We start from the raw sequence: 67,157 nt of genomic DNA on the forward strand, positions 1-67,157 counted from the left end.
AGACATATGGAAATGAACACAAATTCAGACACACATGCCAAGTAGCAAACTGTCACACACACACACACACACACACACACCCGCAGAGAGGGGCGGAAGGCAGCCAGGTAGCGAGTTTCACCAGTGCCAGAAGCCTAATAAATCATCAGACGTGAGGCTTGAGGTCTTGAGACAGCAGTTGACTGCTTCTTGGAGCGTCAGTCGCCTAGTTAGATATGTAAATATCGTGTAAAGAATTCCATCCACAATGCCGTCCTCCCATCTGTTCCTCTTGGCATATTGATTTTTAAAGCAGCGCTTGTAACACGGCAAAGACTCGGCTTTCCAAGTCCCTGCTTTAATTTGCCAGAAATTACAATAGCTACACTGTGCAAACCCTTCATATATCATTCTATCATTACATGGTTTCCTACGTCCTCTTTTACTAGAACAAGCTGAAAGCAGCATTATAGCTTACACACTTTTAGCTGCTTAAATTATCGATTTCAGAAAAACAGGGAGGCAGAAAGAGAGAGAGAGAGAGGGAGTTGTACTCAGTGGCAGTGGAGGTGAGCTGGTCTGCTGAGATGAATGAGAAATCTATGATCTGTCTGAGCGATTTCATTAGGAAAGGCGGCGGTGTTAATTACTGACAGTAGCTGCCACTGATTCGTGCGATCAGAGCCGGTTTTAATTACTGCCGTCGTAAAGTGAGGCACGTTTACAGTAATAACATGATTATGGTGTGAATATTGCAGCGTGAGAGGAGGCTTGCCTCACACTTGGTAATATTTTACGCACCGACTGCAGTAATTAGTGCGGTAATTGTGTTGGCGTGCTTACTGATAAACAAGCAAATTATTTTGGGAATTACTGTGACATTTATCTAGGGTGAAATTGAGAGCATATGTGTGTGTTTTAGGAGAATACAGCAAGAGTTTATTTGGGAGAGCCATTTGTCAGATGATGTGTTTTTGAAAGTGAAGAGGCACCGGTGGAAATAGTCTTGGTCTTGTCGGACTGTCAGCGGGTCACCCGTCGACCCCTGTGGCTCCGCCGCTCAGTCGGTTCCCATGATGCCCGCTGATTCCCCTTTGAGCGCCTGACCTGGCAAGGTGAAGAACTGAGTTTCGGGCCTCCGGGAGTTCAGATAAGAGTAGACCCACCTCTAAAAATACCTCTCGACAGCCCTGGAGAGCCCTTCTGTCCCATGTGTCCCCTGCAACCAGGAAAAATTCTTCATCCAAAACACACTGTCCAGACGAGGTGCCATGCAGCATGTTCAAGTCATTTTTCTGTCTTTACTGAAGCATAAGCAGAGCAGAACACATGTGAGGTTTAATTTTATTGCAAGCATGATTAGAGCAAGAAGATAAATGAATTATATGCATATGCTGTACCGCTCAGAAGATCGGGTCGGTACGTTTTTTTAATATTTAAAAAAAAAAAAAAAAAAAATCTCTTATGCCAACCATGGCTGCATTTACTTAATAAAAATACAGTAATATTGCAAAATGTTTCAATTTCATACAACTTTTCTATTTTAATATACTTAAAAATGTAATTTATTCCTGTGATGGTAAAATTTCAGTGTCACATGATCATTCAGAATTCATTTTGATACGCTGATTTGTAACATTTCTTATTATTATGTTTAAAACAGTCGTGCTGCTTAATATTTTGTGAAAACATTTATTTTGATTCTTTGATGAATAGAAAGTTCAAAAGAATAGATTTTAAAAAAGTAGATTAAATAGGAAATCCTTGTGGAATAAAATTGTTTCAAAGTAATTAAATAAAATAATAAAATGTAAACATTAAAATAAATATTTAAAAATAATATAAAAACTGTGATATATATTATATATATTATTTATCTATTATTTATATTACATTTTTTAATACAATTATTTCAAAGTAATTAATTTTCAAAAATATTAAAATAAAATAAAAAAATAAAATAAAAAATAAAATAAAATAAAAATAATAAAAATTTCAGAAATATAAAAACTGTGATTATATATATATATATATATATATATATATATATATATATATATATATATATATATATATATATATGGATATATTAAAATTAAATAATTAAATTAAATAAAAATAATAATGTTCAAATATATAAAATCTGTGAAAAAAAAAAAAATATATATATATATACACACACACACACACGCACACTCACAATTTATTATAAAAATATTTTTAAAAAATATACAAAATAAAAAAATATTATTTTGAATAAAATTATTTAAAAGTAATTAATTTTCAAATAATAAATTAAAATAAAAAATACAAAATATGAAAACTGTTATTTATCTAAATAAATGTGTATATATATATATATATATATATATACACACACACACATACAATTTACAACATACAAACACATACAACGTTACTGTTCAGCATAGCTACACTGCTAACAACTAACAGTATGTAACATAAACCGCAGTGAAAATGACAAAAAAAACACTTCCCATAAAAACAGGCAGCTCTGCCATGACGGCACTGTAAGATGATTATATATCACGAGCTTGAAAGTTCTAGCAGACAACAGCACAATTTACTGTAAATCTCCAACTCTAAAGTCTGACTGACGTTTCTTGCGTCGCCTTTATTCTCCACCAGCAATTTTCTGAAGGAATGCAGTTCCTCTCATACGCTCTTTCCCTTTGGCTCTCTTAAAGTTTGGTTTCCATTTAATTGCTATAGTGTCTGTCCTTCTCAGCGTGCCTCTCTGAAACATGACTCTTTCTACAGTCCATTTGTTTCACTCCACCTATCCCTACCTCGACTTCGCTCCAATTAGCTCCCATTTGCCGGAGTCCATTAAAATTCTTTAGTCCAATTTTGGGTGAGCGGTCCACAGTGAAAGACTTTCTTTTCCTGCTCCAGGTACTCGGACACACTTCTCTGGAGACATGGGTTTGGCTGGATTTCATTAACATTTCTGTTCTCACAGTATTCCAGTACACTTACAAACAGGGCCTTTGCCACACCTGCCAATGACCGGTGACTTAAGGAAAATTACCGGCATTCATTTTTTTGACCAGCTATGATTAATCCTTATTAAATTTATAAAGTTATTCAGTCAAGATGAGTGATTGTTCTTTACTTTTTGCTGTCTGATTAACATTAAAAATGCAGACAGACAGCAGCGGGAATATTAGGCTGCTGTCACTTTAAGAGCGAATGCACGGATACAATATACTGATACACATGCATTTTATTTCTCAGCTGTTTATGTTCACTTAAGAAACTTAAGTTTACGAGGATACTTGGGCATTTTGACATAATTTTGTTTGAAAACATCTGTTCAAGCTAAAACTTTCTTGACGATGCAGCACTGGCCCATCAACCATCCAAAGCATCGTTCACATTTGTTCATGTTCTAAATAAAATAAAATAAAATAAAATAAATAATAAAAAATAATAAAATAAAATAAAATAAAAAAGCATTGTTCACAATTGTTCACATTCTAAATAAAATAAAATAAAATAAAATAAAATAAAATAAAAAAGCATCGTTCACATTTGTTCACTTTCTAAATAAAAAAAAAATAAAATAAATAAAATAAATAAATAAAATAAAATAATAAAATAAAATAAAATAAAATAAAATAAAATAAAATAAATAAATAATAAAAAATAATAAAAAATAAATAATAAAATTAAATTAAATTAAAAAGCATCGTTCACATTTGTTCACGTTCTAAATAAAATAAAATAAAAAAATAAAAAAAATAATAAAAAAAATAAAATAAAATAAATAATAAAATAAAATAAAAAAGCATTGTTCACATTTGTTCACGTTCTAAATAAAATAAAATAAAAATAATAAAATAAAATAAATAAATAAAATAATAAAAAATAATAAAAATAAATAATAAAATAAAATAAAAAAGCATTGTTCACAATTGTTCACATTCTAAATAAAATAAAAAAAAAAATAAAAATAAATAAAATAAAATAATAAAAAAATAATTAAAATAATAAAAAAATAAAAATAAAAAAAATAAAATAAAATAAAATAAAATAAAATAAAATAAAATAAAATAAAATAAAATAAAATAAAAAAGTTACCAGCCAACTGGCAGTTGACACCGTTTTATATACTTGTCAACACCGATTTTTACTCGCATTTGGCGCTTGGTGAGTGTTAATTTTTAGGCCATGCTTACAAACAAGTGGCATTACTATATTTTGGTCACTACCATGAATTTAATACCATCGTATTCTGTAAATAAAGTAAAGTGTAAATACCATAGTACATGAATACAGAATCATGCGTTTACTTTTTGAAGTTCCATGGTATTAAATTCAAAACTTTCTTTCCAAGAAAGTCTATGTGTAGTTCAATATATAATACTTACTTAATTAATTAAATAATTAATTAATTAATAAGATAACGTCTAAGACATCCATTCAAATTTCATTTTGTAACAATTTTTCAACCATGACTGGACGTGTTGGAGGGACATCCAAATGTTTGCTGGGTAATGTCATCATTGCATAGAACTGGCATTTTAAAATCAAATATTGGAAAAACATATTCAGCAGGGAACATTACAGGATAAAAATGCACATATGGAATAGATGCCTTGGCGTAGAGCCAAATAAGGGTTAAAATAGCCTTTTCCAGATGTGCAAAAACAACTGGACACCTTTTAGCGAATCAAAGTGCAAAAAGTCATGTCTTTTGAGGCTGCTGAGTGGCGAATACACCCGGCACTGATAGGCTATTTAGAGCATATATTCTCCACTGCTAAATGTTCTCCACTAGCAGTGTGTTTGCACTCTCTCGAAGTCAAACATTTCACTTTTCCTCTCTCGTTACACATCTCCCTTCCAAATGCACACACTGTGCATTCATCCCCACTGGCTACAAGAATGTACTTTAACACTCATCCGTCTAGCTTGTTTGAATTGTGCCGGTGATGAATGATATTTATTCTGCTCAGGACCTTGAGGTAGCCACATTTTAGCAGCCATTAATAATGTTGAAGGCATGCCCTGGCCACAGAGGGACTTGTAATCTGCGAATGGGTGTGGGGAGATGTGGTCTAGGGGTCAGTGTGTGTTTTCCAGCGCGTACTTCCAATCCAATCCGCACCCTAGTCTGATACCTTGATCTCCCGTTGTATGGAAGCTCCTACGGAGTCAGAAAGAGTGAAAGAGACCGATAGAAGGATCACTGCGGGGTTGTTTTGTTCTGGACGGTGTGCTTAAAGCTTTACCCGCTACCAAAAGGGGGGAAAAGAGGGGTTTTCAGCTGTCCTCCCACTCCCTGTCCCAGCTCTTCCTGAAGGGAGGGGGGTAACAAAGAACGGCCTCCCCCCTGCGGTTCTCTTCGGAGGACGTGGGAGTACCTGTGAGAGGCTCTGTGCTTTCAGATCTACAGACCGATTTTCCACAGTTGTGTCATGACATCTGAGTAAATATCTCCATATGGAGACCCAAACACAGGCACACACTCACACAAACACTCAGACCGGAGCGCACACAGAACGATGATGCCACAAGACATTTGTGTGTTTGGCCAAAACATACACGCATGCACACAAACACAGGCCTGGTCTGAGCCCCGTATTTCTGCTCAGACCAAGAACCACTTCCATCTCGACTGGAGCTGGCAAGCGGTCGAAAAAACTGGAATGTGGTCTGAGGGGAACACACAAACCACAGCAGCGCTGATCCAAAATAAACTCAAATGTGTTACACACACACACACACATGGAAACATGGAGACATTATTAATGCACTTTTACAAACCCAGTACTGCAAACAAAAAACAAACAAAAAATAAAATAAAATCTTGACAGGTCAAACAATGTGATATGTCTTAAAATATTATTATTTATAAAAAAAATGTAAAAAAAAAAAATATTTTAAAGTAGATTAAAAATATTAGTTTTTAAGTTGCTATATATATATATATATATATATATATATATATATATATATATATATATGCTAGTTGTGGAAAATTACTTAAAAATAATCTCTATCTCACAGTCATTATATATATATATATATATATATATATATATATATATATATATATATATATATATATATATATATATATATATATGTGTGTGTCATCTGAAATTTTCTTCTACAATGAGCATTTTTATGTTTAGGTTCAGTAATTTCACTTTAATGGCAATTAATAAGTCCTTTTCATTGCCATTAAAGTGAAATAGCTGAATATAAACATACAATCTTGATAAAAATGCTCATTTTAGAAGGCTTTTACATTTAAAGTTTTCATATATATATATATATATATATATATATATATATATATAGTTGTCTTGTCTTGGATTTTCCCCAATCCTTTTAAACACAATCCTCACTAAATATATCATTTCACTCATTATTTTTTAACAGTATATTTCACAAAGTAACACAGTTTTACAGAAACACACATACAGACACTGATGTGATGTGAAACCCTTTATGTTTCTGCTGTATTGAGAATGTCACGGCAGATTTAGACGGATCTTCTCCTCGGCCTGAGATGTGAAATGATCACGTCTCAAAAGAACACCAGCACACACACACACTATCAGTGAGGGGAATGTAGTCTCTCATTTGCACGTTTCCCAGACCATTAATCCACTGTAATCTCTTATTTCATTTCAGATGATTGTCACGCGCTCTTGAAGGGTGGTCTCTTAGCGCCGTCATCATTCATGACAATGGCAGCACATCTGCGCTGAGCAAACATGAGTTACGAGCAGATTACAGTGCCTATTCAAACCTGCGTAATCTCGGGGTAATCAGCATCAGGCTACTGCGCAGTCCATTTCATTAAGGTTTATGGTTCGGTGCTTATTCAGAGGATGACCTATTGACAAACAGACAGATTGCATGGCAACTACATCACCTCAATGTCATTTCCTGTCCCTGCGGGTGGGTTTACTGTCCTGCGGGTTCAGAACAAGCACACTTTGATAGGAAGACAAAAATGAGGCAAAAATGAAATGAAATGATGGATTTAAAATAATGGGCAAAATAAAAATACATTTATATGTGAACCTGGAGCACAAAATAAGTCATAAGTCACACGAGTATAATAGCCAGCAATACATTGTATGGGTCAAAATTATCAATTTTTCTTTTATGCCAAAAATCATTAGGATATTAAGTAAAAATCATGATCCATGAAGATATTTTGTACATTTACTACTGTAAATGTATCAAACATGTATTTTTGTGTGTGGATATGCACTGCTAAGGACTTTTCTCAATATTTAGATTTTTTTTTGCATCCTCAGATTCCAGATATAGTTGTATCTCGACCAAATATTGTCCTATCTTAACAAACCATACATCAATAGAAAGATTATTTATTCAGCTTTTGGATCTCAGTTTAAAAAAATGTACCCTTATGACTAAATTTGTGGTCCAGGGTCACATATGATATACAATTATTATTATTATTTTTTTTAAAGCGATATCTTTGTCCTTTTAAAAGTGAGGGGGATTTCCCACAGCGGTAAAACAGCTTCCTTGTTCTGACTTTGCTGAGAGACAGTCTTTGCTGCCATCTAATGGTGTAATAATGTAACTTTCATTTATACTATTGACAGAGCCATTCTCAATACCATATTATTTATATAAGATAATATTTATTGAACAACAATGTTTAAATTAACAACAATAGTCATTATAAAAGACATAAACACAAGCAAACAATAAACACAATCAAATAAATAAAAAAACACAAGCAAACAATTTAGTCAACCGTACAAAAGCAGCATCTAGTACAGGATTTTTCTAGTTAAATATAGCCTAAATACAAAATTATGCAATTTAATTTTCCCCTTAACCCAAATCGATTTGCAGCTGGAACAAGTAATAAATTAATAAGACCAAAGATTGCCCGTATGATATACCCCAAATTAATTATATTTTTAACCGCTTTCTACATAAGAGACAGCGTCAAATACCCGAAGCACTGGCCGAGATGAAGCTGTTCTCGGCGGGTACACGAGCACTGAACGCTCGCTGACGGCCTGGAGCTCACATCTGCGAAAGTGTCTAAACAAATAGTAAAATAGACACTATGATTAAATATGAGTCACATATTTCAGGTCTAAACAACTACATTCCAGCCTAAAAACCTCTTAAAACTACAGTTCGTGGTACAACAAGTGTAGTATTTGTGAAAAAAATATATATATATACGCACTCACAAAAATATGCAGTATTTGGTTTTAAACTCATTAAATTCCACATTTTTTTATTGCAATTGACAATGAATAAAGAGAATAAACCAACCTTTTGTGTGCTGAATAAATCAATATATGTTCATTTTCTTTATGAAAAATAGTTATTTTCTTGATTTTACAAAGATTACAACCCGGCTGTGTTTTACGACATTCAGCCAGACTCAGCTTTCTAATGTGCCGGCTTTCATATAGCCTATAAACACTTGAGCCTGCGAACACACCAGAGAGAGACATCCTCTATTTATACAGGCTCTCTGACTGTCTGACTGTCTCTTTCTCTCAGCCTCAGTGACATAAACACATGATCGAGCGGCATCAAAGAATATACATTCTGTCATGGTCTTTTATACACCAACAAAACCTCTTTCCTGCATACATAAGCATCACACACACACACACACACAGAGATCTGCAGTTGCCGCCCACACTCGGAGCAGAAGCGGGAGGAAGTGACAGTTAGCTGTGGAATTCCTGCTGTGTGTCTCTCACTTAGCATGCATTTTTTGTTCCTTTGCCATACACACACAATGACAAACACCCGTGGACTCTCACAGAGTGACAGGACTCTCAGAAGTTTCCAGCATGTATTCTGGAGGAGAGAAAGTCACTGTAATGTGGAATACCCTCCCTACGGACAAACACACATGGAATCTGGGCCCGGAGAAAACGGCAGATTTCAAACGCCTGTCATTCCACTAACTTGTACGTCGCATGTTAATTCATGAAATATTTTGGCTTCTTACACGGAATACTTGATTGGCCGATTGCGACTTCTATAGTTTTTGAATGATGATGATTGAACTGTCTGAATTTGATCTTCTAAACCTTTACTACTACAGGTGCTCTTTCTTGTTACATACTGTAATATAATAAATTCATCATCAATCAATATTTCATGTCCATTTATATATACAATATAGCACAGTCAGATGGTTATTAAACGCAAAATAAACCTCTTCTGGACCTGATGACAGATTAAAGACTTGTTGGTTTAACTTTAAAAAAGTAAGTTACATGGTTCCCTTAAAATTGAGTTCATTGAAATTAAAAATTTGAGTTAATGCAATGAAAGTGATTGGTTTAATCAACAGAAACTGAATCGCATTAATTATCTAGTTTGATTTCACAAAAGAAAAAATGTGATAAATCATAAAAAAATATTTTTTACAGTGTAACATTCTGAAGAATAAAATTACTATTATTCTTATCTTCATGCTTATAGAAATTTTAAGAATATTTTGTATATTTATGGATATTTTAATATTTTTTTTTTCTTAAGAAATAAAAAATAATTGTAAATAGCATCTTATCATTTTAATTATTCTCTATGAATAAAATGATATGCTTTAAAGTTGTCTGATACTTGCAAAGTCATCGCAATTTATAATGTTTTTGAAAGAAAGAAGTCTCTTATGTTCACCAAGGCAGCATTTATTTGATATTAATACAATTTACAATAACTTCTATTATAGTTTAATATATTTTCAAATGTAATTTATCCTGTGAGACTGAAGACTGCAGTAATGATGCTGAAAATCCAGCTCTGATCACAGCAATAAATTGCATTTTAATATATATATACAGTACAGTCCAAAAGTTTGGAACCACTAAGATTTTTAATGTTTTTAAAAGAAGTTTCGTCTGCTCACCAAGGCTACATTTATTTAATTAAAAATACAGTAAAAAACAGTAATATTGTGAAATATTATTACAATTTAAAATAACAGTTTTCTATGTGAATATACAGTAAAGTGTATTTTATTCCTGTGATCAAAGCTGAATTTTCAGCATCATTACTCCAGTCTTCAGTGTCACATGATCCTTCAGAAATCATTCTAATATGCTGATCTGCTGCTCAAGAAACATTTAATGTGTACAATTGTACAAATTATTTGTGTACAATATTTTTTTCAGGATTATTTGATGAATAGAAAGTTCAAAAGAACAGTGTTTATCTGAAATCTAATCTTTTGTAACATTATAAATGTCTTTACTGCCACTTTTGATTGATTTAATGCATCCTTGCTGAATAAAAGTATTCATTTCTTTAATTTCTTTTCAAAAAAATAAAAATAAAAATTCTTACTGACCCCAAACTTTTGAACGGTAGTGTATAATGCTACAGAAGCTTTGTATTTCAGATAAATGCTGTTCTTTTGAACTTTCTATTCATCAAGGAATCCTGAAAAAAAAAAGTACACAACTGTTTTCAACATTGAAAATAATCATAAATGTTTCTTGAGCAGCAGATCAGCATATTAGAATGATTTCTGAAGGATCATGTGACACTGAAGACTGGAGTAATGATGCTGAAAATTCAGCTTTGATCACAGGAATAAATTACTTTGTCAAATATATTTAAATAGTACACAGTTATTTTAAATTGTAATAATATTTCACAATATTACTGTTTTTTACTGTATTTTTAATTAAATAAATGTAGCCTTGGTGAGCAGACGAAACTTCTTTTAAAAACATTAAAAATCTTAGTGGTTCCAAACTTTTGGACTGTACTGTATATATATATATATATATATATATATCAGCTATTTTAAATTGAAATAATATTTTACTGTATTTTACATCAAATAAATGCAGCCTTTGTGAGCATGAGACTTCTTTCAAAACCATTTTAATTTGTCCATTTAACCTTTTAATTTTTATCTTAATTATTCCAATCTTTAGAGTAGTATATGTAGCAAGTGTTGCAATGCTTAATACTTGAAATAATTCAAATTATTTTGGAAGGCAATCCTTACTTTATGAAATATGAATCTGGCCCATGGCCACTCTATCTGGTTGTATTTTGTGATGAATGACCGGCCGACTGTACATTATCCCTTACGATAATCATGCGTTCAGAGCATAGCACTGCATGTAACACTTTTTACCATGTTTAAATGCATCCCGCAACATTTTGCAGATATTTTCCCCCAAAATCAAGATGAGAAAATGTGGGAAAAGCCCACAAAATACATCCGGGCCTGTCCATGGGAAATCTTTCCATGGGTTAATGTAAATCTGTTATAAATCTACTCCAACATAAAGTCATAGAACATTCACACGCATGCTGAGAGCATTGAGTAATAAAACACAAAGATAGCCAAAGAAAGATGTAAACGACCTCCCGCCGTATATCTAATTTATGGATTTCATAATTGCCCACAAAGACATGCCAGTGATGTGAAAATGAAGGGTATTAACCTCAACACACACATTTAGAGAAGGCATATATATAATCGCACCATTTCTTGGCCTCTCTGACCATCTCCCAAACCACTACTCATTTGTCTGGCTCTCTGGACGAGATGCCCCATTCATCAGATCCACCTCCTCCGTCACTCCTCCCACCGCTGAAAATGTTACGCAAACGTGCATGTCTGAGTGTCTAGGTCATCGTGATTTTGCCAAGTTATGGACCGTTCACACAGAGCGCATTTTTCTATTCCAATGTGCTTTTCCATTGTTTTTCTATGTAAACACGTGCTAGACGGATGTTTATGACCATTACGCTCGCGTCTCACTCCTTTTGAAGCGTCTCGCAAATGAGTGCCGCGTTTTTAAGATGCGGTTAAAAAGAATTTCAACTTTCAAGCGCAGCGCCGCTCATCAATGTCAGTTCCAAAACAGTGGACCAATCAGAAGAACTTGGAGGCGGGGCAAGCGTTTTTTTGCAGCTTCTGTTTACAATAGAAAGTTGGCATATCAACTGTTTTATTTGTTCGTTATTGTTTCATGTCTCAAAAGTGTGTCTCGAGACTCTCACGTTCTGCGCTGCACTTTTTTTAAACCATTCCTGAGCAATGCTATCTCACAACCAATTCGTATGTATTTTACGAGGCGGCTAATTCACTGGGGTTTAGACAAATCGTATGAATTCGTACAATTAGTCTAAACTCCAGTGACGGGTAAGTTTAGGGGCAGGTTATAGGTACAAATTCATATGAATTTGGCCACTCGTCGTTTAGCAAAAAACGTACGAATTGCCATGAGATCGGTTTGTCCTGAGCGCTGCGTCTCGCGACCTTGTGTTTTTTCCCCATTCTGCTGCCCGTGTCTCATGTTTTTCGAAACAAAATTTGTCCTGGATCAACATATTTTTTTGATACTGGAACAACATCCCTGTCCGAAAATTAAGTTATCCCTAAAATCAATAGGAAATGATAGTGACTAACCTTGGCTGTGAGCCTAAAAACTTGACATTAACTGTAAACTTGTCCCTCAAATCTGATTTGTTGACTGGAATGTTGTTCCAGGATCAACAAAGATGCTGTACTTGGTGAAATCACATTCACCGTACCCAACACTATCAAACAATTATGAAAATCATCGTTTAGACTGTATCTCACTGCTAACTGAGCATTTCTCCCTCTCTCTTTGTCTAACACGGCTCCGGTCCCCTTCTCTCTGGCGGTCTTCTCTGAAGCGCATGTCTGTGATAAAGCTAAAGGTGACATGATAAGCTGTGCAATCATCTAGGTCTGAGGTGCCCTAATCCCTGCCTAAGCCCTGTCATAAATCCATCTGTTATCTGTGTTACTCCTCTGCTCCCGACACCGAAACACAAAGCACCCGCGCCGCGGAGGCTCTTGTCGAGACGCGTTCTGCCTGCAGATCCAGTCGGAGTGTCGGAGCTGGCACTTTGATTTATTGTGGCGCTCTGGCCCGTGCTCCTCTGGGCCATCAGTGTGTGTTTGTTTTCTGTTGCACAGGAGGACAGTGTTGAGCAAATGTTAGCATGCTGCACAGAGCGCTCAAGTGTTTACATAAGCAACTCTACAGTAGCAGCAGCACATAAAGTGTGTGTGTGTTGATGGGTGCATGTCCTTCATTAAAATTCAAAGCCATTAATTATTGTCATGATGTATAGAGATTTAAAGTGATAGCTCACACAAAAAATGACAAATTCTGTCATTCCTCATCGTCATGCCAAACCTGTATGACAAAAGATGATATTTAAGAAAAATGTTTTTGTCCATTCAATGAAGGTCATTTGGGGTCCAAAAAAACATCTGTCGCGTTTCTGAGTTATTAACATCGTAAAGCTAGGAAAGTTTTTTATATTTAATGTTTTTTTTTTTTTTTTTAAACTATGTACATTTCTATATAACACTATAGGACCTTATGTAGCTCCGCCCCTTTCAGCGATCTTACGTATTTATGAATGAACTGCTCATTTTAAATCTTCCTGGTCTACTGACATTTGTTAAGACATCTGCTTTAAACATCACAGTGCTCATGATAACTTTCATTAACTCTACAACAAGTAAATCCATTTCACCAGCTAATTATTCTTTCACAGCGATGCCATAGAAATGTACAGGGCTGCCGTAAAAATGGAAGTTCAAAGACAATTTTATACAGATGGCGGAGCATTTGTTTCTCTGGCGCATAAGGTCTATACTTTGTGTTATCTTACCTTGGCATTTTATTATTAACATCAACTACACAGTTGGGTTGCAAATGGACAAACCCAGCGATTGGGTTGTTTTAACCCAGCGACTGGATTGTTTTAACCCAGCGATTGGATTGTGTTAACCCAGCGATTGGATTGTGTTAACCCAGCGATTGGGTTGTGTTAACCCAGCGATTGGATTGTGTTAACCCAGCGATTGGGTTGTTTTGACCCAGCGATTGGGTTGTGTTAACCCAGCGATTGGATTGTGTTAACCCAGCGATTGGGTTGTTTTGACCCAGCGATTGGGTTGTGTTAACCCAGCGATTGGATTGTGTTAACCCAGCGATTGGGTTGTGTTAACCCAGCGATTGGGTTGTTTTGACCCAGCGATTGGATTGTGTTAACCCAGCGATTGGGTTGTGTTAACCCAGCGATTGGATTGTGTTAACCCAGCGATTGGGTTGTTTTGACCCAGCGATTGGATTGTGTTAACCCAGCGATTGGGTTGTGTTAACCCAGCGATTGGATTGTGTTAACCCAGCGATTGGGTTGTTTTGACCCAGCGATTGGGTTGTGTTAACCCAGCGATTGGATTGTGTTAACCCAGCGATTGGGTTGTTTTGACCCAGCGATTGGGTTGTTTTAACCAAGCGATTGGGTTGTTTTGACCCAGCGATTGGGTTGTTTTAACTCAGCGATTGGATTGTTTTAACCCAGCGATTGGATTGTGTTAACCCAGCGATTGGGTTGTGTTAACCCAGCGATTGGGTTGTTTTGACCCAGCGATTGGGTTGTGTTAACCCAGCGATTGGATTGTGTTAACCCAGCGATTGGGTTGTTTTGACCCAGCGATTGGGTTGTTTTGACCCAGCGATTGGGTTGTTTTGACCCAGCGATTGGGTTGTTTTGACCCAGCGATTGGGTTGTGTTGACCCAGCGATTGGGTTGTTTTGACCCAGCGATTGGGTTGTTTTAAACCAGCGATTGGATTGTTTTAACCAAGCGATTGGGTTGTTTTGACCCAGCGATTGGGTTGTTTTAACCCAGCGATTGGATTGTGTTAACCCAGCGATTGGGTTGTTTTGACCCAGCGATTGGGTTGTTTTGACCCAGCGATTGGGTTGTTTTAACCCTGCGATTGGATTGTTTTAACCCTGCGATTGGATTGTGTTAACCCAGCGATTGGGTTGTTTTGACCCAGCGATTGAGTTGTTTTAACCCTGCGATTGGATTGTGTTAACCCAGCGATTGGGTTGTTTTAACCCTGCGATTGGATTGTTTTAACCCTGCGATTGGATTGTGTTAACCCAGCGATTGGGTTGTTTTGACCCAGCGATTGAGTTGTTTTAACCCAGCGATTGGATTGTGTTAACCCAGCGATTGGATTGTGTTAACCCAGCGATTGGATTGTGTTAACCCAGCGATTGGGTTGTTTTGACCCAGCGATTGAGTTGTTTTAACCCTGCGATTGGATTGTGTTAACCCAGCGATTGGGTTGTGTTAACCCAGCGATTGGGTTGTTTTGACCCAGCGATTGAGTTGTTTTAACCCTGCGATTGGATTGTGTTAACCCAGCGATTGGGATGTTTTAACCCTGCGATTGGATTGTTTTAACCCTGCGATTGGATTGTGTTAACCCAGCGATTGGGTTGTTTTGACCCAGCGATTGAGTTGTTTTAACCCTGCGATTGGATTGTGTTAACCCAGCGATTGGGTTGTTTTAACCCTGCGATTGGATTGTTTTAACCCAGCGATTGGGTTGTTTTAACCCTGCGATTGGATTGTGTTAACCCAGCGATTGGGTTGTTTTAACCCTGCGATTGGATTGTGTTAACCCAGCGATTGGGTTGTTTTAACCCTGCGATTGGATTGTTTTAACCCTGCGATTGGATTGTGTTAACCCAGCGATTGGGTTGTTTTGACCCAGCGATTGAGTTGTTTTAAAGGTGCCCTAGATTCAAAAATTAAATTTATCTTGGCATAGTTGAATAACAAGAGTTCAGTCATTCTTATATAATTCTCATTTGTTTTAAAGACCTCTGAAAAACAGGCGAATCTCAAAATAACACCTACTGTTACGTAACAGTCGGGATCATTAATATGTACGCCCCCAATATTTGCATATGCCAGCTCATGTTCAAGGCATTAGACAAGGACAGCCAGTATTAACGTCTGGATCTGTGCACAGCTGAATCAACAGACTAGGTAAGCAAGCAAGAACAACAGCGAAAATGGCAGATGGAGCAATAATAACTGACATGATCCATGATAACATGATATTTTTAGTGATATTTGTAAATTGTCTTTCTAAATGTTTCGTTAGCATGTTGCTAATGTACTGTTAAATGTGGTTAAAGTTACCATCATTTATAACTGTATTCACGGAGACAAGAGCCGTCGCTATTTTCATTTTTAAACACTTGCAGTCTGTATAATTCATAAACACAACTTCATTCTTTATAAATCTCTCCAACATCCAAATAAATACCATACTTACGCGATTAGACATGCTGCATGATGAACGCTTTGTAAAGATCCATTTTGAGGGTTATATTAGCTGTGTGAACTTTGTTTATGCTGTTAAAGGCAGTCGCGAGCTCGGGGGCGGGGAGCGTGAGCATTTAAAGGGGCCGCAGCCTGAATCGGCACATATTTAATGATGCCCCAAAAAATTAATAAAAAAAAATCTATGGTGTATTTTGAGCTGAAACTTCACAGACACATTCAGGGGACACCATAGACTTATATTACATCTTTTAAAAACATGTTCTTCGGCACCTTTAAGCCAGCGATTGGATTGTTTTAACAGCGATTGGGTTGTTTTAACCCAGCAAATGGAATGTTTTAACCCAGTGATTGGGTTGTTTTAACCCAGCGATTGGGTGATGTAGGTGTAGGTGAACTATCCTTTCATCCCTATTCCTAATCTTAAAATATGATTATCAAACTCCAATGTTAGAAGGAAATGAGAGGTTGATTGTGACACTGTGACTATCACATTGTGGTCTACATCAGCAGAAGTGTACAATTAGGAGACAGCAGCTGCTAAAGGTAGGCAGAAACTCATGAGCACCCTTATGAAACCTAAAATGACAAATGGGACACCCCATGGTCTCATAAACAACACGTTTGTCTTTTGGGACAGGGCCTGCCAGTTCCGCTTTAGATACACAAACTCGCTCACTCTTGAACTCCTCCTCATTGCAAATGCAGGACTGCAAAGGACTCAGAAACTTTTACACTGACACTTTTATATAGTTAGAACTGTGCTGTCTCTGGCACGGGGCCCTCCTCGCAGGAAGTGGGGCCTTAAATAATCATTCATTCTTTTCGGTGTCCTTTACATCCTTCATAGCTGTCATCTCGCCGGCTTTATTGGACAGAATTTATCACAAACTACAAAAATCACCCGTAGAATGAGAAATATTTGATTACTTTAAAGTTGGAGCGTGGCCCAAATGTGGGAGAGAGGAGGAGGTGTATGTTGTGTCACTAACAGTGTTATGCCAGCTGTGATATTCATTCTCAGATTTATGACTCTGTGTCCACTCTGTCTGTCCTCTGTGACAAATCTCCTACTTAAGTTGACAGTTTTTTGGCCAAAGTCTTTGAGGTGATTTTAATGTTAAAAGCATTTGCGTTTTTCATGAGATGACAGAACTGAACAAATGCCACCAGGAAATGACTAAAACAGTTTTATTCAGCCTGATAACAAATGGTGTCCAAGTCAGTAGAATGCAGAACTTTTTCTGAAAACAACAACAGTCATATCCTCATTCTTTATTCAAAGTGAGATGAGGAAAGACAAATCCGTCTCCATATCCTCTGGCGCCCCCCGAAGGGAAATACTGACATTTCACATTACTTCAATACAATGAGTGTATCTGGAGATTAAGAAAAACTCCTTTTATTAGACTGATTTCTTCTTCTAAATAAATAAATAAATAGCTGGTTGGGACACTTTATGTCAATGTTAAATTTTTTGTTAAACACCCATGGGGTGGAAATGGAAGCCCATATACAGTATGCTATGGTAAATCATATTTAAAGGATTAGTTCACTTTCAAATGAAAATTAGCCCAAGCTTTACTCACCCTCAAGCCATCCTAGGTGTATATGACTTTCATGATATTTTTTTTACACAAATGCATCGCTTCTCTTCAGAAGGCCTTTATTAACCCCTGGAGCCGTGTGGAATATGTTTATGATGGATGGATGTGGATGGAGACACTTTCTTCAGCTCAAACTCATTGATCGCATTCACTGCCATTATAAAGCTCGGATGCGTCAGGATATTTAATAAAATATCTCAGATTGTGTTCAACAGAAAGAAGAAAGTTATATACACCTAGGATGGCTTGAGGATGAGTAAAGCTTGGGCTAATTTTCATCTGAAAGTGAACTAATCCTTTAAATATGATTTACCATAGCATACTGTATATGGGCTTCCATTTCCACCCCATGGGTGTTTAACAAAACGTTTAACATTGACATAAAGTGTCCCAACCAGCCATTTATTTATTTATTTATTTTTGGATGGATGTCATAATTATGACATAAAAAGACAAAACTATGACATACTGTACCAAGCAGGGTTGCCAGGTTTTCACAAAAACCCACCCAAAACTAGTCCAAATCTAGCCCAATCGCATTTACTGGGGGGTCCCCAGTAAAAACTGCATTCTGGGGGTTAAATCCATGTTTTTGGCAGGTTCCCCTGGTAAAATTTGCCTTCCAGGGGCTAAATATCATGTTATTTGGGGTCACTTCAACCTGCGCACATGAAAAACAATCCACGGCAACAGTGTTAAAGTAGCCTATTTCCACTGGAAAACTGCAGACTTGGCAACACTGATACTTAGTCATAAGTATAAGAGATAAAAAAAGTTGAAATTACGATTTTTTTTTTTTTTAATTCTGACATTTTATCTCATTTAAAATAGACGTGTGCCATAATTTGGATTTACCAAAGCAAAAAAAAAAAAAAACTACATTTAAGATATTTTTAGTTTTTGTGGATTAAACTGATCACCTTCATTGTATTAACTCAAATTTTTAATTTTAATGAACTCAAAATTTTAAGGCAACCAGGCAACTGCTGGATTAAAAACAACCTAAATTGGGTTGCAAATGGACAAACCCAGTGATTGGGTTGTTTTAACCTTGTTTTAACCCAGCGGTTGGGTTAAAAGTTTTATTTAATTGTTTAAAATGACTATATGTCTGGTTTAAAATGAACCCAAAATATGTTGGAAATTAAAAATCAGACACATAATTACTAGAGGAAACAATAATAATCAAAATATGAACATTTATTAATAAGCAATTTTTATTATTGTGTTTATTGTGTAATTATTATTAATTAAACTTATTAATAAATGTTAATTTCCAACATATTTTTGGGTTCATTTTAAGGAACAATACAGTCATTTTTAAACAGTAGTTGAGTTCAATAAAACCACCCAGCAGGTTGGGCAAACATTTAACCCAATCACTGGGTTTGTCCATTTTTAACCCAACATGGGTTGTTTTAACCCAGCATTTTTTAGAGTGAGTGTGATTTGATTGATTGATTTTTATGTTGCAGAAATTGGCTTTCATAGTTATAGGAAGGTCATATAAAACCTTTTCTTTTTTTAAATCATGCCTTCATTTAATTTTCCTACTGGTCAAATGCATGGATTATTATTTTTGTCATTATTGTCACAGACCAATACTTTTCAATTTTAAGAGAAAGAGAGAGAGAGAGAGAGAGAGAGATTGCTTTAAAAAAAAAAAAAAAAAAAAAAAAAAAATATATATATATATATATATATATATATATATATATATATATATATATATATATATTAATTATACAATTATAATTGTGTGAAACATGTAAATACTTACTGTGATTCATTTTAATTTAAAGTGTGATTTAACAGTTTACTGAATGCCCTTATACTTGAAGAAACACCCAAACATGTTTGTTTACAGCTGAACACTAGTTTCACTGCCAAAAAGAACAAATACATTATTTATTTTAAAAATCAGGAAAAAGTGTTTAATGAGGAAAAAAAACTGAGCATGCAGGAAGTGCCTTTCTTAAATGGACAGATATTCTGCATAAACAGCCATAGTGATAAATGACTGTCTGACCTCTGACCTCAAGGTCAAACCAGGTCAAATGCGCACCAGTGATCGTACCCCGTGATCTCACAGTCAACGTCTGCGAGGTCTGTCTGTCTTCAGGCTTCAGAGGACCCAGGTGTAACATTTACCCCATGAATTTTAATCTGAGAATCAAATATTTATCAGCGGAGAGCCGTGAATGAGAGAGCCGGTGACCTGACATGTCTTCTGTCGGCTTCTCCTCTCTCCGTCTCTCCAGATTCATCATTTGAGGTATTAATTTGTTAACCTCCCACTGGGTCATTATAAAGGAATCAAAATGAGAGAAGCTTACATCCGCCCACGTACGGTAATTATTCAGACTGAGAGCAAACATGTGAAAAGATTGAAGTGCACGAGCAGAAAGTCCCACTCGCTCGGGCACAGACGAGAGGAGGCGTACAATATGATTCACGTGTTTCAGAGCAGAGTGCGGGGGAGACAGAGACAGACAGAGAGAGAGAGAAAGAAAGAAAGGTCTCAATAAAAGAGAAAAGTGCAGATATTGAGAAGGAGAGTAAGGTGTTGCAGCAATGATTATCTCAGCTGTGCTGTACAGATGCAGACAGACTGCTGTTTTGACAGTCAGGAATGAATGTGTTTATTCAGCATCAGTCTAATGCAGAACCTCAGTGTTCAGAGGACATCTTCATCTTCATCATCATCATCATCTTCACTCACACTCATCAGACTCTCCTAGAAGAACAGCTGTGAATGTTTGTCTAGTCAAGTCAAATATTATTTTTTTACCTACTCATATACACACATCTGTGTGATGACATTATCTATCTATCTATCTATCTATCTATGTATATCTGTCTGTCTGTGTCTATCCATCCATCCACAATTCCATCTATCATCCATCCATCTATGTCTATCCAATCATCATCCATCCATCAATCCAATCACCCATCTATCTGTATGTCTATCCATCCCTCCCTCCATCTGTATGTCTATTCATCCATCTATCTATCTGTATGTCTATCTATCTATTCATCCATCCATTCATCCATCTGTTTGTCTATCTATCTATCTATCTATCTATCTATCTATCTATCTATCTATCTATCTATCTATCTATCTATCTATCCATCCATCTATATGTCTATCCATCCATCCATATATCCATCTGTATGTCTATCTATCTATCCATCCATCCATCTGTGTCTATCCCTCCATCCATCCATCCATTCATCCATCCATCTTTCTATCCATTCATCCATCCATGTCTATCCAATCATCATCCATCCATCCATCCAATCATCCATCTATCTGTATATGTCTATCTCTCCATCCATCCCTCCCTCCCTCCATCTGTATGTCTATCCATCCATCTCTCCATTCATCCCTCCCTCCATCTGTATGTCTATCTATCCATCCATCTATATGTCTATCCATCCATCCATATATCCATCTGTATGTCTATCCATCCATCTCTCCATCCATCCCTCCCTCCATCTGTATGTCTATCTATCCATCCATCTATATGTCTATCCATCCATCCATATATCCATCTGTATGTCTATCTATCTATCCATCCATCCATCTGTGTCTATCCCTCCATCCATCCATCCATCCATCCATCCATCCATCTTTCTATCCATTCATCCATCCATGTCTATCCAATCATCATCCCTCCATCCATCCATCCATCCATCCATCAATCATCCATCTATCTGTATATGTCTATCTCTCCATCCATCCCTCCCTCCCTCCATCTGTATGTCTATCCATCCATCCATCCATCCATCTGTATATCTATCCATCCATCCGTGTCTATCCCTCCATCCATCCATCCATCTATCCATTCATCCATCCGTCTGTCTATCCATCCATCCATCCATCCATCCATCCATCTGTATGTCTATCTATCATCCATCTATGTCTATCCATCCATCCATCATCCATCCATCCATCCATCCATCTATGTCTATCTATCTATCTATCTATCTATCTATCTATCTATCTATCTGTGTTTGTTTCATCTCTGTCCATCCAAATATCTATTAAATCCACTAGTCCTCTTTGTAACCATATATTAACCAATGCATTTATCTATCCATCTGTCCATAAATCCATTCTTCCATCCATCCAATTATCTATCTGTCTATCTATGTATCTTTCTACGTACAGTATCAATCCACCTATCTCAGTGTATCTGTCTCTGTCTGTCTGTCTACCCTCCTACCTACTCATCTATCATCCATCTACCCAACCATCCATGTCTGTCTGTCTACTCATCTATAGCCATGAAAACAACTCACTAAATAAATATTACTAACAACAAAAATCACTTAGTCATGCTGTTGAGAGTGCAGTTATGGAACGAATGATAAAAATACAGCTACAAAAAAAAAAAAAAAAAAACTCCAAAGCCACAGGGTTGCTTAGATATTACGCCTGGTTGCAATTTCCTGGAAAAATACAGTATAAATGATTTATCAGCCGACAGAAATAGAACTTGCTCATAACAGACAGCTGGAACCTTGCATGAGATGTTTTCTAAATGTATACATAAACCATATCTCACAACTGTATCAAAGATATGCAGCATTTAGACAGAAATGCAGATTCACATGACAAAACCTCTATCTTTTTCACAATGAATAGTGTTTTACACTCAAAGACACACATACAAGCAAGATTAACTAAATATATGATCTTTACATTAACTCTCCCCCTTGATGTTTAGATTCCTGTACCGAGATGTTTTCTAGGTCACGGAAGCTGTGCATGTTAATTTGTTCTTTTGCTCAGAGGGGAAAATTGTCATTCTCACCACTAAATGGGTCATGGTAAAGAGAGGTTTAGCTAATCCTCACATTGCATAATAAACAACTTCCCCTGTAAACACATTTGGTAGCTCGAGATAAGGCGCAAATTGATGTCTTCGATTTCATATTGTCTAAATCATACCTTTAATCATGTAATACCATCAGATAAAATGATCTCAAACGGCTAAACAATTTATTCAAAACAGATGACGAGATAACATGCATTTATTTTCGATGTTAGCCATAGAGGGGATGAAAAATGAATGGATTCTTTTTCTTGGATTCTGTATTACACACAGAATGTTAAAGGATTGGTTGATTATGATTTCACTTTTTTAACTTTAGTTAGTGTGTAATGTTGCTGTTTGAACATAAACAACATCTGCAAAGTTACGACGCTCAAAGTTCAATGCAAAGAGAGATATTTTCTTTTACAGAAATCGCTTATTAAGGACTACAACAAACAGCTGGTAGGAACTACAATGAGCTTCTTCCTGGGTTAGTGACATCACAAACCCTAGAATTTGGGGTTACATTGTTCAAAACTCCGTTACTGACAATCCTCATTTTGGCGGCATGAGATTCTCCAGCTTTGTTGTTGTTGAGCTGTTAAAGCTCCGCCCTCTTCTGGAAAGGGGGCGGGGAGCAGCAGCTCATTTGCATTTAAAGGGACACACACAAAAACGGTGTGTTTTTGCTCAAATAGGGGCAAATTTGACAAGCTATAATAAATGATCTGTGGGATATTTTGAGCTGAAACTTCACAGACACATTCTGGGGACACCAGAGACTTATATTACATCTTGTGAAGGGAGCATTTTAATTTACGTCAGTAATAACAAATTCATCATAATGCAAAATGTATGCATATGCACAGCGGCTTCTCACATGGGACGTGCGTAAGTGCTCAAGATACTAGAGGAAACCGTCTTAGATCACTCTGCACATCTGTGGTTGGGACTTGCTTTGTAAGCATTGTAATATCGGTGATATTGGCTTTCCTGTCCTCTTTTTTTCCGTGGTTGCTGTCCCCATTTTGGAGCCTGCATCTGATTTGTGATTCTATGATACACGTGTAACTGATCTTATCGCACACAAACATATAAAGCGCTGCATTGCCATTGCAAACATCTCCACCTGACTGAAACGCGCTCCATAATGACTCTGGTCACCATCACTCTCATCAGCGGTATTCTTCTGAGCCTGTTCCCTCACACTCCAGCAGCATGTAAGTTTATCATGAATACAAATGAGGGCTTACTGATTTTTTTGCATTGCTGTGAATTCAGCCGATTTTTCGGAGGCCTTTTAATGGACATTATTTAGTAGATACAATAAACAGAGCTATTTTATGTGGGTCTATGACTATAAGAAGATGTTCTGTGTCATGTCAGATGGGCCGCTGAACTATGCCTGCTGTGTGAAATACACTCGAACCCCTCTGCCCTTCAAGCTGATCAAGGGCTTCATCGAGCAGAGCTCCCGCGAGGTGTGTCGCATAGATGCCATCATGTGAGTCGCTGTGACCTGACCGCAGGAATGAGTCAGGGTTCACCCACTTACCCACACTACCAAAATAGACACATTTAACCATACATTTAAATATGAGGGCAGACAGCCGATACAAAAAAAACCCTACAGTATTAACTAAGGGCATACAGTCTGATCTTAGAAAAATCAGTGACTTAATTTAATTTAAAAAACTAAATATTCATAATAATTTTAAGGAAGTTTAAAAAAGTGCGTTATAAAATTATAACTTAAAATAAGAAACATTCCGAAGGTTCGTTCAAAAGTGCGTTTTTTTTTTTTTTTTTTAAAGAAGTCTCTTATGGGCTACAATTATTTGGTCAGAAATTCAGAAACAAACACTAATATTGTAATATATTATTACAATTTAAAATCAAGAAACTCCTGTGATCAAAGCTGAATTTTCAGCATCATTACTCCAGTCTTCAGTATCACATGATCCTTCAGAAGTCTGATTGTTATCAATGTTGAAGAGTTGTTAACAGTTGTGCTGCTTCATATTTTTGGGGAAACCATGATACTTTTTTTTTTTTTTTTTTTTTGATGAATAAATGTTCAAAAGAACAGAATTTATTTGAAATAGAATCTTTTAGATCATTATAAATGTCACTTTTGATCAATTGAACGCATCCTTGATGAATAAAATTATGCATTTCTTAAAAAAAACAATCTTACAGTAAACTTTTGGATGTTATTAAAATCTATACATTATATATAAAATATATTATATAATACACCATTGTTCAAAAGTTCGAGTTTATTAAGATTTTGTTTTTGTCTCTTATGCACACCAAATCTGCATTTCTTTGATCAATAATACAGTAATAATGTGAAATATTATTACAATTTAAAATCCAGCCATTACTCCAGTCACATGATCCTTCAGAAATCATTATAATAAGCACATTTGGTGCTCAAGAATTTTTTCCTTATTATTAGGAATTTTAAAAACAGTTGTGCTGCTTAAAATATTTGTGGAAATCATGGTATATACTTTAATTTGATAAATAATTTGAATTATAAATGTTTTATAATATTGTAAATGTCTTTACTGTCAAGTTTTGATCAATTTAATGCATTTTTGCTGAATAAAAGTATTAATTTCTTTAAAAAAAAAATACTGACCTCGTAATTTTGAAAAGTAGTGTACAATATATAAATGTATTATTAAAATAAAAATTTAAATCACTACTGGTCTCAGACTTTTAATCCGAACTATATTTACACCAATGAAAACAAAACTGACAACTGTGATGTCAAATAATAAATAATCACAATAACTGTAAAATATATATTTTTTTAACTTAAAAACTTAAGTTCAGGTGCTGCCTTACATTTTTAATAATTAAATTGGCCGTGCAAGTCTATTCAACTTAAATATATTAAACTGACTTTTTAGTTGAATTTCATATAACTTATAAAAACTGCGTAAATTATTTTGATGAGTTGAAGTAATGTAAAAATATATGATGCTATGACTTACTGATCATATCATGTTTTACAGTACCTTCAGAAAAAATAAAACAGTTTTGCCATCATTGGTTTGTCTTCAAAATTAAATTTCATAACTTTTCTCTTTAAGTTTCTTCACCAAGAACAACAAGAAGGTTTGTGCGAGCGTTAAGGATGAGTGGGTGAGAGCAGCGCTTGCTCGTCTGAGGTAAGAAGGACAAAGTGTGTGACATTTAAAACAAGTCGCCTCATATTTGTGGCAAATGTATCATTGTAACATTCAAGGTAACATTTGTGATCACTGAGCAGAAAATAGTCACAGACTCTAATTCATTTGTTATTTTATGAATAACACTGACTTGTATTTACATTTTCTTTACAGGTCCAAAATAACTAAACTGACAGACAACGGGCCTCAACACCTCACCACTGCTCCCATAACCACCAGCAGCCCATAAAATATGGCTTTAAACAAACATATGACGGCAGATTACATTAATTACTGGAATTACTTTGACTTCTATTCTGTCTAGTCATCCTTAACATGAAACTATATTTCTGTAATCACTTCTCTATCATGCAAAATGTATAATTCAGTCTGAGATGCTGTACAGATGTCTTAAACAGCAATATTGATAAAAAAAGTTAAAAAAAAAATGTAATTTTCTATGTATGTCACATATATCATACTTTGACTTCTATTCTGACTAATCATCCTTAATGAAACTATATTTTTGTTCTCACTTTTATATCACAAAAATGTATAATTCAGTCTGAGATGCTGTACAGATGAAAAAAAAATAAAAACTGAAGTAAAAAAAAATTGTAATTTTCTGTGTTCGCCACTTAAAAGACAAAACCCATTTGAGAGAGAGTTAACAGAACACGGATGAATAGAATAAAACAATTTACAAAACAATCACTGTAGTTCAGAACAAACCAAAACTCATCTGTGTGAAGGTGTGAGCTTCTGCTACATCAGACAACGCCACCATAATCTCATCTCTGTTCTCTTCAATCCCAGCAGGCCTCGGTACAGGAGTCCTCAAGTTCATATTGTTCATCAGCTAAAAGAGAGAGACGAAACAATCATCTGCTGAATACTTCTGATCTGCACTTACTAGTCAAACTGACATATATATTAAAGGGTTCACCCAAAAATGAAATTTCTGTCATTAATTACTCTCCCTTATGTCGTTCCACACCCGTAAAACCTTTGTTCATCTTCAGAACACAAATTAAGATATTTTTGATAAAATCCGACGACTTAGCGAGGCCTGCATTGACAGCAAGATAATTAACACGTTCAATGCCCAGAAAGCTACTAAAGATGTATTTAAAAACAAAATAACAACTTTATTCAACAATATCTAGTGATGGGCGATTTCAAATCACTGATTCATGAAGCTTTATGAATCTTTTGTTTCGAATCAGTGGTTCGGAGCGTGTATCAAACCACCAAAGTCACGCCCCCCAGTGGTGAACCACTGAAATTTCGAAACACTTATGATGTAACCAAAGAGCTTAGAACCCAAGAAGAGACACTTTGATATTTTTTAGCTAACATCCACTAGATGGCGCTCCGGTAGCACAGCCACCATTATGGGGTGAAAATACTAAACGGACCATAGAATCCATATTAACCCTCAGGGTTCTGAGGATTTTTGGGACCCTGGAGAAGTTTTGACATGCCCTGACATTTGTGCTTTTTTCAGTTGTTCATAAACATATTAACACTCTGAGGTCTGAAAACGCGCCGGCGCGTTTTGCAGGTTTTTTTTCACATTGCAGCAAAACAGACTTAAAATACTCCGTCATTTTTTGTCATAGAGACATAAGTAATATATCAATTGAAACTATAGAATATCTTCTTTTATCTGTATACACTCAGAGTAAAAACACAATGTTGTGCTTTTTGTAAAATAAAGAAAACTAACATGATGCGTGATTTCTCCTCTCCCTCTGAACGAAGTCCAATCTGATAGTTCTCAGAAAATGAACTGTAACTTAGTGAATACTATCAAAGAAAAGTTAAACTTATGTCTAAAAAACCGTTAAGATGTCAGGTTTTAAATCATGTAAGTCAAATCGAAAACAAACCTTCTGTGTTTATGTAATCTGTATGAAAAGAGAGCCATGTCAGAAGTCCGTGATTCAGCTCATTATCTGCTAATGCGGCCACGCCCACGGAGCCAGCGCTATTCAGACGCAAATTCAGAGGCAATACATGCATTCATCGTCTCAATCGTGTATTTATTGTCTTGAAAAGTGTTTATCTGGATGTAAAAGTCATGGTTAGGGAGCTCTAGAAGACATGCAGTTAGTTCCTGTTTTCTTTTCTTCTATAGATTAATTTTAGATGAGTTTTTGTTTCTTTAGCGCCCTCCGGCTGCAGCATGAATTGGAAACTCCATTCATGGAATAGCCTCTTCTTCTTTTAGATGAATTTGTGGACTAAAAATGCACAGAGAGCGCCCTCCGACTTCAAGGATGAATTGAAAACACCAGCGCTCATAGTAATGACAATGAATATTAAATAAATATAACTTCTCTGTATAGAAAATTGACATAAGCATATGAGAATCCAATATTTCTCCAAATGTGCATGCTTTTAAACTAAAAGCCTATATTCAGACTCTTTGCATCACAGAAATACATTATATTTTAAAGTATAATATAAAACCATTACTTTATATTGTAATAATATTTTTCTGTATGTTTCATATATCATGATGAGCTTGAGACATCACAGAAGGTTTTTTTCACAGCCTACCTGACTGAAATGCCTCATTAATATGCAAGTCATTTCAGCTCATTACTATCCAATTCTTTTGTCTTCTCAGGTGAGAATGGCCCATTATTCAGTGGTGATTCACGCCTCCTCGCATACTGTGTTTCTTGGCAAAAAGTGTCTTACAAAAACTAAATCAATATATTGTTTTATATGAAGGAGTAGGCAGCATAATTTTTACATAATTTTGAAGCAAAAACTCTAGTCTACAACCTCCAATACCCAAAAGTCTTGTGAACACAGATTTAATATACTTATTTTGGCCTTATTTCAGTGACTTAAGTTTTTTGTTTTTTCAGTAACCACGCATAAACATTATTCCTTCAAAAACACAAACATGTACATACATGTTCCTCACATATTATTGTAGCCTAGTTTGTGCTGAATACAGTGTAATGACACTTTTGTCATTTATATGTTTATGAACAACTGAAAAAAGCACAAATGTCAGAGCATGTCAAAACTTCTCCAGGCCCCAAATCAGCCTCAGACTCCAGAGGGTTAATGGAAAAAGTGTCATTACACTGTATTCAGCACAAACTAGGCTACAATAATATGTGAGGAACATGTATGTACATGTTTGTGTTTTTGAAGGAATAACGTTTATGCGTGGTTATTGAAAAAACAAAAAACTTAAGTCACTGAAATAAAGCCAAAATATATACATTAAATCTTTGTTCACAAGACTTCTGGGTATTTGAGGTTGTAGACTAGAGTTTTTGCTTCAACATGAGGTAAAATGATGCTGCCTGCTTGTTCATATAAAACAATAGAGAGATTTAAATTTTCTAAAACATCTTTGGTCAAGAAACACAGTATGCGTGGAGGCGTGAATAATCATGAATAATGGGTGATTCTCACCTGAGAAGACAAAAGAATCGCATAATAATGACCTGAAATGACTTGCATATTAATGAGGCCTTTCAGTCAGGTAGGCTGTGAAAAAACCCTCTGTTATCATGATTCAAATCTCATCATGGTGTAAATCAAACATACAGAAAAAACAGCAATACTGTGAAATATTATTACAATTTAATATAATGTATTTCTATGATACAAAGTGTCTGAACAGTTATGTTACCTCTATGGCATTTCATATAGGCTTTTAGCTTAAAAGCATGCACATTTGGAGAAATATTGATGGATTCTCATATGTTTGTCAATTTTCTATACAGAGGAGTAATATTTATTCAGGATTTATTGTCATTACTATGAGTGCTGGATACTGTCAATTCAATCTTGCAGCCGTAGGGCGCTCTCTGTACACCTTTAGTCCACAAATGCCAATGCTAAAGAAGAATAGGCAATCCAGGAACTAACCGAAATAACAGAGGCCAGAGATCGCTAACTATGGCTATTCAAAACACTTTTCAAGACAATAAATACACGATTGAGACGAAGTATGCATGTATTGACTGAATTTGCGTCTGAATAGCGCTGGCTCCGTGGGCGTGGCCGCATTAGCGGATAATGAGCTGAATCACGGACTTCTGACATGGCTCTCTTTTCATACAGATTACATAAACACAGAATGTTTGTTTTCGATTTGACTTACACGAATTAAAACCTGACATTTCTACGTTTTTTTAGACATAAGTCTAATTTTTTTGTGATTAGTATTCACTAAGTTACAGTTCATTTTCTGAGAACTATCAGATTGGACTTCCTTCAGAGGGAGATGAGAGATCACGCATCATGTTAGTTTTCTTTATTTTACAAAAAGCACAACATTTTGTTTTTATTCTGAGTGTACACAAATAAAAGAAGATATTCCACAGATTAAAATGGTGTATAACTCTTAATTGTATGTGCAACATTAACAGAGTATTTTGAGTCTCTTTCACACTGGTAAGAAAAAAACCGCGGTGGTATCGCCGGCGATACCCTCAGACCTCAGAGTGTTAATAGTAAATTAATAATTAATACATTTAAGATCATCATGTTTGCAGCAAACAATATATTTCAGACCTAGTGGAGTAATAGTAATAATATCTAGGACTGAATTGAAATAGGCTATATTGTAAGTTTTAATAGATCACGCTACAAACATAATGATCTTAAAATACATGATGCATTGCTGTGTCCGTTATCACATACAGTAATTCACACTTTTGGACACTTTTGCTTTAACAGACATTAGACAACACTGCAAAATCAAGCTGTTATATTCATATATTTATTGTCCAACATTCCCAATTTTTCTGATGCATGTCCTTAATTTAATTTCATATGTTGGTATTAATTCAGTGTTTATAAGCCTTTTAAATAATTTAACCCAAACTGACTGGGTTTCTAGAGAGCAAAGGTTTTGTGAAAAAAGTGGAAGACTTAAACACAAAGTGTGTAAAATAAACTGTAAAAAGGATTTGATGATCACTAGTGATGGTATTTTATTCTGTGTTGTCATCATTCAGGTTGGATTTCAGCTTTAATGCACTTTTTTTAAAGCAGGACCGTCGACTTGCTTTCACCACAAAATGGTGGAAACGCAGGGCAGCTGCTGGGCGCCGGTGTTGCAATGGAACGCTCTATTGAGTGTCGCTTCTTGTTAGTGTATATTCTTTGATGTAACAAAGCCTTGTTTACTGAAATCACATGATTTTCACACTCTGAACCACTGATTCAGAACAAAAGATTCGCAAAGCTTGGAAGCTTCATGAAGCAGTGTTTTGAAATCGCCAATCACTAGATATTGCTGAATAAAGACGTTATTTTGTTTTTTTGGCACACAAAAAGTGTTAATTATCTTGCTGTCAATGCAGGCCTCACTGAGCCATCGGATTTTATCAAAAATATCTTAATTTGAGTTGTGAAAATGAATGAAGGTCTTACGGGTGTGGAATGACTTGAGTAATTAATGACAGAAATTTCAGTTTTGGGTGAACGAACCCTTTAAAGAATTCTGCAAAAATTCATAATGTAAAAGCTTATTACCTCAAGAAACCCCTCAAAGTTGATGGCGCCGCATTCATGAGTGTCTGCAGCGTCAAACATCGCTCTGCGCTGCTCAGGAGAACAGTCCACCTGAAAGAGCTCCAGCAGCTCCTCGCTGTCCCAGAGTTCATGATGGAAACACAAGAGATTATTAATGCTTATTTTATTCAAATAATCTGATCTATTAGTGACTTGTGGAGAATGAAATCTTGTGATGTTAGAGAGTGCTGCCCCCTAGAGCTGAAATGTGTTACACACTCAAGTGTCAGTCCTGAACAGATCTCAGTCTGGGTTTAGCTTTGGGAACTGAAAGTAAAAGTTCACTTACAGGGCACAGAAGTGGAGAAGATACTTGTAATCTTCGGTAACAACCTCAAAATGATATCTAAGGTTCGAGATGTCTCTAGAAGTCCACTGGGGGTATTTCTCCTTCAGCTTCTCAACCACTCCACTCCAGTAACGTCTGTACACTGAAAAACAGGTGAATTATCGACATTACATTATAGTTAGACCGATGATGGGATTCAAGACATCTGCTCTTTCTGCATTGGTTGCAAAACAGAAAGTGTGAGGCAAACTTCTAAATGCAGGGCTCGGCAATAAGGGCTGCCCGATAGCCCGGGGCCAGTGTGAACGACGCTCGGGACAGTAGACGGAAGGGTCACTTGCACGATCGGGCCAGTGCTGTAGGGTGTGCGTTATATATTGTTGATTTAATGATCTGATATTATCAGAATTCAAGGGGCAAAAATGTCCCTGTATATATATAATTTAATATAGTTAAACAAAATTACACAAAGAGCACAGTTTTTCTCCAAATATTAGCATGATTATAAATGTGACATTTATTTTATTCAGCGTACAGTTTAATGAACAAGAACTTAATATCAAGTGACTTACATTTTAGACACCAAATCGACTGTTTCGCTTTCGCCATGAAAATAGTTCCAAAGTCCACAGAATTGTTTTGCGTCTCTGAGCAACACTTCCTGAATGAATCAGCCGTTTGAATGAATCGGTTGAATCTCAATGATTCGCTCATTAACAGTGATTTGCTGCCACCTACCGGTGGGTTTAATTTCACATTTAAAGTGTCTTCATTTTTTAAAGGTGCCCAAGAACGTTCTTTCACAAGATGTAATATAAGTCTAAGGTGTCCCCTGAATGTGTCTGTAAAGTTTCAGCTCAAAATACCCCATAGATTTTTTTTAATTAATTTTTTTAACTGCCTATTTTGGGGCATCATTAACAATGCACTGATTTACACTCGGCGCCGCCCCCTTAAATCGTGTGCTCCCTGCCACACGAGCTGTCAACTATATTACAGCGCATTTACAAAGTTCACACAGCTAATATAACCCTCAAATGGATCTTTACAAGATGTTCGTCATGCATGCTGTATGCATGCTTCGAATTATGTGAGTAAAGTATTTATTTGGATGTTAAAGTTTTATTCTGAGTGAATTTGAGTCTGTGATCCGTGGCTAACGGCTAATGCTACACTGTTGGAGAGATTTATAAAGAATGAAGTTGTGTTTATGAATTATACAGACTGCAAGTGTTTAAAAAATGAAAATAGTGACGGCTCTTGTCTCTGTGAATACAGTAAGAAACGATGGTAACTTTAACCTCATTTAACAGTACATTAGCAACATGCTAACGAAACATTTAGAAAGACAGTTTACAAATATCAGTAAAAATATCATGATATCATGGATCATGTCAGTTATTATTGCTCCATCTGCCATTTTTCGCTGTTGTTCTTGCTTACCTAGTCTGATGATTCGGCTGTGTGCAGCTCCAGACGTTAACTGGCTGCCCTTGTCTAATGCCTTTTATAATGTTGGTAACATCATGGGCTGGCATTATGTAAATATTGGGGCGTACACCCCGACTGTTACGTGACAGTCGGTGTTATGTTGAGATTCGCCTGTTCTTCGGAGGTCGTTTAAACGAATGAGATTTATATAAGAAGGAGGAAACAATGGAGTTTGAGACTCACTGTATGTCATTTCCATGTACTGAACTCTTGTTATTTAACTATGCCAAGGTAAATTCAATTTTTGAATCAAGGGCACCTTTAAATAATTTCAAATAACAGTATTTAAAATTGTATATTTTCAACATTAAAAACATTTTTATGCATCTGTAACTGATTAACTTTAATAAAGTTTAATGATGAAAAACTTGAACAGCACCATTTATTTCATGTATATGTTTGTTCTGTTGTGTTTATTTGTGCTATTACTCGTAATTTGATTTTAACTATTTTATTACTTACTGTTTGTCTAACAATATTTAAAATATAAGTGAGTTAATCTAGTATCTGGTGTCATAACCTTATTTATTGAGGTTAAATGTAACAAATACAATGAAAACAATAACTATGCTTATTTTAAAGGCCCATTTTCTTGCCTTTTACTTTTATTATTTTTTTGTTGTGGGGCCAGTGAAAATTTTGGCGGGGCAAGTAAAAATTTGAACCACCGGGCCAGCAGAAAACATCCTTAACGTTGAGCCCCGAAATGTCTTTAATGTTTTAGAAAATCTGATAGTCCTACTCATACCTTTAAACTTCTCCTCCTCGAGTTTGGCGAGAGCGTTCTGCCGATACATGCTTTCACAAATGGCCAAATTACATGCATGCAACGCTGCAAAAATACCATCTTCTTGTTCTTCAACTGCAAAACACAGATAAAAAACAATTTACAATTCATCAAATGCCATATTCCTCCGGGCTGCAGTAAAAATCAAAACCACACAAGTCACCCACATTAAATAAATAACCCACATTAAATAATAGGCCATCATTTCTAGCTTGATTTAGCAGGTCAGTTTAAACCAAATAAATAAAAATGGCGGCTACTCATTTTCTCTACAGTTCTGTACTTGCTCTATCTTTACACTAAACTGGTGTACTGTTTAGATTAGCTTATCGATTTCTAGTGATTTACAAATAAGAAGATTGGAAAACATCTTAAAATAACGAGTAAACGAAGGAAATATTTACTGCTAGCCCCGGTGTAACTGACAGGATTGTGAGCTCGACGGTTGATTCAGTCACTGACCTTCTTCGCGCTCAGACTCGGTCAGATCAAACACGTAAGGCAGTTGTTGTGACAGAGGCGAAGAGAAAAACGAGCCCATTTCTAACCGTTTGTGAACAGTTTGTCAAAAATGTGTGTTGTTTTTAGACAAAATCACAGCCAAAGAAGACGACGGTCTGGAGTCAAATAACGGCTCGCGCGCTTCAAATGCGTGACCACGTGACGAGAATGAAGTTAAGTGTGTAGATCGTGTAAAGCAGAGACCGTCATCAGAAAAACATCTTTATTAATAAACTAGACTATAGGCTACAGAAGAATAGACCTGTATGTAATCAGCCTTCAGAAAAAGGACAACATTTATTTGAAATAGAAATCTTTTGTTATCTCTAAGGCACGTTCACACCAAGAACGATAATTATAAGGATAACGATATAATTCTAACAATCTATAGTTATAAATATAAAAGAATAGCATTGTCCACACAGCTATAGCGATAACAATATAGGGAAATTATATCTTGGGGATCACTTTCAGAACTTTTTTTGTTACTAATTTACAAATGTTGATTATATATTTATATATTTTTTTAATATTGCAGTCAATGTCACCATGACAAAGATACTTCATGGATCCTCAACAAGGGAGTGTTTGTATAGTAAAAGATCCAGTATTTAACCCATTAAGTAATGCAATGCATGCCAATAAAAATACTTTAGGTTATCTTCTTCTTTATTTCAGCACAATTCATCAACCAAATATTGATCAATAAATATGCTACATCAGATATATACACTTATAAATTGCATTGCAATAAATAAAACCCATATAGTTTAAAAGGAATCAAATATAATATCAAATAAAATAATCAAATATATTATTATTTAGAGTTGATTTCAGGTAGAAGCTGTAGAAAGAGATGTAGAGTCAGTGATGTTCAGCTTCACATGCCATCTACAAAAAAAGAGAACAAATATACTTTATTGTATTTAAAAATTGCCATTATTTTTGTCTTTATACTGTCAATTTTAATATTTAATGTGAACTATACTCTTGCATCAGTGTACGGTCAGTGACTTACTGTTGAAGCTGAATTTTCTTGAGCTCCTGGATTTTTTCCTTCATCCAGCCCTGCTTCCAGTGATCTCGGACCCTCAGTTGTGAAGAAACTGTTTGCCAAGAAAAGGTGGAGGTTTAGAAACTAAAAGTCACAATGGTGAGAATAAATATTCTTTATACATACATGACTGCAGTGGCACAGGGAGGTTTACTCTTCTGAAGTTTGAATCCTGTTATAGGTGGCGTGATTTCCACAGTGATTTTTTTGATATTTAATGGTGTAAATTGTTTGCTTAAGAAACAGATGAAAGGAAAGACTCTCAGTCAGTGATGCAGTTATTTTTCACGGGAAAGAACATTTGAGGATGTACTTTGGTCTTGTGAAATGTCTGACTTCATTGAGGACAGTGAATCATGGATATACTAAGTTGTTTAGTCAGCAAATGCGTCAGGAGCATATTTCGGATAAGAAGAAGAAATTAAATTTTGTATCTTTGTATCAGTAAACTTGACAAACAGGAATCCTTATTTATGCTTTATTGTCTAAACAACACTACCATGACAGCTTGCAATGTTGGAGAACGCTGCCACCTACAGGTGAAACAACACATGAGAAATCCCTTACAGATCAATTTGAACTTCTGAAACAGATATTTGTCATTTGCAAAACTAATTTGAAATGAATCATTACTTTTACTTACAAGTCGAACTTCCATTATCGTCAAACAACTGAAATTGATGTCTGAGGTTCAAGAAGACTTCAGATGTCCAGTATTGGCTAATACTCCTTTAACTTAATCATGCCACTCCAGGTTTGTGTACATACTCTGAAAGATGTCATCAAAATGTAGTTATAGAAGTCTGTAGTTATATTTAAAAGACATATAGGCCTACCATCAGCCTTTTCATTTCACCTCTGCTGGACCACGTTACAAAATCTCTGGCCAAAGCTAATTCCAGATCTGTGACTGTAATGTCTGTAGACTATTGCAGAAATCATCAACATCAGACTCAGCATGGCAAAGCCACAAGCTGGGAGACATTATGTTATGCACATTAGAGTGCAAATCCAAATTTCCACTCAAGTTTAGTTCAACTTCGTTGACGTTCCCCCTATTTATTTTCATATTCCATGGGTTGGGATTATTTAAATGATTGACATTGTGACTTTACAAGATCAGGAAAAAGCATGTTGTAGTCCCAGCGAGCCATTTATTGTAGTTCTTGAAAAGTGTTTTTTCTTAAAGAGATTATCTCCTTTTGGAGTGGACTTTGAGCTTTGCAGATCTTTTTATGCTCAAACAGAAACATTATACACTAACTAAAATTGAAAGAAGTGAAAAAGCATAATCCCCGTTAAGGAAAGAATGAAAGGAAAGACTTTGAGGATGTACTTTGGTCATGTGAAATGAATCATGGATGTTGCAATTTGTCAGCAAGTGCAACAATGAAGAAAGGGTATGAGCAGCACTAGCATATTTTGAATAAGAAGAAATTGGATTTTATCAGTGAACTTAACAAACAGGAATCCTTATTTATGCTTTTGTTTTCACATTTTTGTAGGTCTAAACAACACTACCTTGATGTTATTGTCTTTCCAGGTCCAAATAAATATGCACCGTATCTCAGCCCCTCAACGCTGGAGGAATGAATTGCCATCTTTAGCCACCCCTTCACCAGATCTTTGGAGCCAGGTAAGTGTCACGCCTCTACTTCGGGACACTACGCTTCCCGTTTTGGGCCCCAGTGCTTTTCCTCGCTGCCCCTCCACGGGTACATCGGTTGCCCCTACTGGGAGCCTGGCTAGAGCTTCCCAGCTCATCCAGCTGGCTTATTTGGAAAATCAGACTTGGCTACACGATTCAGTTTGCCAGGGATCCCCCAGGTTCAGCGGCATCCTATTTACTGTGGTGTCAGGCAAAGATGCCCTGTCCTGCGAAACAGAATCGGGGTCCTTTTGGCAAAGGATGCAATAGAGCCTGTTCCTCCAGCCAAGAGAAGGTCAGGGTTTTACAGCTCTCACTTCATCTTTCCCAAGAAATACAGTGGGTTCCTTTTCTTGTTTTTATTTCATTTTTAATGCATTTTATATCTTTTATGTATGATCTTTTTATTTCTGACTTTTAATGCATTTTAAATCTTGCTGTCTGGTTGAAAGAGCTGGGAAAATTAGGAAGTAAGCATTTGTGATTAGGTTAAAATTTGGTAAATTTGGATAAGGGGACAAACCATGATGGTTGGGCTATCTGACTCTGTGGTATGTGGAAGGGGTTTGTAAGGGGAATTGAGATCACTTGCAAAGGCAATGTGATTAACACGAGAGATGGGCACTCGAGTTAGAGACTCGCACTCGAGTCGCATTTTAACAGACTTCAGACTTGACTCGACTCGGCATAAAAGACTCTGAATATTTTAAAAATGACAAAGTCTTTTACCCTTAACTACTGATATAATAAATAAAGAATTTGTGTTGTGTTTAAATGGTTTTATAATATCTGCGTCACATATATTTCCTTACGTCTCGTGGTAGATCAGACTCTTGTCATACACTTTGATTACGTATGTCTGTGCACATAAACTCCGAAATGTCATAATAAAAGTCCCATGCAACATGATGGGAGACACCGTGCCATATGTCCTTTTGTTTGGGTTTATTATCACGTCAGATCAGCTAGACAGACAGAATGTGGGAAAACAATTAAAGACACCGGAACAACATCATCAAATTTTATTCATCATCCACAAAGGTTAGTCACATAAACTGTGGTGTAGCTGCACGGCTCATTTGAATTGCCAGCCTGTTAAAATATGAAAAAAAAAATAATAATCTAGACTTTAAACCTAGCACTACGTTTAATCAATCTTTTCATATTTGCAGCTTTTCTATTTCTTAATGTGTGTCCATAAGAGAGAGAGATAGAAAGAGATGTTAATCCATTTATTACTTAAAGCTCATATTTTAACGTATCACAATCAGCATGTGTAGAGTTTTATATTGACATTCTTAAACATTCCGAAGTTTGATATTTTCTGATAATGACTGTCGTCACTAACAACGAAGCTGTACAGTGTTGCCAGATTGGAAATGTCCAATTATCGTACCAGAAGCTCAAAATTATCGTATTTGAAAGAAAATTATCGTACATGACTTTTTAGTATAGGTAAATGAACTAAATTAATAACTAATTATTTTTACAACGGAAAGAATCAATAATGAACTAACATAAGCAATCACACTATTTTAGCTGCTGTACAGCCAAAATTATGTTCCCTCTATCTCTGTAAAGCTATACTTTGACACAATCTGCATTGTAAAAAGAGCTGTAAAAATAAAGCTGACATGAGAGTCAAACGTACAGAATACAGCTATTTATCTATAGACCAACAACTTTTTGACATGAAACATAAATAATTATTAGGCGTACCTTAGTGGAAAACAACTGACCTAAGCGCCGCGGCAGAAATGTTACCTTGGCCTGCGTCTCAATGTGCATACTATGCATCCTAAATAGTATGTGACATTAGCCATTTCAGTACTATTTCGGGCGGATAGGGTGGACAGTATGCACATTGGGATGCAGGGTTGAGCTCGTGAGAGAGATTCATTCTCCACAATGATTGGCCGAGAAGACGTAACATGAGATGAGATGGAAGACGTGCCTAACAAAGTTCACGTTAGGATCCACAGCTAGATCAATGAGCCGATTATAACGACCATCATTTGAAGTGTCACAAAATACTGAAATCATCGTACATTATGGGATTTTTTTTCATTATTGATCGTATATTGTACAGAGGTCAAAATTATCGCACAAATACGATAATTATCGTACATCTGGAAGCTGTATAACAAACTGCCGTATAACAAACCGTGACTCACTGGCGCCATCTTGTGTCCGCTTAGCGACTGTATTGAAAGTGACTACTCGTGTTGCCAGGACGACTGTTTTGTACATTGTAATGGATTATAAAGTAACAAACTGAATGTACATTATCCCTTACATCATAGGACCTTAATTTCAAATGAAACAGATTATAGAAAGAGCATATAATTTTGTCTATATAATACAACTAGGATAAAAATAGGATTTGATTGTGAGATTTTTTTTTTTTTTTTTTTTTAATGACTCGAGACTCGACTCAGACTCGTGACAAAAGACTCCAGCTTAAAGACTTCAGACTTGACTCGGACTCCAGATAAAAGAACATCTCTGATTAACACATTCCGGAAATCAAAACACGTTGGTTGGGGCACTTTGCAAAGGGGAAATTTGAGCTGTGGTGCATAGTTAAGATATCTCTGGATTACAGTCAGGACACTTTCCAAAGGGCAAAATTGCATAGTTAAGATATCTCGAAAGGGGGATTAGGGCTGTGTGGTGCAGTTTGAGGTGTCTTGGCAAAAGGGGAGATTGAAACTTTGTGTATCAGTTCAAAGTGCCTTAACAGGTTGAGCTAGTCTCTGGGAGAATTAAACGTGAAGAAGATCCGTTTAGATCCACTCTGACGGACAACAAATAACTCCCTGAAACTTCCTAACTCTTCCATCCAGATAGCAGAATTCCTGATTTTTACTGTTATTTCTATTTCTTATGCGTTCTATTTTCATTATTATGTACACTCTAAAAAATGCTGGGTTAAAAACAACCCAAGTTGGGTTGAAAATGGACAAACCCAGCAATTGGGTTGTTTTAACCCAGCGGTTGGGTTAAATGTTTGCCCAACCTGCTGGGTAGTTTTATTTAACTCGACTATTGTTTAAAAATGACTGTATTGCTTAATTAAAATTAACCCAAAGTATGTTGGAAATGAACATTTATTAATGTTCAATTAATAATTATTAAACAATAAACATTTATTAAATTGCTTATTAATAAATGTATATTAATAAACTATTAAACTATTAAATTTATATTAATAAAATATTAAAGCTTATTAATAAACATTCACCTTTTGTCTATTATTGTTGCCTCTAATTGCATCTGGTTTTTAATTTCCCAACTATTTTGGGTTCATTTTAAGCTAGCCATATAGCAATTTTTAAACAATAGTTGGTTTTTAATAAAACTACCCAGCAGGTTGAACTACCCGCTGGGTTAAAACAACCCAATCGCTGGGTTTGTCCATTTCAAACCCAACTTGGGTTGTTTTTAACCCAGCATTTTTTAGAGTGTATTTGGCTCTTCTTTATGTAAAGCACTTTGAATTACATACATTGTGTATGAAATGTGCTATACAAATAAAATTGCCTTGCCTTATGGCTGACCTTGTATCTGTGAGTCTTGAATTGAGCCCTTCACAAGCTCTGGTTCAAGAGGCTAATGCAGAAATGCAACCTATCTGTAGGATTTATTGTTTGATTAGATGAAAGCATGACTCAACAAAAGTGAGGGAGTGAGAGAATCGTGTCAGTGCGCCCATGTCAGATTCATGACCATGATGAGAATGAGGTGTTTCTGACATTACACTTTGTTTCATGATTATGTGATTCAAATAAACTATTTGGATAAATATTAAAATGTCAGTTTTAATGATTGTTAAAAACACTTACTAAAATGTCAATGCAATCACAAACATATTCAGATAATCAGATTTATTTACCACTTTATTTGAGAACAATTAATCTTTGTACAGGTATCAGGTAGGAACAGATTGTAAGCAGTATATATAATAAATGGCTTTTATTTGACAAATTCTTGGAAAGCCGAATAAATAATGATGAAAAAATGCATCAAATTACATCACAATAAATATTATAAAGCATGCACAGTATTTTAAACAAGTTAACTGTTTCAGCCAAATCTTAATCCGTCTAAGCATCTTTTAAGGGGACAGGATGACAGTGCTGTTCATCTTCTGCTGTCTGAGAAAAAGAGAACAAATCAGCATTATTATGTTGAACATCTCTGCTCTTTGAATCAGCCTTTATGTTATCATTTTTAATAGGCTGAAGTTGCATTGATTTTTCAGTCTTACCGTTGAAGTTTCATGAGCTCCTTGACCTTTTCCCTCACCCATTTTATGCCCCCGTGAACGCACATCTCACCCTTAGTTGTGTTGAAACTGTGCCAAGACAGGTTTAGAAACAGCATTAAAAAATGCATATAAGACAACAACATAAATTTTTTACATTTTTTATCTAACATATACTTACATGACTGCTGTAACACAAGGAAGATTTTGTTTTTGATATCTGAATCCTGTTATAGGTACCGTGATTTTCTTGGTGGAGACAGATGTGCAGCAATCATGTACTTTTTCTCCATCTAATGAATAGAGGAGTTTGATTAGATTTCTGTAAGTCAGTCACCACACAGATTCATTTACAAGTACAGCATCTTAAATACTCACTCGTCTCCATGATCATCACTGACATAATGACAGCAATGGCAGCGAGACTCTTCTTCATCTTCTGGTTGAGCTGCATGTTGTGTCTTGGGATCTTCTGTCAATGCAGAGTTAGAGATGCTCACTGACTCCTCACATTCACACCGGCCCTTTTTAAATCATCAGAAGAGGAACTGTCTGTCAGATATTCGTCCGAATTTGTCTTTTTTTAGGATATATTTCCTTTTTCCCTTCTGGAGAAACGACCTTCTGCATTCATGCTAACTCTGTGGTTTTGGTGCGGATATTTGATGACGCAATCCTTTATATTAAGGAATGGATGAAAGGAACGATCCCCCAGTCAGTCAAAACATTATTTTTTTTTTTATTGCAGCTTTTGCTGATTGTTCTGCTGTTTGGCAAATATATCTTTGTTGTTCTCCCCCTACATTTATACTCCACTTATTTTTTTAAACAAACAAATAAATAAACACAAATAAGCAGTTTGTACTTATACCTCATGGGCAGCATCAGAGCAGAAAAGTGTACGGATGTGAGCGCTCATCAGTGTTTCACTCATATCATGACTGTAGGGTGGGATGTTCACCCTTGCACTTTCCATTCTGACCTCCATTCACCAAGTCAAGAGTCAAGAGCTCTTGAAGGTACAAAACCTGTGGCTTTCCACTGACTTAGACATTGCGAAACACTTTAATATACCATATTAGTTTATAACAGTTCTGAAATGATCACAGTATTCAGTAGGAGACAAAATGGTGTCCAAAAAAAAATTCTGTTTGCCTTCAATTTGTCACTAAGGTTTTTTATTTTTAAAGAAATTAACTTTTATTCAGCAAAGATGCATTAAATTGATCAAAAGTTATAGTAAAGACGTTTATAATGTTACAAAAAAACTTTTTATCCTTGAGGTATCCTGAAACAAACATATGACCACAAAAGTATTAAGCAACACATCAGTTTACCCTTGAAGGGACATAGTGATGGAAAGAAATATGAGATTATATGTCAATGATTTTGTTTTACTCTCGCAAATGTTTGCGTTCCCCCAAGAAACTTTGCGTTCACTTGCAAAATTTTAGAGTTCTTTGCAAGTAAACACAAAGTTTATAGAGGGGATGCAAAAGTTTGAATTATATTTTTTCCTCCCATCTCATATTTTTTCGACCACTAGGGGTTCCATTGTTTACAGCACTGATAATAATCATAAATGTTTCTTGAGCAGCAAATCAGCATATTAGAATGATTTCTGAAGGATCATGTGGCACTGAAAACTGGAGTAATGATGCTGAAAATTCAGCTTTGATCACTGAAATAAATTACCCCTTTACTATATATTAAAATAGAAAACAGTTTGTAATTTTATTTCACAATATTACAGTTTTTACTGTATTTTTGATTAAATAAAAACATTGGTGAGCAGAAGATCATTACCAAAGATCACAATGACTTTTGAATGATAGTGTATCCAATATTTTTTGTTTTTTTTTACACTAAAAACCAAACAAACTTTAATATTATTGCACTTGGTTTGATATTTTGCTATCAAATGCAACAAAGTGCATTTACATTTAAAGTGGCCCGGAAATACTCTAATACTAGCCACTCTGTGTTAAATATGTAGTATTTGTGGGTTAACTGGTAGTGGGTGTCTTTTGTTTGCTTCACTCAAAAAAATAACTTGTTGGTCTAACTTAATTTAATTATGACACCTATTTCCACACAGTTGAACTGATTTATTTGAACTTAAGCTAGGTTAATTGTACTGATGAGTGAAATTCATCCTAATTGAATGAGCTCACACCAGTTTCATTTGACGTATTCTGTGTATGTTTCCTGAACATAATTCATTCTTGTTGATCCAACCAGTGCTTTTTTTTTTTTTTTTTTGTTACCATCATGGTGAAGATGTGCGCTTGTGCTTAGGTTTTGAGTAGCTGTTGTACACAGACATACATGTTTCATGACCATTGAGAGGGGAAAAGCTGATGACCATATGTAGACTGTGTAAATTATGTGCTAGCCCTCAAACTAATTTATTTATATTTCTATAAAAACTAAACTAAAATAACACTTTTTCATATGCTAAGTAACATTTATAGCATGCAAGTAATGATCAGATAAAGAACTTCTCATCACTGGCTTTAGCATAGTTAATGCTCCCTGAAAACAATATAAATTTATTCTACGTAGCCACCTAAAGCCTAACCACAAGGTCTACACTTCAGCATAATGGTAACCTCAAAAAAATCGACATAACATAAACTCTTTTAAATGTCAAATATAACTGAACATCAAACTTTAAAAGGTATTTCCCTTTACTAAAAACACATTAAACAGCACTTAAGTTCAACATTTACTGTCCCAATCTTTCCCTACGCAAAGCATGCTGGGAACTAGAAATCCACTGCCCAGGTTCAATCAATGCAACATAAATGATTCATGTAGTCCCAACACAAATGGTTTAGGTTGACCTAACATTTTGCAAATTTAATTTCATTTAACATAATACAATTGAGTGCAAATGCCAATTAAGTAAAAAACTAAAGATTTGTGTTGGTTCAGCTTATTTTATTTAAATAAACTGAACAAGCAGCTAGAATCATTTTTTTGAGTGTTGTTTTGTTTGTTGTTGTTGTTGTAATAAAGGCATCACATCACGTCAAGCAGCTCTGTCCTGTGCACTTGCTGGTGTTGCGGATCATTTTTCTGAAGACAAATACATTGTACAAATGACCCAATCCAGTGTTGCACAAGACTTCCAGTCACTCAGTTTCTACACTTTTACTAGACCTCACATGACCAAAATAATGTAATCTCTTCATCTGAGCTCATGAAAGACAGTTTCATAAGGTTTAGAATCAACGTCATGGTCAAATACCTTTCAGGTGTTTCTTACTCAAGCAGTTATTTTATTTATTTATTTATTTATTTTATTACTTATTATTATTTTTTATTATTTCTTTATTGGCATTGATGATTCACCTTTAACATCCATAGAAGCTTTCCTTTCCACAAAAAGTTTCTTTATAGTGAAAAAAGGTTACATGTTCTTCACACATTGGGCCCTATCATACACCCGGCGCGATGCAAGTGTTTTTTGCTAGTTTCAGCCTGATGCAGTTATCATTTTCATGTCCTGCGCCATGTTGTTTAAATAGCAAATGCATTTGCGCCCATTTGAGCACCCATGGGCGTTCTGGTCTGAAAGCGAGTTGTGTTCAGGTGCACTGTTGGCGTATTGCTATTTTGAGGAACTGAAAACGACTGCGCCATTGACCAACTGAAACCTGCTCTAAAGTCAATGACGCAGTATTTTTTTTTGTTGTTGTTGTTATTTAAAGAATGCATAAGTAATATGCACCTATAAGCGTGTTGCAGCACCACACAAACATGCCAAATATTAAAAATAAAAGGATTACAATGTAAAAGAAAATTATTGCGTAGATAAAGATAAAAATGCTTTGGTGGAATCTGGCTTGTCCTGTAGAAGGTTTAACCTTGCGCACAAGCGGATCCGTTTCCTCACTAGAGAAGTGTACAGTTTTTCCGCTTGCTAATTCCGCCATGTAAATAGCGAATCCACCATGGCACGAGCGCAACTGGCTTTTAAAGGGAATGGGAGATACTCGGTTGGTTTATTGCATGTTACGCCAAAAACGCACCCATTACTCAGTAAGAGAATAGGGATAACCCTTTTAGACCATGCACCGGGCGTGCCAAACATTTTTCCCATCGTTAAACTAGCAAAAATGGATTCGGAGACGCCCTAAGTGCACTTGCACTGTGCGCTTTAGACCATACGCTTAGATCGTTAAAATAGGGCCCTGAGACTAAAATGGTTCTCTGTGCACTGAGGAACCAAATATATTTCTTCTATGGCATCCCCTTTTGGAAGCTTTATTTTCAAGATTTTACTGTGTTAAAATCACTGTAATGAATGGATTAGATTAATGCTGTCAAGAGGTTTACATAACATATCTCTGATCTTATAACTATTTATTTTAATTGTACTTTTCTGCACTTTTTTCCACTCACTGTCTTCATCCTCTATGTGCCATCTAGTTATCCGCTCCCTTTGAAATAAGGAAACCGCACTTCCCTTGTGAGTGCAAGACATGAGTTCATTCATAAAAAAAGAGGATGCGATACTTTATCTGTCTGCCTTTTTAGACTTCTTTGGGAAAATGGTAGACCGCTCTGGGAAAATCCAGGATTTAAATAAATTTTTGTGTTACCCAGAGATATATTGAGATCATTTATTTTTGCTTCACAATGCACCAGTTTTAGCATTTTCCTCACATTGTTTTCTGCCTCTAAAATATTTTTTAATTCAATTATAAATAATATATTGTATTATATTTATTAATTGTAATGTATATTACACATTTTATTTTTTTTATATATTATATATTTAAATGCATTAGAATGTGTCCAGAAAATGTATAACAAATTTATGCTCTGATTCTGAGAAGTCACATTGATGTCTATCCACTCATTGGATGTTAGCATTATACCAACATCTCAATCCAATAGGTCTAAAATTTTGTTTAGCATATGACGGGAGTCTGATTTCAGCCTTGTTGAAGACCATGTGCTTCTCTACAGAGTCTCGCATGAACTGATGCAACAGTTTTGCTCAGCTGCACACAATGTTTCCGGCACACCAAATCAGGCCACTAGACTCTTTTGACGTAAAAGATTTATCATTCCAAGTTCACTTGCTAGGGGTCGCCATTGTGTTTCTATCTGAACATCTAGTGGATATCTGATGCTTCTTCTCACAGTATAAACATCACTTCTGGGGTGACTTATAAAGCCTTATCAAGATTGATGTTTGAACTGAGCTTTAAAATGTATGGTTGCAATGACAGTTTGACCTCAAAAGAAGTGTTAAAAGCTGGGAAATGTGGTTTAAACAAAAGCTTCCACTTTCACCCCCCACATCAACCCACATTTCTCATGTCTCTTAAATGCACTGTCACGATTCGAGGCTTGGCAAAAGGAAGCTCCATACAGTCACTATTTTAGATATTTAACTGAGTTGCTTTTATTTCCATCTTCCTTTTTTGTTTCCCTTTTTCCCTTTGGAAAACCCATTAATTTCAAAGATATTTACAGAATATTCTCTAAAATTATTATTAGATTATTATTTCATTGGAGTGTTTTTGTGTGTGTGGTTGCTCTTGATCGCTTCGTACTCAAGGAACAATACTTAGTACTTCAAACATTTGTAATCATAATGTAAAAACTTTGTTCGCATATAAAAAGTCAAATAAAAGGATGTGCTGCATTCAAAGGTGAAACATTTCGAGATAAACAGACACTTTCTTATGAACCTCTGAGCCACAGAGATCTGATATATACTGTATGTATCTGTTCTGACAACTGCAAAAGACCCTCAGATTGTGGTTGGAGAAAAAGAGCAGGCCTCCATGACCTAGAAAATCAGGAAACGCAGTGAGCAAACTCGTTCGTAAAGATGCTGTTGAAGTGTTGATTGTGTTTGATGTCCTCTGATAGCTAATTAAATATTTCTCGCACATATACATTATCATTTTGTTCGCCTTTGTTGTTTAACATCCACTAAATAAGTCTCATTTCTACACTGATAAAAAGGATTCTGTGGTGAAGTAAATATTACAGAAAAAAACAAATGTCATTTCTACATGAAGAAGTTAGTTTATGCAAGAATAAAAAAAAAGTGAATTCTATATTAGTACTCAATTCAAGTTTGTAGAAATTAAAGCGTAAATATCAACATTATGAAATTAAGTAAAACTTTTCTGATACTGGTGTTCCCATCATGCACTGGGGCATGAATAATTAATAAGGCTAATTTTTCACTGTTTTCCAGCTGTATTTTCACTGTTTTATCATTGCGTTTGTGGTTAGGTTTGTGATTTTCTACTCAAAAACGATCCGTCGAATGTTATCATCATTGTGTGCCAAGTATTGAGGTCTCTGAGTTCAAATGCTGTTACTTTTTTATGTAGATATGGTGTCTACACAATATTTATTGTATTATTTACTTAGACTACTGCTATAAAAATGTGGTAAAACACACTATAAAAGCATGTTTTAATTCAGTGTTATATTGTTTGAGTAAAAGTATTGCAAAGGAAACTTCAACAAAGTAGAAATTACTCAAACATTTTACTGGCCAAGTTAAATTTACTTATTTTCTTTAATTTTACTTAACTTGGTTAAGTAGAGTTTACTTAATTCCATATGTGAAATTTACTCAAAAATATGTGTGCAAAAGAAACATTTAGTAAATTTGACTTTTGTGTAATTACATCTTCTCTGTGTGATGGTCAGTCTTTACTCTATAGCCAGCATTCTGTTATTAGTGTTGTTATGTATTGCTTCAGCCAATGACGTTAGAGCGGAGGGAAACGCCTTCAATGGGTCCTAGACCAGCTTATATACACAACGTCTTTTTTTTGATAGTCTGATAACCAAGATGGCTGAATGGAAAATGTTGTGTTTGCCTTCAGTTCTGCTGCTGTGGCTTCAGATCTTCTCAACCACATTGCAAGGTGTGTTTCACACAGTCTTACCAGGGGTTTGTCAGAATATGTTCGTGTGTCATCACTAGATTCATTGCTAATAACTTTTCATTAATTTATTTCAAACATTAATGCCCTGCTTTTATCTCCAGCTGAAATTAAGGGTTCAGGCTGTCTAACTACTACAGATACTAAAGTTCCCGTGAGGAATCTGCGTAGCTACACACGACAGCGCAAACCCATGTTCCCTGTGAATGCTGTGAGGTGAGAATCCATTCAGAGAAATGAGGAACAATACAAACAAGTGACCCGTCAATGATCATAACATTCTAACACCGTGTTTGACTGCATGTTCTGTTTCATTCTGTAGGTTTCTTACAGTCAAAGGGAACACAATCTGCTCAGATCCCTCCTCACTTTGGGCCATTAAAGCAATGAAGTACCTGGATGAAAAGAAGAAACGTCAGTCAGGGTTAAGTAAAGCTTGTCAATCTGTGACAGCAACTTGGAGAAGATTTCAGCTGGATGGGCTGGCATGGGAGGAAGAAGAGGAAGGTCAAAATATGTCCTTGTGTCATCATTCATTAACTTTTCATTAGCAGTGATTCATTTCAAAATACTGAAAAAAATAATGTGCTGCTTCTATCTCCAATTGATGCTGTTACAGTTCAGCCTGTCTAAATACTACAGATACTAAAGTTCCTGTGACGAATCTGTGTAGCTTCAGCATCCAGTGCAAACCCGTGTTCCCTGTGGATGCTGTGAGGTGAGAATATATATATATATATATGAATGAGATCTATCTAAGAGGTCGCTGTGTATATTCAGTTATATATATGACTATATGTATAACTAAAGTATTTTTTGACTGCATGTTCTGTTTAATTCTGTAGGTTTCTTACAATGAAAGGGAACACAATCTGCTCAGATCCTCCTCATCATGGGCTGTTAAATCAGTGAAGTATCTGGATGCAAAGAAGAAACGTCAGTCAGCGTCAGCTCGCCGATCTGTGACAGCGGCTCCTAACACAATGTCGACCATAAATACAAAATCTGCTCAGAGGTAATATGATAAACACACCTGTGAATTAAAGTTATTTGAATTAAAATAATTGGCAACACTTTACAATACAATAATATTTGTTTGTGTTTGTTCACAGTACAATAACTAATGTTAACTAATACAACTCTTGATTTTAATAATGTACTAAACATTGAAATTACACTCTAAAAATGCTGGGTTAAAAACAACCCCAGTTGGGTTGAAAATGGACAAACCCAGCGATTGGGTTAAATGTTTGACCAATGTGCTGGGTACTTTTATTTAACTCAAATATTGTTTAAAAATGACTATATGGCTTGAAATGAACCCAAAATAGGTTGGAAATTAAAAATCAGACACATAATTACTAGAGACATATTAATACATTTTGGTTAAGCAATACAGTAATTTTTAAAAAAACATTTAACCCAGCATTTTTTTTAGAGTATAACATTAACTAAGATTAATAAATGCTGTAGTTGTACACTGTTAGTTCATATTAAAGGTGCAATATGTAAGAATTTTGCAGTAAAATATCCAAAAACACTAGGCCAGTGTTATATATTTTGTTCACTTGAGTACTTACAATATCCCAAATGTTTCCAACTATTTGTAAATCCTGAGAAAATTGCAATTTTAACCAAGGCTCCAGGATGTGTGAGGAGTCGCCTGTCAATGGCGTCATACCCGCGTTACCCTCGGTTTCCGGTTTATTTTGTAGAAACCATGGAAACACCAAAGACGCTTTAATATTTACACGTTTTAATAGACAAGGGAACAACTGTTTTGATATATTTATAGTCAGAAAACTATTGTTATATAGCTCAACACGTTTAGTCTTCTTGTTTGAATCTAATTTTCTTGATTTTTTGCGAGTCTCATGCTTTACCATGCCTCAGAGAAAAACACTATTTTGTGAAGTAGCTAACATAGCATAATCAGATCAGCTTTATTTTTATTAACAGTAATACAGCATTTTCTCCATCATACAATATGTTTTAAAATTAATTGCATGCCATTTATCAACACAAGTCATCCAGCATTTAATAATATATTGTAAAATCGATCTATCTTACTGCAGTGTGTAACAGTGTCTCACAGCAGCCGCCGAGCGAACGCACAGAGTAACGTTATAACATCATTTTCAGCACACTCAAATGTATCTAATATGATAAACAGAGCTGCGTTACCTCATACTCATGACCGGAAAAGCGGAAGCGGCGCCGGCGACTGTGTCATAATAAAAGTCCCGCTGCTCGTGAGGCGTGTGTTGATCAATCGCTCCAGCTCCTCGTTCAGCTCCACAACACTCGCTCCTGCTCTGCTTCACACTACAGTAACGTTAATAATCGCATCCATGAACATGATTTCTGCCTGAGTCCAATCCCTATTCTTTTGCACCGGCCGTTGAGGTGGAGACCACATGTCCCAAGATTCAGCGCTCAAACTTGGCATCATCAAGCTACGCCTTTGTTTTGAATAGGCCTCTAGCGGACAGAAATCGTACATCTTGCACCTTTAACTAAAGTAGTTGAATAATGTTAACTAACGAAACCTTACTGTAAAGTGTTACCAAATAATTTACCAATAAATTAACTTGTTTGTTGAAGAAATGTGTTTTTCATGAAATTGGACTACAAGGTTCAAGAAAAAAATTGTGCACTTTTGCGATTTATTACTCTTTAAGATCACTATTTTGTATTTATATGAAGTTTATTCTAAAGATATTATAAAAAGTCATAAAATGAATAATGTGTAAATTTGCTTATTTACAGATCTACAACTCAAATAAGGTCTATTCCAGACACAAAACAAAAAACAGGAAACGAGACAGAATTTCCCACCGCAAGAACCACACTGGAGCCGGATTGGAGAGGATCTACTGAAACCACAGAGGCATGGGAGGAAGAGGAGGAAGGTCAAAATACATCCTTGTGTCATCACTGGATTTATTGATACTAATAACTTTTTCATTAATAGTGATTCATTTCAAAATACTGACAAATGCTTCTATCTCCAATAGATGCTGTTACAGGTTCAGCCTGTCTAAATACTACAGATACTAAAGTTCCTGTGACGAATCTGTGTAGCTTCAGCATCCAGTGCAAACCCGTGTTCCCTGTGGATGCTGTGAGGTGAGAATACATTCAGATTGGCAGGGTTTGTGTAGTAACATTATTCACTGAGCAGACACATGAGAAATACTACAAACAAGTGATTATACCGGTCTAGTTAGGTAAAGATAAGAATATTAAAATAACTGGAAGTATTTTTTGACTGCATGTTCTGTTTCATTCTGTAGGTTTCTTACAGTCAAAGGGAACACAATCTGCTCAGATCCTCCTCAGCATGGGTTGTTAAAGCAATGAAGTACCTGGATGAAAACATGAAACCTCAGTCAGCGTCAAGTACAGATCATCAATTTGTGACCACGGTGCCTAAGAATATATCAACCACAAATGCAAAATCTGCTCAGAGGTAACATGATAAACAGACCTTTGAATTAATGTTATTTTAATAATAATAATAAAAAAATACCAATAAATTACTACGTTTAAATTTGTTTATTTACAGCTCTACAATTCAGATATGCTCTCCACCAGAGAATTACACACAGAACCTAAGAGACATAAAACACAGAACAGAAAACGAGACAGAATTTCCCACCGCGAGAACCACACTGGAGCCGGATTGGAGAGGATCTACTGAAACCACAGAGACATTTCAGCTGGAGGAAGAGGAATCAAACATTATGAATGAGCCATTTATTGACAGATTTTGTTTGAAAGGGGAGCAGGTTAAACACTCAGACCCTTAGTTTAGATTGTGTTAGATTGGACATCTAACACAATCTGTATTTCAAATAGATGTTGTCAAGTCACTTTTATTTAGTGTTTATACAGCGCATATTGTTTCAAAGCAGCTTCACAGTAATAAAAAAATGTTAATGTGTTAATAGCATCATGCGTCTCTGACAAAAGTTCTTAAAAATTAGCTCTAAAAAGTATTTTACTGCTGTGCCATCTGTCGTGAGACATTTCCACCTTTTTTTTTCACTTGCATCCTATTTTTGAATGCAACAATAGTGTAAGCAACCCCTAAACCTAAAAATATACTCAAGTTGTTCCTTTTCCGCAACATGACTTATGGTGCATTCCGGACAACTTGGATCTCTGAAACTGTGCACAAAGTCTGGCTTGTGAAGATCAAACAAACCACATCCTCAGTGTCATTTCTAAGATGGTGTTAATATAACATGTGTTTAACTTGTAACATGAAAGTAAGGTTAATAATATAACTTAGATTACACATTTTTCAGTTTTACTCAAATTAGGGTGATGCAAAAATGAGTACACCCCACAACAAAAACTACTGTATCTAGTACTTTGTATGGCCACCATGATTTTTAATGACAGCACCAAGTCTTCTAGGCATGAATGAACAAGTTGGCGACATTTTGCAACATCTATCTTTTTCCATTCTTCAAGAATGAGCTCTTTTAGAGACTGGATGCTGGATGGAGAGTGATGCTCAACTTGTCTCTTCAGGTGTTCGATTGGGTTCAGATCAGGAGCCACTGAATCACTTTCACCCTGTTCTTCTTCAGAAATCCAACAGTGGCCTTAGAGTGATGGTAGCATCTTCTCTTTCAGTATAGAGCAGTACATCTGTGAATTCATGATGCCCCGACACCAGCAGCACTCATGCAGCCCCACGTAAGGACACTGACACCACCATGCTTCACTGTAGGCACCATGCATTTTTCTTTGTGTTCCTCACCTTTGCGACGTCATACAGTTTTGAAGCCATCAGTTCCAAAAACATTTATCTTGGTCTCATCACTCCAGAGTATAGAGTCCCAGCAGTCTTCATCTTTGTCAGCATGGGCCCTTGCAAACTCTAGAAGGGATTTTTTGTGCCTGGGCTTTAGGAGAGGCTTCTTTCGTGGACGGCACCCATGCATGCCATTTTTCTGCAGTGTACGCTGTATTGTGTCACGGGAAATAGTCACCCCAGTTTGGCTTTCTACTTCTTTAGATAACTGCATTGAACTTGCATGCCGATTTTCATAAACTTTTCTGATCAGATGTCAAGGTGTTAACTTCCGTGGACGACCTGGACGTCTCTGTGAGATGGTTGCAGTTCCATCTTTTTTAAAATTTTGTACCACTTTTGCTACAGTATTCTGACTGATAAGTAAAGCTTTGCTGTTCTTCACCTTTCTGGTGTAAAGAAATTATTTTCATTCTCAGGTCTTGTGACATTTCTCTTCCATGTAGAGCCATTGCTGACAGTAAGAAATGGGGTTTTAACACCCTTTTATAGTCAACTGTCTGCTGGACACCTGTGTAATGAATAATTAGACTCACCTGTGGTTGAATTCTTGTTAAATTAGACATTTGTAGACAAAATATAGCTTTGCTAAAGTATATAATATATAAGAAAGCAAATCAGAGCATTTTGTGTTGATGACTTTAATGTTTTTGCCATGTTTGGCATTAGAACACAAAATGTTCTCTATGGCTGAATTTGGAATAGCATACTACCAAACTCCTCTATTTCTGCCATATCTTTATAGTACTGGAACACAAGTGGGAAATTTCAACTTGTATATTCCCACCTTCATCTGGATCACATGAATTGCTATGCTGATCCAGGTTGGTTTAATTCTATTACTGTAAGTGTTGTTGTAGTTGATGAACCAGTACAGTCATGGTGTTCATCAGTGGCACTAAGGCCGCATTTACATGACATGATTAAAGTGACCCAATTCTCATTTTTATTCAACTCCCATTTGTCACAGATCCAAAATGACCCACAAACATGTATAATCAGGAAAAAAGCACATGGACACCGATATTCTCAGGTCCGTTTCAGGCCTCATTCTTATGTGCAAATAAATTAATCAATATGTGCATTTGTAAGCGGACAGATTGGATATTCCTCTGTCAATGCAAGTCATATGTTATTTAAAAAGCAATGGTGGCAAAAGACGTCAACTCATGTGGACGCCAACCATGATCACATGACTCTTTTCAATGCTGCAATGGAGGATGAAGACTAAATTTTCCAGTGCCGTTTTTACTTCCTTTTCAGCCTAAGCATTTCCGGGTCATCTACCTTGCGTGGTTTCACCAAATGAATACTGTCAATATTGAATATGAGTCATTGTAAAGAACATGCAAACTCAGAATTGGGCATCTGCAGTGTAAATGCGGCCTAAGATGTTGAAACTGCTTGCCCAGGATGGTCTTTCTGGTAAAGCTGGTTGACCAAGGTGGTCTTGCTTAGCAATTGGATGAATATGTAATTGTGCACACAAAAAAGGTCTTTATAGCATTGGACTGACCTGCACATATATGCTTCATTACACACTTGCATTCACCTGGATGAAATGTCCTTGTGCTCTTGTGTTGTGGACTTTTATTTTTGCTTTGTTCCTGTTTCCCCCTTAATTGTTTCCAGGTATCTTGTTAGTCCAATTACCCCTATGTATATAAGCCCTATGCTGGGTCTGAAATCGCATACTGTATAGTAGGTCATGTGATCTACCAGTATCAGTCGCTTCACTGCCATTCACAAGTGTCCATTGAATGCGCACTTCAAAATCTCGGCAGAAGTAGTAGGTCATCCGGGAACTTTTCACCTACTGTTTTTTCGAATACCGTGTATTCAGACACACTCATAGTCTATATATAGGGAAGTTTTCGATTTCGGACGTGATGTTAGCGTCTACTGTGTTCATTGTCGGGACATGCCTTCGCATCGCTGGATGTTCAGTTCTGTTTTTGTGTTTCGAGATTATAAAACAATGCATTTGGACCCGATCTCCTTCATCTCAGAGCAAACTGTTTGTTACAGTGGGTACTTTCTCGTTGCAAAAAACATTCAACCACATGATATGCACTCTGATACTGCTTCATGGTAAAGTCCCCCAATTTGTGGTATGAGAAAATAAGCAGACCACCATGACCTAAAAAATCAGGAAATGCATCAACCAGAGTTAAAAGCAATTTGTCACAGATGCTTTTCACACATTCAAAACACCTATTTCAAATACAGACTGTGTTAGACGTCCTCTAATCCAACTCTGATAGCTTATATATATTGTATTCATATTGTATCTGCATCATACACACAGACAGCATTAGTTTACCTGACATTTTTGTTATACCCTAAAGTGATTATGTCTTTACTAATAAAATCCTTAACCAGTGTTCTGGGTAGTGGTTTGTTCAGTAGTACCCCAGTTTCTGCCTGTGGTGGCGTGAGAGAGGAGCCGTGTCAGTGGGCGGTTGTTCCATGTGTCCCAGTTCAGGTCTGAGCTTAAATAGACGCCGTCTTTCTCGAGGGTCACATCACAGGTGACAACCAAGCTAGAAGATGAAGTCGCATATGTTGGGTTTCCATGCAGTTCTGCTGCTGTGGCTTCTGGTCTCGTCCTCAATGCAAGGTGGGTTTCACACATTCTTACCAATATTCAGAACGTGTTTTGTGTTGCTACTGAATTCACTGCTGCAAATGAATATGGTGATGATAATTGTATTTGTAAGGTCTTTTGCTTAGTGATAGGTTGAATTGAAATTAATATCCTGCTTTTATCTCCAGAGGAAATTGTTAAGGGTAAAAGCTGTCTAACTACTACAGATACTAAAGTTCCCGTGAGGAATCTGCGTAGCTACACACGACAGCGCAAACCCGTGTTCCCTGTGAATGCAGTGAGGTGAGAATTCAGATTTTGGCACACTTTTCTTGAATTATTAAGAGAGTAAAATGAAAGGGACAATGAAAGCTTTATTTTACCTCATATGTGACTGGAAACATTGTCATAATAACGTGTTCTGTTTCATTCTGTAGGTTTCTTACAGTCAAAGGGATCACAATCTGCTCAGATCCCTCCTCACTTTGGGCCATTAAAGCAATGAAGTACCTGGATGCAAAGAAGAAACCTCAGTCAGGGTCAGCTCATCGATCTGTGACAGCGGTGCCTACGAATACATCAACCATAAATATGACTCGGTCATCGGCTCAGATTGAAACGCAGACCTCTGGACAAAAATAATTGCTATAACTGGCCAGTATCATTTTGCGTTTTCTCTTTTGAGATAACATGCACTTTATTGTACATCACGCACTTTATAGTTTGTGATGTTTAAAAAAAAAAACAATGTATAGTGTTACTTTTTTGGTCACACTTTAGTTTGGGGTCCAGTTCTCACTAGTAACTACAAATTTTGCTTCAAAAAACTCCTAATTACTGCATATTAATTGTAAGTAAAGTAGTTGTTACTTTTAGATATTGGTAGGATTAAGGGATGTAAAATATGGTCATGCAGAACAAGGCATTAAAATGTGTTTTACAAGTACTTATAATTCGCCAATATCCTAGTAATATGCATGATTATAAACAACTTGTTAATATAGTGAGAACTGGACCCTAAAGCGTTACCCTTTTTACTTACAAAAAAGATTGTACTTATATCTATTAATATCAATATTTTTTATTTGTCTAAAATGTTTTTTAAAATGTTATGTATTTCTGTGTATAAAGGTAATGTTGTCAAATAAATTAAAATAATTTGTACCAGACCATTTTGAGGTGCTTGTGTTTAATTCCTGTAGCTTAAAGTATTAATATTTTAAGTGAAAGTTGTAGCATCAAATTTAGAAAATAGTGCCTGTTCATAAGGTATTTAAAATGTTTTTTTTTAATTAAACAGAAGCACTCTGTAAACAGATACAGATCAAAGCCATATGTCAGAATAGTTTAACCACCAGTGCGCAATGAAAGATCTCAAGTGATGATAAACCAAATCTAGCTTCTGACTAACTTCTGCCATGCACTGTAAGATGAACTGATATGTGAAAATCCCCCAGACAACTAACTAAACAATACGTCAATAACAATAATTTTAAACAATATGCCTTAAACCAACAATTAAAATAGTCACCTTTATTTACATAGTGCTTTTAACAATGCAGATTGTGTCAAAGCAGCTTTACAGTGGAAATGATTTGGCTGCACAGCAGAAATTAGTGGCATTGTCCAGCTTAAGTAAGTTCAGTGTTGATTCATTTCCAGAGTAAAAATCATTAGTTATTATTTTAGTTCATTTATCTATACAGCAGCTCTGTGTCTGTCGTCGTACCAGCTCAGTTCAAATACAGTGTCTACTTGTAAGTGTGTTTTTCCAAGAGTGCAAATAGCCATCCTGACAAATTCCTGCTATTTTAAATATTTTACCTTTAGTGCAAAAAGCTCAATACTTTTATTTACACGTGAATACCATTTATCATTAGTTGCTTTTAGAGTAAAAAAAAAAAAAAAAGCAATTTTTTGCTTGGTGCACAAAATATCTACTGCTCTTTACCCTAGAAACCACTATTTCCAATAGCATTTTTACACTGTGTAATTGCCTGCTGCCTTAATTCTTAGTTTTAAATGGGACCTATTATGCAAAGTTCACTATTACATGGCGTTTGAACGTAAGTGTGTCAGCTTTGTGTGTACACAACCACCCTATAATGATGAAAATCCAACGTTCACCAAAATTTTTTAATCCCCATCATAGGCATAAATCATGGGAGGGACCAACCCCCAAAAAATATAATTAAAAACCATGTTCTGTATTGGAAATAATATAATCATATATACTTAAATAATTGTGTAAGTAGTAAAACAATACAAAAGCAAACGGGGGAGCAAAAAAAAAAAAGAGTTTTAAGTTTAGAAACATTTTGAGTCCCCTCTTTAAGCTTGCTGCGATAGTAGGTGTTATTCACAGTGTTCAGCCGCACACTGATTATATCACTTGCCCACCGCGGCATTGCTCAACACCGTCGCTTTAGTGGGCCAAATAAAAATCACTTACTTCAGTTAGAAAACAGACACAATTAAAAACTGAAGCTCTGCTCAAATCAGCACAGATCAGCATGGTGTCTTATTCGTTTTTAATGAATGTTCTCTGTTTAATATAAGCGTTATTCCTTTCTAATATATTTGGTTCCACAGTGTTTGCTGATGTTATTTTATTAGGCCTATAGCGTTGTGTATGCCATGCTTATTCACTTTCGTCTTGTTTCTTTTGTTAATAAAAGTTCTATACATGAGTTTGTCATTGCTGTTGTGTTTTTCATTAAGAGTAGTAATAAACCCACCATTCAAGCAATTGAACAAATTGCTGCTAATTAGAAAGCAAAAGTAAAATGCGCACGCCGCACAGGCATTCATAAGTGATTTAAAAGTCTAATAATAGTAGTAGGCTTTCCTCTGTGTACACATATCCTTACAATTTTGGCCGTATTATTTGAGACCCCTTTAAAAACTACTAAATCCCACCTAATCGTTAGATAAAATTTACGCCCATGATCCCCATAAAACCTCAACAGTCTCATAGAACGAGCCGTTTTCATTGAGTCCGTCAGCAGTTGTGGGCATCGCCTGTACAATGTGACGTCTCTAAAATGTTTATTTTATGAATTTGTATTATTTTATGTTTGAAATAAGGGGACAGAACTAATATGGACAGTTCTAACTGCTCATAAGTAAGTAATATTAGGCACTTTTGTAGGTCATTGTTTTTCTGTACACCACTTCCACAGTTCTGAGGAACAGCAAATGTCCTCGTTTATCTCCTGTGGTTAACTTGGCAAGTCATCATCTTACACCTTCTTGTGGTTTTCCAGCTGTGCTAAATGGCAAGGAACCAACTTTCTACCAAACTTTCTACGTTTGTCACGCACAGAACGATGCGAAAGATGAGCGTTATGGGGAATGCAGTAGAATTATTTGAGTTATTCATGTTGAGCAACAGAAAAACACTACAGACGTCCATTGTACTAGACATCCAACACAATCTCACGACGGTTCATAACTATTATTGGTGTCTAATTTGTGCGTTATCATTCACACAGTTTCGTATGATCTGCTTACGGCCCAATGGTTATGTTAAGAGGAAGGGTTGGAGAGGACCTTCATGCTTACTTTTTTCTAAAAAAAAAACACATTTTGGAAGGATTCTTCAATTCCTCGTAAATTTTCCCATGAGATGAAGACATACTGGATAACTGATAACTTTATCAGCCATAACATCTGCATTTATTCATTTAGTTGATGCCTTTATATGAAACAAATGATAAACATTATAAGCAGTTTATCACAGACTACCTTAATGAAGAATCAGAGTGAGATGATGTGATGGAAAACATGTGCAGCCTACTATGATGCCCCACAGTGGCTGAAGTCGAAGGCACAGTGCTTTCCAAATTTGTCATGTTGAAGGTGTGAGAGCTCAGTTTGTGGGTTAATGGTGGGTATGTTGAGCATCTGCATGTTTGTAGGAGGAAGAGCCTGCTAAAACACAGAGCTATCATTGGTTTAGAGGGGTTTCCCCCTTGTTTAGGTTCCACGCATGTTATTTCCAAGATGTGCTTTAGATCATTGACTTTGTGTTCATCATAAAATGTGAATCTGAAGGCATAGTAGACATGAAAACGTTTTCGACAGATGCTGTATATATGTGTTGTACACTGTACTTCCTGTGATGCGTAGATAAGACAGGAGCAGTTTCACATGTCAGGGTTGTAGTTGTAGTTGGTTAGGGGGGGGGACGGTGAAAGTGTACCTGTGGCTTATTGACGGATGAGCTGCTTTACATATGTGCATGAGGTTTGTCTTTCAGACCTTTCACACATTTTCCTCTCTTGTTGACGGTCAACTCTTTAGTCATATTATTTTGTTGACCGTAATGGAACGTTACTATCGGACTGTTTTGATTTTTTTTAGATGTGCAGAGCTCATACTGTGGGCAGTCGTGGCCTAATGGTTAGAGAGTCAGACTTGTGACCTGAAGGTCATGGGTTTGAGTCTCAGTAATGGCAGAAGCATGTGGGTGGGGGGAGTGAATGAACAGCGATCTCTTCCACACTCATTACCCACAACTGAGATACCCTTGAGCAAGGCACCGAACCCCCAATGTGTGTACTGTTCTGAATATAAGATGATTTTTTTTTTTCTTAGAAACACATCTGAAAAAACGGATCTAGATTAATACACCCAGAACAATAGGTGGTGCCAAATACACATAAATCGAATGTGCCAAGAAATACGGTGTGTCAGGGTGCATTTAGTCCTGGTCTGCTTAGCATTCAGATTGGCATTTTTATCACTGAACCTAAAGGTATATATGTTCACAACCTGGGGTGCATTTCCCAAAAGCATCATTAGCCAACTAGCATTGCAATTCCGTCGTTACTTACATAGTTCAGCGATTTGGTGTTTCCCGAAACCATCGTTCAAACGAACATTTTGCATCACAAACTTGTGTGGTTGGAACGACAGCTCTCGAGCTTGTGATTAGAAGCATAGTTTCCTGTTTTTATGACATGTGGACTTAATAAATCCTTATCTTGAGCAAAATCTTTTATTTCGAATATATACAAATGTCATTTATATATTTTTTTTTTGTCAAGAGATTTAAAGCACCGTTTTTGAAGAGTGCATGTGCATACGTGCTCTGGTACGTCAGAACAAGCATTTGATTCAATCTGGAAATAAGGCAAAAATATAGCTGCGAGCAGCGATGGCGGGCCCAAGCCCGGTGGCACCGCCACCCCGGTGGCTTCAGGGCAACTGTGCACAGCGGGCAATAGGCACTTAAAACGGTTAAACATCAAAGGACTATGTCAAATTCACTCCACATTTACTGCACTACAAGGTGCCACTATAGAGCCCCTCCTCCCTGCCCATTTTCAAAGGATTACATGTGCCAAGTTTTAACATTATTCTGATGAATTTTGAAGCAAATCAGGTAAAAATAAGAGGGTGATCTCAATGTATGCTGAAAGTGACACATTTTCTGCTTCCAGTTGGTGGCGCTATTACTTTGAATCACAATAGTCACATCCATGTGATCAGCCTTGTACAACGAAGACTAAGCCGAAGTTTCATCAAAATCAATTAATGTATGCAGAAGTTATAACACTTTGTTTCCCTTTTCTTGCCATAAATTCGTTGCCTCGCCACGGCCAAACCGTTTGAGATATCCAAAATCCGTTTGCAATTAAACAACTTCAATGTGTTAGCAACAAGTTAAAAAAAGTTTGGTGTAAATTGGATAAACCCTGTAGGAGTAGTAGTATAAAATTCATAGCCTGTTTTTTCAAAAAATTAACATTCAAACCAAAATAGCTGACTTCCTGTTGGTCGGAGCTAATGAATGTAAATTAGAAAATTGTCCGGCTTGATGAGAACAATATGTGTACCGAGTTTGGTGACTGTAGGAAAAACTAACCCCCCCACTTTTGTCAAAAGGTGGCGCTACTGAGCCCCTCCACCACGCCCATTTCTATGGCTTTGTCCATGTCTACTGGTTGACAATATTGATGTGTGTGTCGAGTTTCATGCAATTTGAAGCATGTTAAGAGCCTCAAAAACACTCAAGAATATTATTACAGTTTGACCTGTTGCCATGGCAACAATATTTCAAATATCAAAAATCCTGTCATAGGTCTACATCTGCTGTGTATTGACATTACACTGATGAAGTTTGAAGCAAATCAGGTAAAAATAAGAGGGTGATCTCAAAACATTTCAAAAAGTGATACACTTCCTGCTGCCAGTTGGTGGCGCTATAACTTTGACTCACAATAGTCACATCCATGTGATCAGACTCCTATAACGAACACACTCGTGAAGTTTCATAAAGATCAATATATGTATGCAGACGTTATAACACATTTCCTGTTTCCTTTTTCTCGCCATAAATTCGTTGCCTCGCCACGGCCAAACCGTTCGAGATATCAAAAATCCCCTGGCAATTTTTAATCATCAGTGTCTTGACTTCATGCTGACCGAGTTTGGTGGCGATCGGATTAATCGTCTAGGAGGAGTATATCAAATTCCAGAGCATGCGTTTTTCAAACAACCCTTAATAGCTGACTTCCTGTTGGCGTGGTGTTTAACTTAGAGCACGAAAGTTGTTCGGCCCGATGAGGTCTATATGTGTACTGAGTTTCATACTAATACGTGCAAGCGTGTTTAATATATGGACCAAATTTTCAGACTTTTTTCAAGGGGGCGCTGTCGAGCCCCCCTGCCACGCCCGGGTACCAGCCTCTCCGGCGTCCTAATGGCCGCGGATTCCAATGTGTGTGCCAATTTTCAAGAGTTTTTGAGCATGTTAAGGCCCCCAAAAAGCCCCGGAAGACGGAAAAAAAATAAAAAAAAAAAAAAAAAAAAAAATAATAATAATCCTTAGAAGAACAAGAGGGCCCTGCGCGAATTTTCGCTTGGGCCCTAATAACTGAGAAAAATGATAATTAGTCCTCTAATTTATAGAAGAAATTCTAGCAGATTCATTTAAAGAAGTTATTTCTCACCACCTGCGTGACGTCATTCACCGATGTGGTTGAACGACAGGTTTGCGACAATACGGTTTTGGGAAACAGTCGTGACTAGATAGTTGATTTGTTCAGCGATGCATCGTACTATGGTAGTTCAGCAGCGAGTTACATTGTTGTTCGGGAAACGCACCCCAGATTGGTCGGCGTTTATGACGTATTGCCTATTTTGAAACAAAACTTACCGAACATCCAAACCAATGATGTGTGCTGAGATAAATGCACTCATTGTATGTGTGTAGCCTACATGTGATGGTATATACTGACCGTCTGAGAGCTTGTGAAGAGCTTATAATAATGTGTAAATGTGTATGTGGCAGGAATCCCTTAGTCACACACACAAACGATTTAATGCGAGGAGATTCGGTTCTGATGCCTGAGATGGGCAACATCACCACTAAAAACTTTTTAGGGTCCCTTTTTAGGGTTTACATGTCTTTGGTTTGTGTTGTGTTTATATATCATCTGAAACAGAAGTGAACCAAGACCCATATTTTCAGCGGTCTCGGTCTGCTTCAAATGAACCGCACTAACAGAGCAATCACACCAGAGTTTATTTCAATCCAACCAAACATGCCAAGTGTGCACAGTAAAATCAACTCTGCTCAGAGTACATATGGTCCCTCTCTAAATAGTGTTAAAATAACACTGAAGCAGAGTTAAAGTTAATGAGATAAGCAATTAATAAGGCTGTTCTTGTGTTTCTCTTTTCTTCAGTGATTCTGCTTGTTAACAGCAGGTGTTCATCACTAATGCTCATTCATCACTTAATTAATTGCTTAATTATCTCATTAACTTTAACTCTGCTTTAGAGTTATTTTAACACTATTTAGAGAGGGAGCATATGTACTCTGAGCAGAGTTGATTTAACTCTGGAGATTTTGCTGTGTGAACACACCTTTAAGCCACGGTCACACTAGACTTTGAACATGCAAAATTTCTTCAGATGCTGTAACGGTTGTGATATGACTACCGCATCTTTTTTATAAACATGAATTCAACATATAACTTAAATTAATACATTCAAACTGTAAAAATATAGAACCTATTTGACTTTACTGCAAAAATATCATTCTTTTAATTCAGTCAAGAGGTCATGCCGTGACGAATCGATCTACTACTGGTCGCACGTCTTCACGCGATGCGAATTCGGAGGTCAGAGTTCACCAAACTTTGGAACGCAGCGAAATATGAAATTGTTTTCGCAGGAGCTTGAGTTTCCTTTCTGACACATTCACATGCGTTTGAATGGAAGTCAATGGAACGAAAAGTGCAGTGTGACCTCACCTTTAGTGTCATGTTAGAAGATCGTAAGAGCAAAAAGACAGTCAAGTCAAGTCAGCTTTATTTATATAGCGCTTTTTACAATGCAGATTGTGTCAAATCAGCTTTACAATGATAACTTTTATATAATTTTGGCTGCACAGCAGCTCTTAAAGAATAGTGTCAATGCAGGCAGATCAAAGCACTGTTGAATGTCAAATGTCAAGTGTCCCCAACTAAGCAAGCCAAAGGCAACAGCGGCAACTCCAGCAGGTGACATCAGGTGGCAAACAGGTGTTAAAATGGAGAAAAAAAAAAACCTTGGGAGAAACCAGGCTTAGTCGGGGGGCCAGTTCTTAAGTCTTACAGTCTTAAAAACACTAACAGTCAAAGAAAAGCTTACCGTCTAAGAGCCGCGTGACATGTTTGCGTGCCTCGCTGACGGGACCAAACTTCCCCCGTACGTGATTTTAAAATGTAAGATGGTCCCCAGATTTCAAAGTATGGGTTGCCATACTTGGCTTTCACGTGACTTTCACTCTTTATTGTTAGAGTATACTGAGTACCAAAAGTTTTTTTGCAATTTGACAGAAACTGATCTTTCAGCCCAGCGTTTGGAGGGAAGGATTGAAAGATACTGTTTCAGGCAAAAAGGTTTGGGTCAGTTTTTTTGTTTTTTTTTTTTAAGAAATGTATATGTTTATTCAGCACAGATGCATTACATTCAACAATAGTTGTAGTAAAGACATATATAATGAAAGACTTCCGTTTCAAATAAATGCTGTTTTTTTTTACTTTCAATAGAACTTTCATTTACCTGAAAGTGCATGAACTGAAAAAAGTGTAGGCCTATGCATTACATTTACGGTCACTTTGGAAAAAAAATGTCGGTCAACTGCATAAACGATCTGTCACTCAGACCACTGAGAATTTATTCATAACTGTGATGACTTTTATTCCAGACTGTAGGTGGTGGTGAAATCCTGTCTGCGGTCATGTCTTCCGCTGAGCCCCCTGTAACCACAAATAAACTAATGGTTTGGCAGGTGGTTTTTTGTCCTCTTCAGTAACACTACCATCAAAGTCCAGTCAGTGAAGTGGATTCTTAAATTATTGAATTATCTTACACTCTTAAAAATAAGGTTCTTTTATAGTTTTGTGAAACAAAACATCCATGGAACATTATAAACCTTAAAAAGATTCTTTATAGTGGAAAAGGTTCTTTAGATTATTAAAATGTTCTTCAATCTAAGAGTGTTCTTCAAACTCTGGTGTGGTTGAACTGAAATATGAACACAACACGGACCAAAGACACCCAAACGAACCAAAATCAGGAAGTGATGTCACAATATGCAACCCTAAAAAGGACAGAATGCTCGAGCACACCTGTTTTTCTCATCATAGGAGCTACATCACCCATCACAGTACATGCGTCGGAAACTCTGCCTCCTCACAGCAGATCTTTGTTTGTGTGTGTGTGACACATTTTATAAACTCTTCTGAAGTTCTCAGATGGTCAATATACCATCATATACAATGAGTGCATTTAGTCAAGACAGCATAATTTTGGATGTTCATCAAGTTCTGTTTTGTGTGTGTCTTTAGGTTCGGCCTTAAAAATGACAGTGTGAACGCTAAGCGAACCAGAAATAAATATATATTGGTTCCAGACTAAAAGATCTAAGAGAACTGACAAGTGTGAACACATCCTAAGACAAAAATGGTTATTTTAAGAACTGCTCATTGAAAGGTTGTTTGGGAAACCCAGAGTGGTTCTTCTATGGCATCGCTACATAACCCCCCTTTTGGGATCTTCATTTTTAAGAGTACAGAGAGATTAGTCTATAGTTGTGGTAACATTAGTGAAATTTTGCAGGAAAAGAGGTCCGTTGTCTACTGTCAATAGTGTAGACAGCTCATGCAGAAGTCACTTTCAAAAGAAGCAGCTTTCTGTTGGTCAACACGACAAATTCGCTCCCAATATTAAAATGACTGGATTTCGTGGAGCAAATGTGACTGCATATTAAAGCCTAACCAAAAGAAGAAATAGTCCATTAAAACATACAAAATGATTGACTTTGACAGAGAAAAACATTAAACACCAATAAAATGAGGATGAAGCAACAACCCATAAATTAATAATTTTTATGAATGATTTGCGGTCCCAGGTTGGGCATCTGTTTCTGAACACTCTGACCAGTGGAGATGATTATTATCACTGGAGATTATTATGTGAGTAAATCAATAACAGCTCAGTCATGTCTTCCATGTCACCAGAAGTGTGAAGCAGGTAGGCGGTTTCCTCCTCGTTTATGAATACCATCGTCCAGGACGGTCAGATCAGTTCGGCCAGTCGACATGAACAAGACGATGCTGATTTTCACAGTTGGTGTTTTCGGGTCGATTTTAGGATCCTTGGGTGTGTTTGCTGGTAAGTGTTTTTTCTCTCTCTCTGTGAACAAGGTTTCATGACTTGAGCTATGGTGTGAAATAAAGTGAGAGAAATGATAATGCTTGTGCAAATGTGGTTTTGGAGCTTCACCCTGTAGCTCTGCCACAGAACCGAGTGGTTTTGTGTTCATGTTGCTATGTGTGAGAATGAAAAAAAGAAAACTTTACTGAAACATTCAGTCAACGTGAAGTATGAAATATGAATTAACCGTATCGATTAATTTGTGTCCGTGTACAGATGGACCTCCGGTGACTTGTTGCCTTGAGCTAGGATCCAAAAAAGTGCATTTGGAGAAAGTTTTGAACTACAGAATACAAACTAGAGGACTGTGTCCCATAACAGCAGTTGTGTAAGTAAACGACAGATACAGGTCCCTGACAGGACAAGCATATTTATCCGTCACAAGAGAAACTAGACCTTCTACAAATACAGGTTACACTTTACTTTCTTTTACATTCATTTACATTCTAGTAACTATACAGTAAGTAACTTAGCAACTACATGTCAATAGCAGTTATTAGAGTATACTAAAAAATCCTGGGTTAAAACCAACCCAAGTTGGGTTGAAAATGGACAAACCTAGCAATTGGGTTGTTTTAACTGGTTGGGTTAAATGTTTGGCCAAACTTGGGTAGTTTTATTAAACTCAACTATTGTTTACAAATGACTATATGTCTGACTTAAAACAAACACAAAATATGTTGGAAATTAAAATCAGACACATACTTACTAGAGGCAACAATAATAATCAAAAGGTGAACATTTAT

General features: G+C 36.2%; 4 protein-coding genes across 6 annotated transcripts in view; 3 read left to right on the top strand and 1 right to left on the bottom strand.

The window, feature by feature from the left end:
- Positions 1-7,721: 7,721 nt before the first annotated feature.
- Positions 7,722-35,774, bottom strand: si:ch211-122l24.6 (uncharacterized protein LOC557261 homolog). Of its 3 annotated transcripts, XM_048163497.1 has the most exons (8): positions 35,560-35,774; positions 35,398-35,485; positions 34,341-35,270; positions 33,840-33,953; positions 31,601-31,742; positions 31,273-31,387; positions 26,488-26,614; positions 7,728-8,049 (listed from the first exon to the last, which is right to left on the bottom strand). In XM_048163497.1, exons 3-8 carry the CDS (start codon positions 34,417-34,419, stop codon positions 7,934-7,936), a joined length of 693 nt encoding a protein of 230 aa, XP_048019454.1. In that variant the 5' UTR covers positions 34,420-35,270; positions 35,398-35,485; positions 35,560-35,774; the 3' UTR covers positions 7,728-7,933. The 3 variants fall into 3 exon arrangements, with proteins under 3 accessions (XP_048019456.1, XP_048019455.1, XP_048019454.1); XM_048163499.1 differs by lacking the exons at positions 35,398-35,485; positions 35,560-35,774 and having other exon boundaries at positions 7,722-8,049; positions 34,283-34,410; XM_048163498.1 differs by lacking the exons at positions 34,341-35,270; positions 35,398-35,485; positions 35,560-35,774 and adding an exon at positions 34,064-34,276 and having other exon boundaries at positions 7,722-8,049.
- Positions 23,634-26,370, top strand: ccl20l (C-C motif chemokine 20-like). The gene is made up of 4 exons (XM_048163500.1): positions 23,634-23,793; positions 23,960-24,077; positions 25,678-25,755; positions 25,930-26,370. The coding sequence occupies exons 1-4, from the start codon at positions 23,724-23,726 to the stop codon at positions 26,003-26,005; spliced, it is 342 nt and encodes a 113-aa protein (XP_048019457.1). The 5' UTR covers positions 23,634-23,723; the 3' UTR covers positions 26,006-26,370.
- An 8,600-nt stretch (positions 35,775-44,374) lies between the features above and the next one.
- Positions 44,375-57,216, top strand: LOC125251965. Its single transcript, XM_048165021.1, has 9 exons — positions 44,375-48,262; positions 48,385-48,496; positions 48,603-48,787; positions 51,310-51,409; positions 51,577-51,627; positions 55,491-55,593; positions 55,656-55,728; positions 55,884-55,998; positions 56,133-57,216. Exons 1-9 carry the CDS (start codon positions 48,187-48,189, stop codon positions 56,335-56,337), a joined length of 1,020 nt encoding a protein of 339 aa, XP_048020978.1. The 5' UTR covers positions 44,375-48,186; the 3' UTR covers positions 56,338-57,216.
- A 9,000-nt stretch (positions 57,217-66,216) lies between these two features.
- The window catches only part of LOC125250885 (C-C motif chemokine 2-like), a 3,019-nt gene continuing 2,078 nt past the window's right edge, over positions 66,217-67,157 (top strand). Inside the window, exons 1-2 of the mRNA XM_048163691.1 lie at positions 66,217-66,369; positions 66,628-66,739. Coding sequence (XP_048019648.1) covers positions 66,297-66,369; positions 66,628-66,739 — 185 coding nt within the window. The 5' untranslated portion in view covers positions 66,217-66,296. The remainder of the gene's footprint in view (positions 66,370-66,627; positions 66,740-67,157) is intronic.

This window comes from Megalobrama amblycephala, linkage group LG17 (assembly GCF_018812025.1).
Source record: "Megalobrama amblycephala isolate DHTTF-2021 linkage group LG17, ASM1881202v1, whole genome shotgun sequence".
Taxonomy (NCBI): domain Eukaryota; kingdom Metazoa; phylum Chordata; class Actinopteri; order Cypriniformes; family Xenocyprididae; genus Megalobrama; species Megalobrama amblycephala.

What these genes read in the sequence shown, in the direction of transcription:
- LOC125251965 (XM_048165021.1), top strand. Translation starts at nt 48,187, where the DNA reads ATGGCTGAATGGAAAATGTTGTGTTTGCCTTCAGTTCTGCTGCTGTGG. An exon ending in CTTCTCAACCACATTGCAAG is followed by an intron (nt 48,263 to 48,384) that starts GTGTGTTTCACA and finishes TTTTATCTCCAG; the next exon opens with CTGAAATTAAGGGTTCAGGC. An exon ending in TTCCATGTGTCCCAGTTCAG is followed by an intron (nt 55,594 to 55,655) that starts GTCTGAGCTTAA and finishes CAACCAAGCTAG; the next exon opens with AAGATGAAGTCGCATATGTT.
- si:ch211-122l24.6 (XM_048163497.1), bottom strand. Translation starts at nt 34,419, where the DNA reads ATGGGCTCGTTTTTCTCTTCGCCTCTGTCACAACAACTGCCTTACGTG. An exon ending in CGAGTCTGAGCGCGAAGAAG is followed by an intron (nt 33,954 to 34,340) that starts GTCAGTGACTGA and finishes TGTGTTTTGCAG; the next exon opens with TTGAAGAACAAGAAGATGGT. An exon ending in CTTCTCCACTTCTGTGCCCT is followed by an intron (nt 31,388 to 31,600) that starts GTAAGTGAACTT and finishes ACTCTGGGACAG; the next exon opens with CGAGGAGCTGCTGGAGCTCT.
- ccl20l (XM_048163500.1), top strand. Translation starts at nt 23,724, where the DNA reads ATGACTCTGGTCACCATCACTCTCATCAGCGGTATTCTTCTGAGCCTG. An exon ending in CCCTCACACTCCAGCAGCAT is followed by an intron (nt 23,794 to 23,959) that starts GTAAGTTTATCA and finishes GTGTCATGTCAG; the next exon opens with ATGGGCCGCTGAACTATGCC. An exon ending in GCAGCGCTTGCTCGTCTGAG is followed by an intron (nt 25,756 to 25,929) that starts GTAAGAAGGACA and finishes TTTTCTTTACAG; the next exon opens with GTCCAAAATAACTAAACTGA.